This window comes from Myotis daubentonii, chromosome 13 (assembly GCF_963259705.1).
Source record: "Myotis daubentonii chromosome 13, mMyoDau2.1, whole genome shotgun sequence".
Classification (NCBI taxonomy): Eukaryota; Metazoa; Chordata; class Mammalia; order Chiroptera; family Vespertilionidae; genus Myotis; species Myotis daubentonii.
The window spans coordinates 63,299,451-63,367,679 of record NC_081852.1 but is presented as its reverse complement, the minus strand read 5'-3'; the positions used below and the strand labels follow the sequence as shown (position 1 = coordinate 63,367,679).

The 68,229-nt window shown below is 58.6% G+C and overlaps 3 protein-coding genes across 4 annotated transcripts; all 3 read left to right on the top strand.

Annotated features, from left to right (window-relative positions):
- Positions 1-2,347: 2,347 nt before the first annotated feature.
- HMX3 (H6 family homeobox 3) lies at positions 2,348-6,650 on the top strand. The gene is made up of 3 exons (XM_059661788.1): positions 2,348-2,465; positions 2,942-3,666; positions 4,270-6,650. Exons 2-3 carry the CDS (start codon positions 3,264-3,266, stop codon positions 4,953-4,955), a joined length of 1,089 nt encoding a protein of 362 aa, XP_059517771.1. The 5' UTR covers positions 2,348-2,465; positions 2,942-3,263; the 3' UTR covers positions 4,956-6,650.
- A 2,308-nt stretch (positions 6,651-8,958) lies between these two features.
- Positions 8,959-16,853, top strand: HMX2 (H6 family homeobox 2). 2 transcript variants are annotated; one of them, XM_059661786.1, is made up of 3 exons: positions 8,959-9,085; positions 14,849-15,117; positions 15,923-16,853. In XM_059661786.1, the coding sequence occupies exons 2-3, from the start codon at positions 14,850-14,852 to the stop codon at positions 16,474-16,476; spliced, it is 822 nt and encodes a 273-aa protein (XP_059517769.1). In that variant the 5' UTR covers positions 8,959-9,085; position 14,849; the 3' UTR covers positions 16,477-16,853. The 2 variants fall into 2 exon arrangements, with proteins under 2 accessions (XP_059517769.1, XP_059517768.1); XM_059661785.1 differs by lacking the exon at positions 8,959-9,085 and having other exon boundaries at positions 14,292-15,117.
- Positions 16,854-20,843: 3,990 nt separating this feature from the next.
- Positions 20,844-31,088, top strand: BUB3 (BUB3 mitotic checkpoint protein). The gene is made up of 8 exons (XM_059661784.1): positions 20,844-20,979; positions 21,404-21,598; positions 21,950-22,019; positions 23,872-24,023; positions 26,401-26,559; positions 27,768-27,945; positions 28,196-28,412; positions 30,811-31,088. Exons 2-8 carry the CDS (start codon positions 21,404-21,406, stop codon positions 30,818-30,820), a joined length of 981 nt encoding a protein of 326 aa, XP_059517767.1. The 5' UTR covers positions 20,844-20,979; the 3' UTR covers positions 30,821-31,088.
- The last annotated feature ends 37,141 nt before the right edge of the window (positions 31,089-68,229 follow it).

The following is a 68,229-nucleotide window of genomic DNA, read 5'->3' as shown; positions in this document are numbered from 1 at the left end:
CCAGGGCCCTGGAACAGGGGCGGGAGGAGAGGGGGGCGGGGGAGGCCGGCCAGGCCCCTTGCGCTGGCGGCCGGGGACAGCTCGGCGCGGCTGCAGGCGGTCGGCTCCCCGCTGCTCCCGGGACCCACGGAAAGAGCCGCCTGGCCGCCCGCCCAGGGCCCAGGCCCGGACGGTGAGCTGGGCGGCTGCTACCTGCTCCTGGCCGGCCGAGCCCGCAGGTGCGGTTCCGAGGACGCCCCTTAGAGGGCGCTGTCTGCCTGGCTTTGGGTGGAGTGGGCGCCAGGAGGCCGAGGCTACACCCCTCGCCAGAGGGCGGGTGAAGGGCGGCGACGGCGCGGGACCCACCCCGCAAACTTTCTCCCTGCGGAAGAGCAAGGAGGGTGTATCCCCTGCACCTGGCTGTCGGAGCCCAGCACCCCTGCGACTCGGGGGGTACGCTGTGGGCACCGACCGCTCCCCCCGCAACTCCTCTCCGGGTCCTCGGTGCGCGCCGCCGCCGCCAGCGCCCCCCCCCAACACACACACACACACACACACACACACACACACACACACACCAGGCCCGGGAACGCTGGGGGAGACTGAGGCCCCGGCTGTCCCGCACCCTCTCCCGCCCGCCTGCGCCCGGCCAGCCCCCGGGTTTGTTTCCAACAGCCAAGCGCCCACCTCTCCCGTGAGGAGCTTCTCCGCTGGTCTCTCTCTAAAGGCCGCGTCCATGCGTCAGAACTTTGGGGAGATTTTGCACGTACCCCCCTCGGACCCAGAGCTCACGCAACACGCGCGCGCACTCTTGCGGGAGGGGGTGGTCTCCGCTCCATCCCCGGCCGGCAGCGTGGCTGGGGGGTGCGGCCCGCACGGAGCTGGGGAGAACGTTGCTTCTGGGGGCCAGCGGCCTCCGGCCGGTGGCCTTGGCCTGGTCTCCCCCACCCAGGAGCCCGTTGCCATCTGTAAACCCGCGTGGGAGACCCGCCCTGCTGGGCCCCCCGGACTGTGATTGACTCCACCCCGGGTCACCCGGCAGCGCTTTGCTCCCAGCAAAGCCCCGCGAAACTGGAGAGTAACAGTAATGAGAGCAATTGTTCACGGAAGCTCCGTCTGCAGGCTCCGAGGCCCCCAGAGCGAACGCGGGGTTCACTCCTGACCGTGTCTGCTGAGAGAAGCATTAAAGGCGCCCATCGGGATTTGAGGGGGGCGGGGTCCGAAGCCCCGATGGGAAAATAAAACACCCATTTCCCAGCTGGGAAGCCGGAGCGGTGGCCTCTGCCCACGCAGGGCGCAGGGCGGCCGGAGGAGGCGAGAGGCTCCAGCTCAAGAACAGAAGGCCATGGCCCGGCCGCGTGATCCAGCGAGGACCTATGAACCAGGACCACATGGCTCCATTCCCTTCGGGGCTCAGGCCTGGGTTGTGGGCTCCATCCCCAGTGGGGGGTGCACAGGGGGCAGCCGATCCATGATCCCCATCATTGATGTTTCTCTCTCTCTCTCCCTTCCTCTCTGAAATCAATAAAAAAAATATATATATATTTTAAAAGGCCATGGGTAAGTGAAGGGCCCACAAAAGACCTGGGATGTATGGGAGCTCACAGTGGGGGTGTGGAGTGGCCGCCAGAGCGCCCCCTTTCTCTGACTAGGGAGCTGTTTCTGAGGGGACCCCGCAAGCAAATCTGATGATTAAACCTAGAGCCTTAGCCACCTGCCTGACAAAGCTACTGTGCGGCCTGGGGAGTTGCTTTGCAAGCAGACAGAGTAGAGCCCGTGTCTGCTCGGCTGTCCCTCAGGTCCAGCGGGGTTCCCCGGGCACCCGGAGACCGCGGGGACATTCTGCAGGTGCCCCCGAGGCGCCACAGCCCCAGACGGTGAGCGCTGTGCCTGGTTCGCGTGGCCCCTATTAGAGTCAGGCACCTCCAAACGTCAGCGGGAGAGACTTCCGGGAGGAAGTGCTGTTTTCGGGGTCGCGGGGCCTCCGCTGACCGCCAGGCTGTGGGCCCTCGTGTCCAGAGGAGAGGAGCGCCCTTCCTCGCGCAGCCGTCGGTGCCCCCCCACCCCACCCCCCCAGTGGCGCCCGGGCGTCCGCGGTTCTCGCGCACAGTCGGAGAGACGCACACCCGCTCTCGCTGCCAGAAAAAGGCGCCCTCTTCGGTTTCCGGGGCCAGAGGCCAAGGCCAGAGGACTGCTGGGCCCGCTGACACGGTGCTGGGACCTACACCCCGATTCCCTTCCCGTGGACTAGACGGTGGGCTGGGAACCCAAGTCTTCTCCGTGGCCGCGCCCCTGGCAGGCGTTGGGTAAAATGCCGAGGCCACCAGACCGCCAAGGGTGGGAAAGCGCTGAGTTCGATGGGGCCTGAGGTCGCGTCCTGCCCGCTGGGCCGGTGCTGAATTGCTCTCCAGCTGCGTGGGGGCGGCGGCCCGTGCCAGGCCCCTGGAGGCGGGGGAGCGGCAGCTGCGACGGAGGATAACCCCGAGGTGACCCGGGCGGGCCGGGCCCGCCCCCTTCCCCCTCCCGCAAGCGGGGCGGCTGGGAGCTGGTCCCCGAGCCGCGGGGGGTGGGGGGAGGATCGGGGAGACAGGCTCCGGCTCGGGCGCCGCGGCTGTCAGTGCGCTCCGGCCCCGGGCGCCGCGGGCTCCGAGTCCCTCGCTCGCCCCCTGCGCACGCCGGAGCGCTCCGAGGGCCTCTTTAGCGGGAGCCAATATCCTTTTGTGCTAATAGGCTTGTCCTCATTTGCTGCCTAATTGGACTATATAAAGCCAATAACAGGCGGGCTCTTACTGCCCGAAGCCAAAGCGCCCAAATCCTGGGGAAGGCGAGGAGGGGGCGGCGGAGGCGGCTGCGGGCCGGCTCGGCTGTGCCTTCGCCGCCTAATCCCATTTGCCATTGTGCGCACCCAATCGCCGTATACTCCCCGCATTTAACTTGGATGACATTTTGATTTCATCATTAGCATCCGGCGCCGGATTGACGCAGCCCCAAACCGGGAACTGCTCTCGCCGCCTCCTCCCCGGGAGCCGGAGCTGCCGCCGAGCCGCCTCGCTCCCTCGGTGCCGCGGCAGGGCCGCTCCCCGCCCCTCGGCACCCCTCCCCATGTGAGCCCGCCCCGGCCGGGTCCTCACCCCGCCCTCCCGCCGCTGGCTTTGCGCCCCGGGCGGCCCTCGACTTTGCGCCCCGTAGTTGAGTTCCGTTTATGGTCTGATTTCCGGCCACCCGCCAGCCTGCCCGGCCACCCGCCCGTCCCTCCCTCGCGGGGACCCGGAGGAGAGGGGACCATGCCGGAGCCCGGGCCGGACGCCCCCGGCACCGCGAGCGCGCAGCCGCCGCCGCCGCCCCCGCCTCCCGCGGCCAAGGAGTCCCCATTCTCCATCAAGAACCTGCTCAACGGAGACCACCACCGGGCGCCCCCTAAGCCTCAGCCGCCCCCACGGACGCTCTTCGCCCCGGCCTCGGCCGCCGCTGCTGCTGCCGCCGCTGCCGCCGCCGCCGCCGCGGCCAAGGGGGCCCTGGAGGGCGCCGCGGGCTTCGCGCTCTCGCAGGTGGGCGACCTGGCTTTTCCCCGCTTTGAGATCCCGGCGCAGCGGTTTGCCCTGCCCGCGCACTACCTGGAGCGCTCCCCGGCCTGGTGGTACCCCTACACCCTGACCCCCGCCGGTGGCCACCTCCCGCGACCTGAAGGTACCGACCGCTCTTTGAACTTTCCTTGTCCTCCCCGCGCGCCCGTCCCACCCTGCCCCGCGCTGCGTCCCGCTGCAGCCCCGGGGCATCCCGCACCTGCCACCCCGGTGTTTGCCAACTTCTTCCGGCCCCAGGTCCCCTCCGGGCCGGGCCGCCCCCGCGGCTTCACTGTCCGGGAATCCAATCCCACTTGGCGAGAGGAGTGGACCTGGAGCCGGGGCGCAGCGCTTCGCGGAGACAGTGGCCTCCGGCAGGAATGGGGAGGCCTCGGAGGCTGGGACTGGGGACTTGGCCTGGATGGAGGGGGCGACTCGGGCGGTCCCAGGACAGAGGCGAATCTGTGGGCCCCCGGGTGGGGGCGGTGCAGGGGTAAGAGGACGCCGTCGCCCTGCCACCGTCAGGGGCCCTGCCGCCTGGGGGGGGGGGGCGGGGGAAGAGGGCCCCAGGGCGCCGAGCCCCTATTCTGGCTCAGCCAGGCCGCAGGCGGCCGGCGAGAAGGAGGAGGCCTTGGGGCCCGCGATCCGGAGGTGGCGCCGGTCCACCCGGACCTCGATGGCCGCTGAGTGCGCGCGTGCATCCACCTGTCTGTCTGTCTCTCCGCAGCGTCGGAGAAAGCCCTCCTGCGAGACTCCTCCCCCGCCTCGGGCACCGACCGCGACTCTCCGGAGCCGCTGCTCAAGGCCGACCCCGACCCCAAGGAGCTGGACTCCCGGAGCCCGGACGAGATCGTCCTGGAGGAGAGCGACTCGGAGGAAGGCAAGAAGGAGGGCGAGGCGGCGGCCGGGGCGGCCGGGGCGAGCGCGGGCGCGGGCGCGGGCGTGGCGGCGGCGCCCCCGGGCCCCGAGGACTGGAAGAAGGGCGCCGAGAGCCCCGAGAAGAAGCCCGCGTGCCGCAAGAAGAAGACGCGCACGGTCTTCTCGCGCAGCCAGGTCTTCCAGCTCGAGTCCACCTTCGACATGAAGCGCTACCTGAGCAGCTCTGAGCGCGCCGGCCTGGCCGCCTCGCTGCACCTCACCGAGACGCAGGTCAAGATCTGGTTCCAGAACCGGCGCAACAAGTGGAAGCGACAGCTGGCGGCCGAGCTGGAGGCGGCCAACCTGAGCCACGCGGCGGCACAGCGCATCGTGCGCGTGCCCATCCTCTACCACGAGAACTCGGCGGCCGAGGGCGCGGCGGCGGCGGCGGCGGGGGCGCCGGTGCCGGTCAGCCAGCCGCTGCTCACCTTCCCGCACCCGGTCTACTACTCGCACCCGGTGGTCTCGTCGGTGCCGCTGCTCCGGCCCGTCTGAGGCCCGAGAGGGGAGGCGGAGGGAGCGCCCGGCCCCCTCCCCAGACCCCGGAGGAGACTGGGCCGGGCCCAGGGCGCCGAGACGTCCAGCGGCCTTCGGGAGCCGGCGCCGGCGCGGCTCGGCCTCCCCTCCCCCGATCGGTAGCGTTTTGTAAGTATTTGCAATGCATTTTCGTGCAATTCACCCCACGTGGATTTGAGGCGCTTCCCCTCTTCCTTTTGGTTTTTGGCTTCTATTCAGAGAACAGGAAACAGGCCCCATGCCTGGGTCAACATATTTCGGCTGGAAGCTTCGGGAATAGGGACAACCCACCCACCGAATTTGCATCGCGCGCTGTGGCTTTTTTGGTTTTATTTTTATCGAAGGAAAAATAAACGCCAAAAGCGGGCCCCCTCTAATTTATTCGTTTCTATAGAACGATGTTCAGGAGGAGAGAGAGAGGAGGCAGAAAGAGAGAGAGAGAATTCGCATTGTAGTATTTTTATTTCTAGATTTCTGGGTGTGGTTCTGCCTCTCCACCGCTCCCCCCCCCCCAACCGGTATCCTCTGGTTTTCAAAACCTGAGCAGCCTCTTATAAGAACCCCGACTGAGGCCGCCCCTCTCTCACGGGCGAGGTCTGTCTCGGTTCTTCCTGGGTTCCCCTTTGTGACCGAAGGATTATCTAAGTGTCTAAAGGGAAAAGACAGCCCCCAAATCAGTCTCCTGGTGACGGAACGGCTCCGCATCTGGCCCCCCCCCCCGTCTTATTTATTAGTGGCATTTATTTTTGGAATTTCACTTGTTGGTAAATTATTCTTAATGTTGCTCTTCTTATTTTATCCCCTCCTAGAGAGTGATTTCAATATGAAAAGCAACAGCCTGTGGCCTGTACCCTCTCCCCTGCCCTTTCTGTTCCACAGTGACTGCTGTACTTCTGACCTGTGCAATATTGTGCAAAATTTCCCGAGCGCCTGGCTCTTCCTCGGGCGAGCAAGGCAGGCATTTCCACTGTATAATCCTGGTCGTGGCTTCAGGAAGAGAAAATTAAGGAGAAAGGGGGGGGGGAAGGAAAGAAGGGCAGACAGGTAGCGATGCTCAGAGGAGTCAGGTAGGAGACTGGAGCGCTTTAAGTGAAGGACAATCAATTTAGGAGAATTTTAACTTATTTGATAAATGTACAGATTTCTTGTAAAGTTCACCCTCGACTCCGGAGGGCTTCTTGCTCTGCCGCCCCATCTGTTCTTCCCCTGGCTACACCTGTTGTTCTGCGGTCCTTTGCCCCCACGCCTCCCCCACCGTCTTCCCACCTCTGTCTGGGTTCAGTCCCTTTTTAAGAAAAAGAGAAAAAGACACAAAACATTGTTAAACTTCATGTTGTGGTGAAACGGAATTCATTAAAAAGCAAAGCGAAGCGTCTCGTGTTGCCCGCGTGTGACTGACTGTGCCGGCTGCCCCGGAGCAGGAGTCTCCCACCGGCTCTGCTGCCCGGCGGGGCCGCCGCCTCTGAGTCCCGGCGGCGGGGACAAAGGCGGCTGTGTCCGCTCCCTCCGCGGCACCTCTGCGGCTCTGACCGCCGGTGAGCAGGAGGAGAATGAGGGGCGGAGGGCGAGGACCCGGCTTCCCGAGGCTGCGGGATGGGGCGAGGCGGCGGCCGCGAGCTTGGAGGCGGCGGGTCTCTCCGAACGCAGGACGGCGGCCTCGCACCCGCTCAGGGAAGTGGCTCCTCCGGGAGCCGCGAGGTTCTGGGCGGGACACCCCTGCGCCCGGGGCGGCGGGCCTGGGGCGGGCGGGCTCCGGGTGTGGGGAGAGGAGGACGGAAGTGAATTTCGAGTGTAGCTGTGGCCGCAGGCGGGTCGCGAAGTCCGGCTGGGAGAGGCCGGTCGGCGAGAGGGCAGCCGGGGAGGCCCAGGGACAGGGCGGCCTCCGCAGGCCTTGAGGGATGTGGCTCCTGGGCGGCTCCGGGTGGGCGCAGTCCAGGTGCGGCAGGTGCCAGGGGACAGAGACCCTTTCCTCCCAGCCCGGCTTCTGCCCACGGAGCCCCACACCCCAACGGCGTCCTCTCCACGCCCCTGGCCCCCGTCCCCGCCGCCGCCCTGAAGCGCTCCGCTGCTGTCCCCGCGCGCCGGCCGCTGGGAAGCGCGGGTCTGCGGCAGAGGCAGGCTCTCGGGCGCCCCTCGCCCCCCGCGGCTCCCCGCCTTAGAGCCAGGGCGGGCCAGCCCAGCTCCCCGCAGGGTGTCCTTGAAGCCAGGAAACCAGCCGGGGGATGAGGGGCCCGGAGAGACCGAGATTGCGGAGAGCTCGCGCGGGGCGCAGCCGCTGGGGAGCGCGCGGGTCCTCGCTCGCAACCCGCACAACGATCCGACCGCGGCGGAGGCTCCGGCCTCGTTTCCCACTGATGGGAAACTGCCCCCAGTACAGGGGCGTATTTATGGCCAAATTTTAGCCTGGACCTCGGCGAAGGTAGCTCTCCCTTTATTTCCCTCTGGTTTGGAATAAAAACGAGGTCATGTGTCGTAAATGAAAAACAAACAGACATTCGGGGTCAAAATATGTTGCTCCTGGTGTTCCCTGCAAACACAGCGATGCCGTTGACTGTTGGCAATACTAACTGCGGCCAGGCCACTTGCAGCTCATTAAAAACAATGTTGCAACAGCAAACACGCCTTCGGTTTTACAGCCCGGACACGATGCTATCAAGCGCCAAGAAAGGACTTTATTTGTGTTTGGATTCTAGAAAACGGTTCTTGACTGACCCAGTCTTTACAAAGTCGAGAAATAACTGGTTCTCCACACGCTCTGTTTATCCTCTGCCCCGCTCCCCGGGGCCTCCCCTTCCCTCCTGAACAGGAGGCCAGCGCCCAGGCCTGGTGGGCGTCCCTCCCAGGAGCCCTGCGCGCCCTCGGGGAGGGGGGTGGCGCCCCGCCTCCTGGGCTGATGGCTGCCTGAGCCTAGAAACCTGCCCTGGCTGCGAAAACCTCCCCTCCCCTCTAGTCAGGTGGGGTCCTGGCATTTCTCACGGAGCAAGAGAAGGGGCTGAGCCAGGGTGGGGTCTCAGAGCAGCCCAGCCACCCCACGCTCCAACCATCCTGGGCTCGGCTGCTGGTCTTTCCGAGGTGTTGGTATCAGGAGAGGCGCAGAAAGCCTGGTGGGGCTGTCATATCTGGGCAGCTGGCCGGGGTCCCCTCCTGCCCCCTCCCAGCTGCCTCTGCCCGGGATTGTGGGGATGCAGGAGCCGCTCACTGGAGGGGGCTCTGTCGGAGTGAGGTGCCCCACCCAACTGCTCCAAGCGATCCGTGGAGGGAAGCCAGGGGGTCAGTGCCCCCGCCCCGACAATGAACTACATTCCCCATTTATCCTTTTGTCTCCCCTCCCCTCGGAGGTGGGACCCAGCCTGCTCTCCCCCAGCCCCAGCTCCAAGTCCTACCCTCTCGGCACCCACTTAATTTTCAAGTCAGTGCAAGTGACACGGCTTCCCAGCCAAATGGGTCCTGCGCCGCACAGACGTATACAGACAACATGCAGGCACACTCACCGCCACACACATCTAGACCTCCTGACAGACCTGCTGAGGCTCCCAGCCCGCCCCCCACGTGCGCTTAGCATCCGCCAGGCCAACCCCGTCACGCGCACCTTTCCTAGTTACTCGGGCGGCTGGGAAAATCCTACCGGGAGGACGGGGCAAGGAGCAAGGCGCTGCTCTGAGCCTGAACTCCTTCCGCAGGCCGCCTCTGCTCCCTCGCCCAAGCCACCTGGGACACACCAGCGGAGCTGCTCACAGCCCAGAGGGATCCCCGTTCTCCTACGGGCCAGGGCCTCGCTCGGAGCCGGGTCCCCACCGCGGCTCTGCGCGCCCGCGAGCGCCTCTGGGCCCTGGGAGACCGCGGAGCCAGCGCTGGAGTGTTTCTGTTGGCAACACAGATGTATTTCTTTTATTTGGTAGTAAATAGAGCACGTGTGTGCACAGCAAACAGCAGCGAGACAGATATACACGTGCCCCGCCACGGGCGCTCACTCTGAGCCAGGACGTGCCCTCGGCCCGCTCCCGGCACGGCTGCCAGAGCCGGTGGCCACTTGCGAGCCCGCAGCGCCCTCCTCTCCTCGCTCCCAGCGCGCGCTGGAGGGCACAGCTGGGGACCGAGGAGGCAGGAAGGTCGGTGGGGTTTGCTCTCTCTTCTGCGGGCGCGTGCTGGCCGCCGAGGGCCTGGGCGAGGGGCGGGAGTCGGAACAATGGGGCCCTGAGCGCTGCGGGGCCCTGGAGAGGCCTCCCGCAGCGGCTGCCTGGGCACGGGCACGCGCTCCTCTGCCGCCCCTTGGTGCGCCCTGGGCGCCCGAGCTTCCCCGAGAGGCCCAGGAGGGCCGCCGCCCGCTGCCCGCCCCGTCCGCCTGGAAGGCTCCCTGTTGCTGCGCCTCTCGCGGTGGTCACGCCCCGCGGCCCGGCGACCTGTCCTGGGGTCCGGTTCTCCTTAGCGCCCCAAACACGGACTCCGCAGCGCCGCTAGAAAAGACCTCTGTCTGCCCTAACCGGCTTGGCTCAGTGGATAGAAAAGACCTCTGTCCCTGGGTCACCCCGACGGGGTCAGAGTGCGAGACCCGTGAGCCACACAGAAATCCCCGTTTGGGTCCAAATCGCAGCCGGGCAGCCCTGGGGGCCCCGCGGGGCCGGGCTCTGCTACAAGGCCCGACCGAGGCGACCCGCACGCCCCTCCTCACCGCTCCGCGCCCGCCGCCCTGCGCCGCCCGCAGACCCTCCCGGCGCGGGGGGTGGGGGTCTGTGCACACGCCTCTGGGGGTGCGCGCGCCTGTGTGTGCGCGCCCGTGTGAGCGCGCGTCCGTCTGGGTGAGCGGGTGGATGCGACTCTTTCCCCGCCAGCAGTGAGGCGCGGGAGGCGGAAGGAAGGAAGGAACGGGCTGCACTGGCCCCGGGCGCGCCTCTCCCGCGGAAGCAGCCGAGGCTTATGCGCTGGGAAGCCACAGACTGGGGCTCCGGTCTCCGCCTCGGTTCCTCCCGCCCTCTGCCTCCAGGAGCCGGATGAGCTCATGAGGCGTCGGGGCGGTTTTCCCCGACGTGAGACGAGGATAGGCAGGCCACGCGCCTCCTCTGAGGTCCCCAGCGGTGCACAGGGCTGCACTGCCCTCCTTCGGCTGCTGCTATAGGCGATGCATCTCGGGGGTGAAACTGCCCCAAATCTGCGTGGCCCGGGTTCCCAAAGGATCCCTTCCGGTTGTGGTGGACGGACGGAAAGGAGAAAGGGGGGGTGTGTGTGGGGGGGGTGTCCAGCCGGCGAGTGGGAGCGCGCCCAGAGCGCCTGTGCCCATCACCTCGCCAGAAGCCGGAGTGTACTCACCTGGCGTGCCTCTCCCCAGCGCCAACGTCTTAAAGAAACAGAAAGAATCCCCTTTCCTCCTGCGCGCCCCCCCCCGCCCCCCGGGTGACGGAGTGCACGCATCAGATTTTCATCAAAGTTCTATTAAGTGAAACATAGGTTGTAGGGCACCCTTTGATTGAAACAGTTTAAATTTTAATTGTGTTTTTAATTTGACATATAGTTGCAGAAAGGAATGACACTGCGTCGCCAAGGGGCGGTCGATTTTCTTAATTTCTCCCAGAGGAATTGATGAGTCTATCAGGGCCACTAGATTGGAAACCCATTAAAGCTCTCTGGTTAGCCTGTTAATTGGAACTTGATGGATGGGGGGTGGGGGTGGGGTGTCGGGACTCAGCTCTCCTGATCCAATCTTCAGGACTTTCTGTTTTCCAATAAATTACAGAATTCATTTTCCAGCCGCAGATTACATAAATTGTCCACCTCTGGGCTCTCTTTTTCAAAGGGGGAGCCCCCCCCCCACAAAACCCATTGCGAGATGTCATTTGCACCAAAGAACGAACAGCAGAGGCCCTTGAATGAAAATCGAAACATAATCAACGTTTATACTTAGAAAATTTATTGAGATCATTTTCTCTGGTATTTCCTTATTTTAAAGTTTGGACGCGCCATATATCATAATCCACTGGCGTGGGGGGGGGGGTCAGACTGTGTTTAATATTTATCGAAGCTTGATTCCAAGATCAAACTTGTTTATGACTTCATCTGTCATTTCCCGGGAGCCTTCTTCCACTATTACCGGCTCAGCCAGCCCGTGGCCCCTCTGCCCGAGCGCAGAGGATCAATTTTTATTAGCCTCCTCCGCGAGGTTGCCCTGGGCCGCTGTAACACTGCGCAGCGGCATAATCTCCAGACCTAAACTTTAAGCGTCCTTTCACTCTGGGAAAGTTCGTCATTCCTCGGAACCCGTTATGCCTCATTCCTCAGGGGAGGGGGTCCACCCGGCCCCCTTCATGAAGGGGGGGGGCATGCTCCAAGGTAGCGGCTGTGAACCCCAGTGGAGCTGGGAGGGGCTCGCTCCCCAGAGACCAAGAGGGTGGGGCGCAGGGGGCGCTGAGGTGAAGGATTGCGCACGCTGGGTAGAGACCGGGTACCTGTGGGCGGTGGTTGATACTTAGGAAATTTGTTGAGATCATTACTAGATGATCCTGGAGCGGCGGGAGGGCTCCTGGGGGTGTGTTTTGCAGCTGCGCTGGGCCCCTGAGAGCGCGCCTGGGCCTCTGCGCTCTCGGCGGAGCCTGGGGGACCCGTGGATGCCCCAAGGGAGGCGGGAACAGCGTGTCTTGGCCCTCAGCGCCTGCGTGTGACTGCGGGCGGTGCACAGGGTGGGAGGCCCCCAGGGGACCAGTTGAAGGGAGCAGAGCAGAGGCCAAGGGGGTGGAGCCAGAGGTCTCTCCAGCCTCCGCCGGCCTCCCCGGCTCCACCCTGCACCCCTGTCACTTCCCTGTTTAGTGTGGAGGCGTGTGCACCTGTGTGCGTGTGCGTGTGTAAGCGGTTCTGCAAGTGTGTGCCTGCTGCTCAAAGCGGAAGCCTCTGACGCGGTGTGGGGTGTGGGTGGAGGATGTGGGGTGTGGGTGGAGGAGGCTGTGCTGGGCGGCGGGAGCGCACCTCAGGGTAGACCAGACGGTCCGCGAGTGGGCGTGGCCGCGGGGGGAGTAGGAGGCCAGAGGGCTCCTTTCGCCTTTGAAACCTGTGGGCGGCCCCTGTGTGGGGTGAGAGGTCGGGTCGCGAGGCTGGTTGTTTCCCAGGTAGAGTCCTCTGTGGCCTAGTGCCTCCCGTGCCCAGCCTTGGGGCCTGCTTCTCCCAGGCCCACCCCAAAGGCCTGGCTACCCCCCCATCCCTTGACCCCACACACAGATCCACCCCCACGTCCTGAGAGGGGAGGCTCTTCAGTTTTCTTTGCAGCCATTCCCTAAGCCCAGTGCCCAGGGCCTGGTATTCACAGCGGAACCACCTTGAACTTCAGTCCTGCTCCCTCTGCTTGGCCTGGGCACTGTTTTGAGCCTCAGTTTCCCGCCTTTACATTGGGGGCAAGGACCCGCAGCACAGGTGCGCTGTGAGGGTTAAAGTGCCAAAGGAGAGGATGCCCCGCCCCCCCTGCTCCTGGTGGCCGGGACCAGTTTCCACCTGCGCAGAGGGTTCAGCCAGCCTCTCCCCTCTCCACCTCGCTCTTCCCCAGTGCGGGGCGGCGCCCAGTGAGGGTGCCTGTGGCAGGCGGAGAGGCCGCAGGCCGGTGAGAAAGTCGGGTGCTCCTTTCCAGGACCCTCCCCTCTGCCCCCCGAGCGGGTGGGAGCGGGTGAGGTCCTGCACCGTGGCCCCGGAGCCTGCGCACTGTGGCCGAGCCGAGGAGGCCGCGCAAATTGTATTCCAGCGCCGGGTGCTTCCGGGTTAATGAGCTGACAGCGTGGTGAAAGCCGACCATTTGTAATGTGTCTCGACCCGCCGCCGAGCCCCGAAGAGGTTAATGCGGTGACGGAGGCCGGCACCTGCCCCTCGCCGGCCTCCTGGGCTGTGGCGCACAGCCCTGGCCTCCCCGCCCCCTCGCCGGCCCGCGCCCCGGCTGCGAAGCCGGCTCCTAATCAATTAGCCCATTAACGAGCCCTCCGAGGAGTGGAGGAGCGAGAGGGCCTGCCACCGGCCGGCTGCAGCCGCTACCGCCCCGCTGCTAATGATACCATGAGCACTCGACTCCCAGACGCGGGCGCGGCGGGAACTGCACCGTCATGGCGCAGTTCTGGACACGGACACGGGTGGGCACTGATCCAGAGCCTCCTGTCACCCTGGGCTGCATTTGGAGACCTCGGTGCAGAGCTTCCGGGGTCGGTCTTTTGCTGGATCGGTCAGAGGCGAGGCCGCAGACCCGGGAGGTGGGGTTGCCTGAGCATCTGGGGGCCTCGCCTCACCTTCGAAGCTTCTGCAGACAACTGCGCTCCCAGGCCGCCTCTGCCTCAGCCCGGCTCGGCCTAGATCTGGGAGCAGCTGACCTGGGGATTAAAGAGGCGAGAGCCAGGGCTCAGGGGCTGTGAGGAGCCAGGTGATGGAGTGCCTACCGTGTGCCCGGGGAGGAGTGGGGCGCTTTGGCCTCCCAGGGCTTCCTCGAGGGAGGCATGGCTTCCCCCAGTTAAGAAGAGGAGACAGAGGCTCAGGAAGTTTAAGAGTCCTGTTCAAAATCGCCCAGGCCAGATGTGAAGCGACTTTGCCCAATTCTAACACCACGTCCCTGCCCGCCCCTCTCCTTCCCTGGAGCCAAGCGCTTGTTTCTGCAGCAGTTCCGCCTTCTCCTATATTTGCCAAAGAGGGGGAGGAAACAACCATAGCAAAATGGACCAGGATGGGTGTGGCCCAGTCAGCAAAGGTCTGCAGAGCTCCTACTGTGCACTCCCGGTGTTTCTAGCAGAGCTCCTACTGTGCACTCCCGGTGTTTCTAGCAGAGCTACTACTGTGCACTCCAGGTGCTTCTAGGACAGCTCCTACTGTGCGCTCCAGGCGCTTCCGAGGGCATTTCCATTCCTACTTGAGGTGATTCCCGAAAGAAGAGGGCAAGGGCGCTAAAGAGAAGTTCATTTAACGTCTGAGGCAAGGAATCTCTGGTTGGGACTGGATTGTCCGAGTTCTCGCAGCGCCAACTGCCGACAGCGGTGGGGGGACTGGATCCAGGAACCCTTGAAACTAGACCTAGGGCTCCGCCCCTGCCAGGCCCCACCGACCTTGAGGATCCTGCAGTGCCCGGGGGGCCTGGGACAGGGGTGGGGTCTCCTCCTGGCTTCCCAGCTGAGCTCCGGGGAGCAGCCTCAGCTCCAAGGCGCATGCTCCGCCCCCTCCCCCCTCTCGCCCGAGGGGCTCGCGGGTCTGGGGGCTCCCAGCCCTGCTCGCTCGCGGACGAGGAGAGGTGGGAGGCTGGGGGAGGGTCGTGGAACAGCCCGTGCTGGCTCTTCAGGGAGTGCGGACCGGTCGCCTGCGAGAGGAGTCGGGCCACGCCCGCCCGGACTTCTGCGCAGTCCCTGCCCCTCGAGGAAGCGCGGCCCGCGCGGTTCCAGCCGGGCGGAGGCCGGGAACCTGGGCTGGAAGCGATGCTGCGCTGGGGCCCCGCTGCCCCGGGTTGGACACCGCCGATGCCCGCCCGCCTGTCGGCGCGCTACAGGGAGCACGGGCGCCGCTGGCCCGGCCTCGGCTTTTTGAAAATTTCCGGGGCCGCTCCGCGGCGCTGCGATTGGCCGCGTCCCGGTAACCTCTATGCAAATGAGGCCGCGCCGCCGCCGCGCCGCCGGGGACCGGGGAGCCGGCGGGCAGAGCAGGGGCGTCCGCGCTGGGGCCGGGCGGGCGCACCCAGAGCCCGGCGGGCAGGGACCCCGGCGCAGCCGTCCGGAGCCCGCGCGTCCCCCGCGCGGCGGGGTCGTCTCGCCAGCCTCGCCGCCCCCTCCCCCTGCCTCCCTCCCCGCCCCTCCCCCCGCCTGCCTTCCCGCACCACCTTCCCCTCCGACCGTCTCTAAAGGGAGTTGTTGGTTTCCTCCGATTTCTTATGAACCCAGGATGGGCAGCAAGGAAGATGCGGGCAAGAGGTGTCCGGCGGCCGGCGGCGTCTCCAGCTTCACCATTCAGTCCATCCTGGGCGGGGGCCCCTCCGAGGCACCGCGGGAGCCCGCCGGCTGGCCCGCCAGGAAGCGCAGCCTGTCCGTGTCCTCGGAGGAGGAGGAGCCGGACGACGGCTGGAAGGCGCCCGCCTGCTGCTGCCCCGACCCGCACGGCCCCCAGGAGCCCGGCCCCCAGCACCACCCCCCCATCCCCTTCCCTTGCCTGGGTAAGGACCGCGGCCGCCCCGCCGGCCGCCAGCGAGCTCTCGGGGAGGGAAACGGTGCTCTCGCGTCGGGCCCCGCTGGCCAGAGCCGTGGCCGCCGGGGTCCCGGGTCCGAGGGCAGGAGGCGCGCGCGGGGTACTGCCCCGGGGCCCCGGGGTCTGAGGAGGAGACCGGGGCACAGACCGTGCGCGGTGTGGTCGCGGGAGGGCTGGGTTGCGGGAGAGGGAGCCGCAGCGGGCAGGGCGCCGAGCCGCGCGCACTGCTCTGCCCTCAATAGCCCCAAGCGCGTCGGACACTTTGCCAGCACGAGGTCTGAGCGCGCGTCCGCGGCCCGCTCCTCTCCCGCGGTCTCTGTCCCTCCCTCTCCGCCCTGCCGAGACCAGGAGCCCCGCGAGATGATTGACAAGGGCGCCTTTCAGGGACGCTTCCTTCTCCCGGCAGCTGACGGGGGAGCCCCGCTAGTCCTCGGCGTGATTTCCGAACAAATGGCCTGTGAAATGGTGCCGCCCCATAAAGCTCGGGGAGCCCTTCGGGCCGCGTTCTTCCCAGGCAAACCTGCCTTTAAGAACGGCGCTCACGCTCCCGCCCGCCCGCCTCCCCGCGTCGCAGCTCCTCTCTCGGAGCGGGGCGCGCAGGGACCCCGGGCTGGCCGCAGCTGGGTCTCTCCCGGCGCTTTTCAAGGGCCGGGGCGCCCGGCTGTGGGCGCCAGCGAGAGGGAGGGGCTGGGACGAGGCTGCGTCCGGGCCAGCGCCGGGGGGTGTCTGACTTTCCCATCCCCAAGGTCTCCTTGTCTGTTCTCCCTCCCCAGGTGCCCCCAAGGGCAGCGGCGGCGCGGGGCCGGCGAGCTCGCCACACCTGCCTTTCCTTTCTCCTTCGCACCCGGACTTTAAGGAAGAGAAGGAGAGGCTCCTGCCCGCGGGCTCGCCTTCGCCGGGCCCTGAGCGGCCGCGGGACAGCGGCGCCGAGCGGCCGGCGGGCGCCGCCAAGAAGAAGACGCGCACGGTCTTCTCGCGCAGCCAGGTGTACCAGCTCGAGTCCACCTTCGACATGAAGCGCTACCTGAGCAGCTCGGAGCGTGCCTGCCTGGCCTCCAGCCTGCAGCTCACCGAGACGCAGGTCAAGACTTGGTTCCAGAACCGGCGCAACAAGTGGAAGCGGCAGCTCTCGGCCGAGCTGGAGGCGGCCAACATGGCCCACGCGTCGGCGCAGACTCTGGTGGGGCTGCCGCTGGTGTTCCGGGACAGCTCGCTGCTGCGCGTGCCCGTGCCGCGCTCGCTCGCCTTCCCCGCGCCGCTCTACTACCCCGGCGGCAACCTCTCGGCCTTGCCGCTCTACAACCTCTACAACAAGCTCGACTACTGACCGCGCGCCCCGCGCCCCCGCCGCCCCCGGCCCCCGGCCCCCAGCCGCGCGCGAGCCTGGCGCGCGCCGCCCGCTCCCAGGGCTGCTCCCCGGCTCCGGAGCAGGCGGCGTGTTGCCAGAAATATTAAGAAATACACCGTGTGTATTCATTCTCTCGTATTTATGGCCTCGCCCTCCTCTTTCGTGGTGACTGTTTTGGGGTCTTATCGGCACGCCTCAGGCCAGACCTGCCTTCTGCCCCAAACCAACCAGGATGCTCCGGACACCCAGGTGGCAGGGGTGTCTGGACTCCTGGGGTGGCGGGCAAGGGAGTTCCGGCCAAACCGGCGTTGATCGGTAGGAAAAGCCAACCAAACAAACAGGAAAACACCACCAACACCGGCACCCTGCTCCCCTCCACACGTCTGCATACATGTTCCTGCACACGCAGCCCGCACGCCAGCCCCTGGGGCTTCGGACAATGATCTCAACGCCTCTTTTTCGTTTCCCTCGTCCCGAGGATGGGTGGGGCGAAAGGGTGAGGTTTCAGATCTGTAAATATTTTTAAAGAAAAAGAATAAACCATTTTAAGCATCCTTGCTAGCTGTAGTGCGTGCCTGGCGCGCTATCACGTGGAAGGGTTTCTCGCTTTGTGGTGGCGGGGCTTGGGGGGGAGGGTATTAGAAGGCGGACTCGCCCCGCGTGGAGGGAGGGGTTGGGATTAGCGGTTAAAGGTCGAGACACTGGCGGCACGTGAGCTGGATGGCACCCCGTTCCACTCCCGAATCCAATTCGGAACCCGCGCGGAGAGGGACACAGGCCGGGAGGCGGGCGGGTACCGGAGAGAGCGCCTTCCCAGCCCCCGGCCGCCCGGTGAGCCATCGGCCTGAGCTCCTCTCCAGGGCGCAGGCAGTGGGGGCGGCGCTGCTGGGACCTGGTAAGGAGCCCCTTGGCCCGCTCCCAGCTGGCGACAGGCCTGCAGCCGAGCCCAGTTCCCGGGCGGGTGGCGCAGCTGTGCGTTCGGTGGGGCGCTGGGCGCGGGCGCGGGGGAGTGGCGCTTCGGCGGAGGAGGGCTCTGTGGCTGGACTCCCGGGGAGAAGCCGCGGGGGACCGGCGGGGGTGGGGGGGGCGAAGGCTCCTCTCCCGCGCAGTTTGTTGGTGGTGGTGTTTGCATTTATGCGACTGAATAACGGGTGGCGGGCCAGTGCATGGCTGCCCGCGTGGAATGAAAGCCGGGCGAGGCCTGGGCGCCCGCGGACGTCCGGTCCCAGCACCTGCAGTTCGCGCCAGCGGGGAGGGCGCGGCGCGGGGGGTACAGCGCGGGGCGGCATGCAAATCCCAAGTCTCCCAGGACAGATCCAGCACCTGTTCCTCGTAAACGTCGGAAGAGGAAGCCTGAGTTTAGGGGTGGCCGGTGGTTCGGTGTCACGTGAGAGGAGCGCCAGCTCCAGAGACTCCTGCCTCCGACGGGGTGGGGGTGGGAGGGTTGGGGGGACCCCTTAGCGGGTGCAAAGGCGCCGGGAGTTGGGTCTCTTCTCAAGAAGGGCAGCATGCGCGTGTGCGCTGTGCAAGTCCACGGAACACCTGCACCCCGCCCCCCGTGACCCGCCACAGTCTGACTCTTGTCCAGGCTGAGGCCCTATTTTTTCTTCTCACGTGAGATTTCATAAAAACCACGATTTATTTCGAGGTGACACCGGAAGGATGGTACCACGATCACTTCTGCCACCCCAAGTCCGTTCAGTTCATGTATTTCATTTCAATTGAGTCCAATTCAACATATAGTTACTGGGCCCTACTACTTGCTGAGAACTGTGCTAAGTATGGGATATTTGGAGAGAGAAGGTGGCACTGGATCCATTTCCTTCTGATTTATTTGGTACATGTTTTTATTTACTGATTGATTTGAGAGAGGGAGGGAGAAGGAGGGAGAGGGAGGGAGGAGAGAGAGAGAAGGAGAGAGGGAGGGAGAGAGAGGGAGGGAGAGAGGGGGAGAAAGGGAAGGAGAGAGACAGAGGGAGGAAGGGAGAGAGGGAGGGAGGGAGAGACATGGATTTGTTGTTCCACTTCCTGATGCGTTCATTGGTTGATGCTTGAGTGTGCCCTGACCAGAGATTGAACCGGGGTCTCTGGTGCGTGAGGAGGATGCTCTCACAGCGGAGCTGCCGGCCAGGCTGGCACACCGATTTTATTCCAAGGACCTTCTCTCTTCCCCGATGGCCCTTTCAATTCTTCCTTTCCTCTGAAGTTGCTATTTGAATATTTGATGCAGAAACACCCAAATGGCTTTCAAGGCGCTACTTGCATAGGAATATCCCATCCATACCACTGTCTGCACGCCAACACCTTGTTTTTCTCGAGATGATGGTTTTAAAAGTGTTGGGTCGCTGTATCCTCCTTGGGTTTCTCTTACAGGAAGTGGTTTCCTCTGGCCCCGGTACTCACTGAATGGCAAAACCTCGCCCTTGGGATTTTAGGGCTGAGACCCCTTTACAGTTTGTCATGTAGTGGGCATCCACTCTTTTACCAGTCGGGAAGTCAGCAGACAACGGGGCCCAACAGTGCCATCAGCTTCTAGGAATTCCTCTCTCTTACAGGCATTACCACACACACACACACACACACACACACACACACACACCCCTTTGCATTTGGATTTAAAATGTTCAAGACTCCATCTTGGCCAGGTTTCCTATCTCATGACCATCAATTCATTTGAATAATCAGCCAAATCATCCGCCTCCTTTCAGGGTCTAAACTGGATTTAAAAGATTGACGTTTCTTAAAACTCAAATGGAGTCTGGTTGCAACTGCATGCCCAGAGGGACCTGAATCATACACCAGTGGATAATGAAATACACTTAGATTTTATTAGTGGATAATTCATGCTCAGAATCTCGAAGCACTAATATAATTAAATAAGCAATGGGGAGAAGGAACTAAATAAAATTATTTGGGCATAAAATTATTTAGCTAAAGTTAGAGTGGAGGCGAGGCACTGTATTTTAAAACTCTTAACCTAGCCATTAACTTGTTGAAAGAGGAAAGAGAGAGAGAGCCCAGTGTGAGGCCTGGTGAGGAGGGAGGGCAAGAATCTGACCTTTTAGCAGAGGCATTACCACACAGTGGGGAGAAGAGTGGTGGTGTGTGCATTTATTGTGTCAAGAATCCGAAAAAGATGTGCACCCGCGTTAGCGTGAATGCATAAAGACCAATCTTCTCCCCTCTATTCAATGCACCTTAGAAGTAATGCACTTTAACCTCAACAATTTCCTCTCACTTTATACTAAGTTACATAATAACACAAGGTTTTTTTTTTTTTTTCACAAAAGGCAGTGAAAAAGAGGTTCTAGCATGGATTACCTTGAAAAATTTCAGTGTTTTTGATGTTTAAGAGTAACGGAGTCACAGCATTCTAGTTACAAATTAGGCATTGCTTTTCTTTCATGGAGACCAAATTATTTCTTATTACAGAGGCAACCTTCTTGGTTATTCTATTTGTGGAGGATTCTAGAAACTGAAAATGGAGCAAACTGAGCTCAAAATTCTGGGGAGCTGGGGAGTTGTTGGGGTGGGGAGGTGGATAGGGAGGAGCTTGTAGCTGGCATTTTAAGACCCTATTTTAACATATGTCTAAAAGAAGCTTTTGAACTTTAACACATTGCAAATTATTTGATCGCCAGTCTGTCCACCCGGCTGGACCGGGAGTTCCTCCAGTGCAAGGACTGGTCTGATTAATGCATCTTCCCAGCCGCTCACCAGGCCTGGCACACAGTAGGCACTCAAATGTTTGTGGAAAGATGCAATAGAGAGATAAAGCATAATATAAATATGTATGAGTTTCTATTAGGTCAATTGGAAATGAGAGACCCTGGTTCATAGGTGGAAACTCCAGGACAATGAGAAAAAAACTCAGGGCAAAATAATGCAATTCATTAAATATTTCCTTCTCTATTCCAATTTTTGGTTACCTTCATGAGTATATGTATGTCCAGTGAAAGGGAGAATAACTTAGTTTTATAGAAATATTGACCAAAATGGGGTTCTTGTGTCTTCAAAAATTAACTCAGATGGGGAGGGAGCTACGCTTTGAACCCCAAAGAGCATCTTTCCCTCCTACTCAGTATTTAAGGACTGGAAGGACGTCGGTCCTAGGGAGACTACATCTCCCAGCGTGCCGCACACGGGTCCGAGAAGGCGTAAACCCAGTCTTGGCGCGATGCTCTTTGGGAGTTGTAGTTTTCACTCGGTCAGCACTAGCCGGGGGTGCCTCAGCTCAGTGGCACTGCGAGACCACGTGATCGGAAAAGCCAGTTTGCCTTTGAGCCGGAAGAGGATGACTGTGTTGACCGACGCCCGAGCGGACCAATCGTCTGCCTAGACTGAGACGTTGGCGTTTGAAATCAGCCAATGGCAGGCGAACACTGGAGCTTCCTCCCCGCCCACCTAGCCCAGCCCGCGAGAGCTCGGAGCGCGGCGAGGCGGCGGGAGTGGCGGCCCAGTTGATTCTGCGGGGAAGTCAAGGTAGCGGGCCGGGCGGCGGGGCGCACCAGCGGGCTCCCCGGGCGCGGGGCTGGCGGGGCCGTCCGCAGGGAGCCCGCTTCGCTTCCACCCCTTTCCTTTCATTTTAGGAGCTTTTAGCCCCAGGGGGAGGGGCCGAGGTGCGGAGCCCGCGGCGGGGGAGGGCGCGGGGGCCCCGCGGGGCTGGAGTCGGGGTGCGGAGGAGCGGGCCGGGGACGGGCGGCGGGGGTCGGGGAGTCCGACCGTGGGCGGGGTGGGTGGGGGAGGGGGAGTCCGTGCGCGGTGGGCGCGCGCTCTGCGCAGGCGCGGGGGGGACCCCCGTCCCCGAGGTTCTCCGGGTCCTTTTCCTGCGCGGTCCCCCGAGCCCGGCCCGCCCCGCCCCCGTGCGCGTCCCCGGCCCGGGCCTCTGACCGCCGCCTGTTCCTAGATGACCGGCTCTAACGAGTTCAAGCTGAACCAGCCGCCCGAGGACGGCATCTCGTCGGTGAAGTTCAGCCCCAACACGTCGCAGTTCCTGCTGGTGTCGTCCTGGGACACGTCGGTGCGGCTCTACGACGTGCCGGCCAACTCGCTGCGGCTCAAGTACCAGCACTCGGGCGCCGTCCTGGACTGCGCCTTCTACGTACGTGTCCGCCCCCGCCGCCGGGGGTCCCTGGGCTGTTCCCCGACGCCTGCCTCGGCGGGGGGACGTGCAGACGTTGGGAACCCCCCCCCCCCACAAAGGTGGAGTGAGCAGCCCCGGCCCGGGACCGTCGTGTTGGACCCGTGCCACCCGACGTGCAGGAGGGGCGGTTGCTGCTGACCCGACCGCAATGTCCGGGCGCTTCGGGGCTTGCTTTTGTGAGCTCTGCGTTTTGCTGAGAGTTAAGGCCCCCGGACGTCACCCTGAGCACAAACTGAGCAGCTGGCTGGGATTTGCAAACCGTCTCTAAAGCTCTGTTCGTTTTAAATGACCCGAAACTTTATTTTCTAGGACCCAACACATGCCTGGAGCGGGGGATTAGATAATCAGTTGAAAATGCATGACCTGAACACTGATCAAGGTAAGCCGGCCTCCCTCAGGTCAGTGTGTGTGCTGCTGGTGTGCTGGGGCGCAGGTGCTTCCGGGGAGAGGGGTGTGGGACTGCCTGATGCTCCGTGGGTTAGGTACCGGCACAGGTGCTTACCGTTAGGACTTTCTGTTCAAATGATTGGACCAGTAAGTTACTGATCACGACACTGTGTGTGTGTGTTTCCTCAGTGAGGCCCACCCCCATCCCCACCCCCATCCCCACCTCCACCTCCACCCCCACCTCCATCCCCATCCCCCATCCCCACCTCCATCCCCTTCCCCCTCCCCCTCCCCCTCCCCGTCCCTGATCCCAGCCCCACCCCTACTCCCACTGCTTACAGGAGGGCACCTAGGTCTTTGCCTTCGACCTGGTCCTCAGAGGTGGGCTGGCAGCTTCCAGGATGGACTGATGTTTCAGTTCTCCTTTCAGAGGCCAGTTTAATGTAGATGGAGGGAGGGTAGGTTTTAAAAAGTCTAATGTTCTGAAATAAAACAGCCACCTTGTCCAGGGACTGTTAATCCTACTCGCCTCGTTACTTAGCAGAGAACGGGCTTCAGTTGCATTTATTGACTGACAACAGGCTGGCACGTTATCTCTTAGTTAATTGTCGCGTAGGGGCCAGGTCGCAAGTGACTTACCCACATGTTTAGGGTGAGTTTGGTGCGGAGCAGAGAGTGGTGGAGCCAAGTGCAGGGAGCTCTCAGGCAGAGCTGATTATCTTTGCTTTTTGGGGTTTGGTGTGTACGCATGCGTTAGACAAAGATGTATTGGAAGGAGACGCACGCCACAGATGTGACTAGAGGAGTGGTTGGGCAGTGGAAGGATGGGTAGAGGAGGGGCACAATATTTTGTCAAAAAAAGTAACCCAGTTAGAAGAGGCCTTTGCAGGAAAGCCCCTTGGCATGGTCTCTGGCAGACGCATGCGTGGTTTTGCTTGCCAGCAGCTTATTCCACAGAGGAAGTTAGTTTGCAGGCTTAGGTCCTGTTTGTTCAAAAGCAGGAAAGAACACTGAAAAGCAAACTTAAAAACATTTTCGATGCTGGAGACCATCATTAAGGGAATTAGCTGTTTATTTTCCAAAGTTCATTGCCCGACTTGAGCTGTTTTCTTTTTTAAATGATATATATTTTTAAACAAGCAGCTTTCCTGTTTGAGGATCAAGACCACTTACTGTTCTTTATTGTATCCTGAGCATTTGGCATAGATGCCGGCACCTAGTAGACTTTCAGTAGATGCTAATTGGATGAATGAATGAGATAGTGAAGAGTTGAAATTGAAAGGAAAGAAATTATATTGGAAATTTGACCCATCGTGCAAACCAAGTGAATTAATCATAAGATTCCATGCTTTCTTCATCTCCAGGTCTCAGATCATCTGTTGCCACTTTAGTAAGTTTTTTATAAGCATTGGCTTAATTTGATGAGTTTTATTCAGGTCCAGAAGACAAGTTACCTGCTCATGTCTTTATTCAGCATGCATTTCTTGAGCACCTACCATATATCAGAATTAGATGCAGTCATAACTACAGAGTTAAACAAGGTCCCCTACTTAAAGAAATCCAGAATCAAGTGAGGACAATGAGATGTGCTGTCATTTTAACGCAATCTGAAGTTCCAGTGAGCTTCTGAGACGCACCATGCCAGGGGGTCAAACTGCTGTAAGGCGAGCAGGGGCGTGGCGTGGCGGCTCTTCCTGGCCCCGGGGAGCCCTCCTTTCTGTGTGCAGTTACTCCCTTAGCGTGGGTGGAAGTGGGTTCCTTACAGCAGACGAGTGCTTCCCTCTGCTCACTTGAATCGGTGTAGCAGGCGTCGTTAACTAGGTGTGTGTTGTGTTTTCCTGTAGAAAACCTCGTCGGGACTCATGATGCCCCTATCAGATGTGTTGAATACTGCCCAGAAGTCAATGTGATGGTTACTGGGAGCTGGGATCAGACCGTGAAGTTGTGGGACCCCAGGACTCCTTGCAATGCTGGCACCTTCTCTCAGCCTGAAAAGGTAGGCTCTTCATGCTCATGGCAGCAGTTATGGCCCTGGCGACTTGGTACAGGAGAGATGAATATTGACACAGAGGTTGAGGCTGCACGGTTTATTTTATAAACCCAAATACATAGAAGTGTTTTCATGCAAAGGAAAATTTATTTTGTTTATCTTTTTTCTGTCTGCTGTCCTGTTTGTCTTGGAGAACAGTAGCCTGAGTGACAAATGTCGGGTGTGCTAGTGCCTCCTACCCCAGGCCTGAGGTTTCAGAGGAGGCGGGCACAAAGCCGGCTCAGGCCACAGCGGGGCGGGTGGGAGCATCACTCATTCGCTCAGGACTGAGGCTGCATTGGCGTTTACTGTTAGCATTTCAAATGTGGTGAGAGCCGGGGCTTCTGTCCCTGGCTTTTACCAGTTATTTATTTTTAATACTGACAGGCGTGGTTGGAAGGCTCTACTGAACCAAGCTGCTTAAAACTGAGTCTCTGTGTCTTATTCTAACCTTTGATCTGGACAATCTGTACAGTGCGCGTGGAATCGCGCATTCTCGCTGCATTCTCATCAGACGTGACCAGGCGGTAGTTAATTTTAGAGATGGATTGTTTGAGCAGTTCAGAGGTATCCTTCACGGGGTCTATTTCCTCCGTGTAAACAGCCTCGGCTCCCGGTAGCCGTGGTTATATACTGGAGTGCATCCAAAGAGCCATTAGTTTTGTCACTTCAGAGTCGAATCTACAACCTGGCAAGACCTTTGTTCAGAATGAAATAATTGCATTGTTTCTAGTTTTGATATATGGTTGCATGTAACATGTTAAGAGCTGTGATAAATTGCTGACAGAATATCATGTAATGGACAGCCACACTGAATCAAGCTGCTTATTGGTTCAGCGAGGTTCATTATGTCAGTTTTTTTTAATACTTCCTTTGATAGATGTGTAGACCTCGTCAGTAGCCTGACAGTGGCTTCACGTGATTGATGATCGGTGGGGATAGAAAGCACTGAGACTCCCGTGTCACCTGTATAAAGATTGTCCCATTAGAAATTGATTTCTTTCTGGGTTCTGTGTTTTTTAAGTTTGGTGTTTTATGTGACTTAGGTTAATTTCTATTTTCTACAAACATCTTGTTTTCTGAATAAACTATGGTTTATTTAAGTATGTCTATATTTAAGTATGTCTATATTAAATCTGTTTTGAATCTTTTTAATTCCTTATTTTTTCCCTTGGTCAAAATAGTTGTTGAATTTTAAGGCCAGATTGTGGTGATATTGGGTTGTTGCATTGTTAATCCTAACTTGTTTTTTTTTTTTGACTGTTGGTATGTAGTTAACCTATTAATGATGATTAACCATGTGGCTTAATGTGTTAAAGGGATGTCTTACCATGATACAGGCCTTACCATTTTTTATAATGATTCTTCAGGTGTTAAAATATTACATCAGGTTAGAGTTGCTAAAAAATAAATTTAGAGCTGCTCATTAACAGGGAGAAATAATCAGAGGAACAATTTGTATTTGAAGTCTAGATTAGAAAAAGATTTAGATCAGAAAAATACATTTTGCCACCATTTTCAAGAATTTGCTGTCTTGATTTCCGAATACATATTTGAAAGTAACACTTTTAAATGCTCGCGTATATTTATTATTTATTACAAAGGAATTTTTGTGGAAGTTTTTTTAATATTGAAAAGTGGCATTATGAGGGAAGAATACTTTGATGGGAGAAAATGCTTTTTAAATTTTTCCTAAAGATGAACTCTGTCTTGCGTGTTCGTTCTGATGTCCGGGCACAAGGATTTGCTTTGTCATGTGCCCGACCCCTGTTCTTCCCTTTCAGTTTTAGTTCATGTGCCACCAAAGCAGCCAATGAAGGCGCTCCGCCCTCTCCCTGGACAGGCCTGTTCTGTAGTTGGACAGCTGGGAAGTCGAGGTCCGAAGTCTTGTTCCAGAGGTGGTCACAGAAAAGCAACTTGAAAATGATGGTCTGAAAGGCCAGAGCCCCTGGAAAGGCGTCTTGAGTTGTTTTTTGCTTTATTGTCTCCTTCCTGAGTATTTTTATACTTTGATCTTGTCACTAAATGAAACAGGTTGGAAAGGTTGTTTAAAAATTTAATTTGTTTTAGGAATGAGAATTCCTCAAAAGTGTTTTTGGAACTAGAGTGTACATCATACAATACTTGGTTAAGTATTAAGAATATCTTGGGGTTATTATTTTGTATGGATTAGTTGGTTTGTGTATCTACAGTATTTAAAATGGTATTTAAAATTTGGTACCTGTGTGTGGGAACCTGATGAGCTAACTTTTTTATGGTTTTAGGATTGGTGGGTTTTATTTTGGGGCAAAGTGTCATTTTTAGGCAAGTAGATGAGCTTTACAAGTTTTGGTCTTCCCTGAAGGTGTACACCCTCTCGGTCTCTGGAGACAGGCTGATCGTGGGCACGGCGGGCCGCAGGGTGCTGGTGTGGGACCTGCGCAACATGGGCTACGTGCAGCAGCGCCGCGAGTCCAGCCTCAAGTACCAGACGCGCTGTATCCGGGCCTTTCCCAACAAGCAGGTGCTGGCCTCGCCCCTCGCCCCTCGCCCCTCGCCCCTCGCCCAGGTGTTGGGATTTGTAAATAATAGGTTCTTCTCTAATGATTTGCTCGCTGGCTTTTAAAAACTTTGTCCTTTCTTTGGAGTAGAGATTTAGAAATTGTTAGGTATGTTTTTGCCATCCTTTGTTAAAAGGGAGTGTGTTGACCCAGTTTTAGAGATGACCTTGATGTTCAGGGAGGCCGAGTAATTCGCCAGCAGTCTGATAGAATCTTCTGATTTCTTGCTGATCCTGGTTCAGGAGGCTGGACAGACACAGTAATCAAGGAGAGCCTTATTTCAGTTTACACGCCAGTGAATTCAAACTTGAATCTGGAAATTAAGGGCTATGGGATTTGCTGTTCTCTCTCTCTTTTGTAATGGAGTTCTTCAGCGAGTGTAGCAGCGGAACTGGGAGTTTTAGACGCACGCCCCTTCTAACCCTGACTCCATGTACGGGGTCAGCCTTTCCTCACCTGCTAATGAGCTTGCCCTGTGCAGTGTGAGCCCCTCTCCCTGCAGGCCCTCGGGAGTGGAGGCGTGGTCAGTGGCCGGGCGTCTGCAGGAGGAAGTGTCACTACAAACAGCCCGTCCGGGAGTCCTCGTGTCCTTAGCGGCTGTGGGGCTGAGGCAGTGATGTCAGCGAGTCTCTGCTCCTCTAGCTGGAAGGCGAGGGCCTCAAACGGGGGCCACATTTTTTCCTCCAAAATACTGTCAATTTCCATTGAAAACAAGGAATTGCAGTTACTTCAAACTTAGAGATTTAACTACATGAGTAAAATATGCTTGCATTTTAAATATTTTTACGTCATATCTAAAGTTTTGTCAGCGCATTTCTCCAGTTTATACTGGAAGTTTAACTGAAAGTAAGATTTGACTGATTTTGTCTCCATAAGTAGTTTTTCAATAGGAAATCTTTTTTATACCTTGAAGAATCAAATAGCTTTTATATTTTTTTGTCTTTTACTTTGACATAAAAAACAAGTGATGGTAGTCTTATTTTTTTTAATAAAACCAAGTCTTAGTGTTGTGAAATTTTGGAGTAGTTGTAACTCTTAGTCCAGCTCCAGCACTTGGTTACCACCTGGCCATCGTTTCTGAAGTCACCTGTCTCGGTGGGGGGATGTGGGTGTGGGGGCCGGGGCCTGCGCGTGGACTCACCATCTCGGCTTCTCTGGCTCCCTTGGGCAGGGCTATGTGTTGAGCTCTATCGAAGGCCGCGTGGCGGTGGAGTACTTGGACCCAAGCCCTGAGGTGCAGAAGAAGAAGTATGCCTTCAAGTGCCACCGGCTGAAAGAGAACAACATTGAGCACATCTACCCGGTCAATGCCATTTCCTTCCACAACATCCACAACACATTTGCCACAGGTGAAGTCCGCCTGCTGACCTGTCGGCAGCCCAGGGAGCGGGCGCTCGCGGGGACCACTAGAGGTTGATGCGCAGCAGAGCTTTTAAAGGGTCGTGCTTGCCTTTGACATTGAGAGGGAGCCAATCCGGCACCGTGCTTCTTGGGGAAAGCGTTCTCTGTGTGATCTTAAAAAGAACCATTTGTGACCATAATGGTTATTTCTGTACCTGCTTTTAAGGATCATTTTGACTTTTCCAAAATTATTTGCAGGTGGTTCTGATGGATTTGTAAATATTTGGGATCCGTTTAACAAAAAGCGACTGTGCCAGTTCCATCGGTACCCCACCAGCATCGCGTCCCTGGCCTTCAGCAACGATGGCACGACGCTGGCAATAGCATCATCGTATATGTATGAAATGGACGACACGGAGCATCCCGAAGACGGTATCTTCATTCGCCAAGTGACAGATGCAGAAACAAAACCCAAGTGAGTACGCTTCACCTGTGTTTGAGCCTTTGCTTGCATTCAGCCCAGGGCTTATTAATTTTTCTAAATTCATGAATAGCGTTGTTGATGCCTGCTTGATAGTGCAGCGACTGTGGGGTGGGAGTTGATTTTATCTTGTTCTCCCAAGCTTTCAATATCCGTGGGTTGATAGACGTCTGATGGATAAAATTGTGCCTGGTTGTTCTGTAGGGAAGAATGTCAAACCCTCGTTCTTCTTGAATAGGCCCTGTTATTGGAGTCTCGGGGGTTATTACTAGCTCATTGCTTGAAAATTAAGTTGAGGAATTCAAGAATAATTTATTGAAGCAAATTCTATGTAAGATATTTAAACGTGAACTGTCCAGAGCTTTCCCCTCCACAGAGGTTGTCTCTGTGATGTTTACACAGAGTGAATGGCCTCAGGTGATTGGAGACAGAGTGAGGTGGCCCTGCCTGGGACAGCACAGTCCCTTCGTGCTGACATGTCGTCCATCTCCTTGGCCCTTGGTTGACAGAGGAGCCATTCACCGTGGGGTGCCAACAGGGCAGCGCTTTCCTTAATGACCTGCACAGGCTCAGGGCAGCTGATGCCGAGGCCTTTGTAACCCGTGAACCACCTCCCGGGTCCCGTCCTGTTCCGTGTCCCTTGGCACCAGGCCCTGCAGGAAGTCCTTGGGCATGTGCTCAGGCTCCCTCTCTTCCCGAATGGAGATGGTCTAGCACAGGGGTGGGCAAACTTTTTGACTCGAGGGCCACAATGGGCTCTTAAACTGGACCGGAGGGCCGGAACAAAAGCAGGGATGGAGTGTTTGTGTGAACTAATATAAATTCAAAGTAAACATCATTACATAAAAGGGTACGGTCTTTTTTTTCAATAGTTTTATTCATTTCAAACGGGCCGGACCCGGCCCGCGGGCCGTAGTTTGCCCACGGCTGGTCTAGCACCTCGCTCCCTTGCTGTCAGGTTGAGTCTCTGCGAGGGGCAGAGTATGAATACTGACCATCATTGTACTTGTACGGACTTGACTGGAGAGAGGCTTGCAGGTGACGTCTGTGGTAAAGGCTGTGCTTGCATTTGCGCGCTCTCTGCCCCCCCTCACCCCCACCCCCACCCCCCATCTCTCATCTCGTCTCTCGTCCTGGTCGGCCATTCTGATCTCATGCTGTTCTTTTTTGAACTTGTAGGCCACCATGTACTTGACAAGATTTCATTTACTTAAGTGCCATGTTGATGATGATAAAACAGTTCCTACTCTCTAATGGTGGATTTATTACTATTAACAAAGAAACCGGAGAAAACATTAATTTTAATATTATAGGAACCTACAAATAAGGGATAAGAGGTTTTTATTGATTTTGTTTGTAAACAAACACTTTTCTTAAGTGCATGAGATGGCTTGGTGGTTTGCTGTGTTAAAGGTATTCGGGCAAACGAAATTGGAGGCAGTGACTGCGCTTTTGAGAGTCAGTCTGACCTTGCTGGTTTTGTTTCCGTGTGGCAGTAAATGTGTGTAAAGAAATATAGGTAATAAAATCCCTTTGCATTTTCTTCTGGGCCTTAAATGCTAGAGGAAAGGCGGCTCTTCGGCCATTTTTTTCTGCTGCTGGTTACAGTTGCTCATTCTCAAGCTGCTCAGACTGCCTCATGAGGAGGTTAATCTACAATTAAACAGTATTTCCTCCTGGCCGTCCATTATCTTCTGAAGCAGATGGTTCATCATTTCCTGGGCTGTTAAACAAAGCGAGGTTAAGGTTAGACTCTGGGGAATCAGCTAGTTTTCAATCTTATTAGGGTGCAGGAGGAAAACTAATAAGAAAACCTCCTAACATCATTTTGTGACTGTAAACAATTATTTATTAGCAAACAATTGATCCCAGAAGGGCGAATTGTTTGAGTCAGTAATGAGCTGAGAAAAGACAGAGCATATCTGTGTATTTGGAAAAATAATTGTAACGTAATTGCAGTACATTTAGACAGGCATCTATTTGGACCTGTTTCTATCTCTAAATGAGTTTTGGGAAACATTAATGAGGTTTACATATTTTTCTGACATTTATATAGTTCTCATGTCCATTTCAGTTGCCCAGCCGCTGGTGATTACGGTTAAAAAGAAAAAATGATAGTGAGAACGCGATTCATTTCAGTGCGATGCCTGCAGCAGGGCACGCACGCGGCGGCCTGTTCTCGGGGCTTCCAGGGCCTGTGGGGCGGATGCTGGTTTGCTCATACGCAGAGGGAGGTTCTGAAAGGGCCTGGGCCTTCACTGAATGTGTTTGGTCCGTGATGTGTGTAAGGCATGGTTCTGATGCAGAGAAGGTCTCATTTTGTCTTTAGTGTTTCAGTGAGAACTCAGTGTGCGTCTGAACCTGCCTTTTGAACCGTATTTTCTCATTGCAGGTCCACCTAACCGTCTGCGCAAGTGGCTTCCCTGCGGAAAGCTTGGCTTTCCTCCCCGGGGCGCACTGCAGTGTGGGCCCCCTCTCCCCCACCCAGGGGTGTGCTCTGTCCGACGCTGCTCGCCTGCCCTCGGGCCTGGGCGGGGAGTCTCGTCCCGGGCAGTGGTCGGTCGGAAGGACCGTCTCTCCACAGGCCCCGGCGCGTCTCCTGAGCAGCGTGAGCTCTTTTTATCAGATCACCCGCCCCTGTCCCGCTGTCTAATAAAGCCGAGACGCAGACCCCGTGCTGGATGGTGGTAAATGTGGGTGGGTGATGTGAGTGACTGGTAACGGCAGAGCTCCTGCATCGGGCCTGGTGGGCAGACATGGTGCCTCGGCCACGCTCCTCCCTCCGTGCTGCTGGAGGCGGGCCTGGGAAGGCGCTGTCCTGGGGTCCTGGCTCCCTCGCGCCCTCTCGCTGGATCAGCGGGCCCCTGAGCCAGTGGCAGCCCTGCAGGGTGGCACAGCCGCTGCGGGACCACGGGCGCCCTTCACAGGCCTCTCTGGGAGGTGCTGGTGCGCGGAGCTCACGCTGCTCGGATCCCACCCCGTGACAGGCCGTCTGGGATCCGTCACCGCTGCGTCACCGCAAAGCCCCGGGATGTAAGCGATGTCACGGCCGTGGGTCTGCAGTGTGACGACGAGCCTCTCAGATCATGGCCACTGGCCGAGGACCAAGCACGAATGAAATGGCCGAGAATGCCTGCAGGTGGAGGCGGTGGCCGAAGGAGAGCAGTGGGGCCTGCTTTCCGGGGGTGGGGCCCCTGTCCTCCTGTCTCGAAGCCAGTGTGTCTCCTGAGTTGTCCCTGCCTCCCTGCCGGCCTCGTCACAGCTCCTCCCAGGTGGTCCCCAGATGGCCCACATGTCACATTGGCTTCCTCTTCCCGATTTTCCTTCTCTATTTTTAAGTGTCACTTGGGTTTATCTGTTTTACTGCAATCCCACCCCCGAGTGCGGCCGCCTCCAGTCTCCACCCTAGACCCTCCATCTTCCCGGCAGTGACCGAGGGTGAGATGTGAAATACACCTGAACTCTGGTCCGGAGCAGAGGCCCACAGACACCCAGTGGAGGAGCCCGACAGCGTCGCTGCCTCTGGCCGGGGGTCGTGTCTCTGCGTTTCCTCCCTTTTTAAAGGACTGTTGGTTACGGCCTCCTGCACTGACTATACCAAACGCCTTGCCGCCTCTGGTTTGAACAGACTGTTCCCCACCACACAGGACTGCAGGCACCTGCTCTTTCTGTCGCTGAGCCTGGGACCCCGGTGTCCCCACTGCCCGCAGCAGCCCTTCCATCACTGCTAGGAAGGGGCGCTGCTCCGTGGCCCCTGCTGCCTGTCGGGTGCTCCCCGGGGGCGGCACTGGCCTTCCCCGGGAGTTCTGGCAGGAGGGGGTTCGACCTGGGCAGCAGCTGGTTCTGCGCTCTCTGTAGACACGGAGGATGTCAGCAGGTCCTGTGCTGGGGATCCAGGCCTGTTAGGACCGGAGCCCCCCTGCCGGGGCCCTGCCTGCAGCCCTGCCTCCGCCATCGGCTTGGTGCTTGGTGTTTGCTGAGTGTTTGCTCTGCACCTGTGTTCAGGGGAAGAGTGTCCTGGTCAGATGAGGACAGGCTCCTCCCTCGTGGGGGACCCCGTGCAGTAGCCTGCTGGGAGCTTGGGGACTCCAGCACGGAAGTGCTTGTGGCTGCTTAACCCCGCGTCCTGTGACCCTGAACCTCCACTCAGTCCCATTGCCAACCCCCCCCCCCCCACTTCATTTTCCTTTTTACCAACCACTGGGCGGCCCTCTGAGGGTCCGCTGTTGGCGTCACTGTTGCTCAGACGCAGGTGAGCCCTGCCAGGAGCGGTAAGACCCCTCCCCGCCCTCCCCATCCTGGCTGCAGCTGCAGGGACGGTGCCTCCTCCAGGCGCTGGAGCTCTGCTGTTGCCTATGGCCGCCACGCACAGTCAGAGCGCCACCTTACACACAGGCATCCTGCTCCCACGTCACGTGGAAACGCTGGGCGAAGATGTGGAGATGCGTATTTCTGATGGTGGTGTAGGGTGCAGCCCTGAGGCTTTATGACGTTTACCCTGCGGGGTGGAGGGGGTCGCCCTAGGTGCACTTAGAGGTAGTGGTGACTGGTCACCCCCTAGAGCACCTGAAGCCTGGATGCCAGCGATCCTGTGACGGTTACGGGGAGCCACTGACGTGGACTTCAAGGGTCACGTGGGCAGGTCCCTCAGACCGGTTTGTAAGCTGCCGCTCACAGGCGGGCTGCTCGGAGAGGCAGCAGGTGCCCGCTTGCCTGTGGTTACTGCGCTCCTGAGAGCAGGGGCCTGGCTAGTGGATGGGGTTTATTTTTATTTTTTTAATCCTCACCTGAGGGTATTTTTCCATTGATTTTTAGAGAGAGTGGAAGAGAGAGAGAGACATTGATGTGAGAGAAACACGTTGCTTGGTTGCCTCCTGCACGAGCCCTGACCAGGACCCTGACTAGGGAGGAGCCTGCAACCAACTACATGCCCTTGACCGGGGTCGAACCTGGAACTTGTCTGCAGGCTGTTGCTCTATCCACTGAGCCAGTCCGCCAGGGCAGTGTATAGGCTTTTAGGAAGCTTGGGCGATACAGAAGGATCCTGCTTTATGCACTTAAGGCGTGGGAAAATTCTCCCACAATTTATTTTTTGCCTTTATTTATTTTAGAGAGAGAGAGAGAGAGACATGGTATGTTGTCCCACCTATTTACGTGTTCATTGGATGAAGTACTTCCTCCCACTGGGCCTCCATCTGGGTCAGGGCGTGTGTCTGGCGCTGGGACCCCGTCGTGTGACCAGATCTGGTGCTCTGGCACTTGGCTGACCTGGGTCCTCACGTTCACAGCCCTGTTGGAGGGAGGGACGGTTAAGGTTGGCGACTGCTCTTCATCCTGAGCCCACATGAGCGGTTAATGCAGGTGCCGTGCCGGCCTGGGCTCCCAGAAACGCCACGTGGGCGGGAGTCCCTCTATGAGAACCTGCTGGTAGTGCCTTAAAGGGGAATGGATCTGACGAGATGGCCTGTGTCCCCTCGCCCGGGTGGCCCGTCCCTGCCCTGGAGCTGCCTGTGCGAGTGTGTCAGGTCAGGCAGGACGGTGGTGCCTCTGGACCTGGCCTTGAACCCCGATGTGGCTGCTTCGTCACCGGCAGCGAATCAGACCTTCCTGAGCCTCAGTCTCCTCACCTGTGAAACGGAGCTACGCTAGCTCCTGGCGTTGGAGATGAGCGTGTGGATGTCTAGTCGGGCGTGCCTGGCAGTCGGTGAATGGCAGCTCCTATTCTCTGGGTGAAGTAAACTGTCCTCAGTTATTAGCTGACTCGGGCTGGTGGTTGAAGATACCTGTGGGACCCTCGTTCTTGCGTTTGGCAGTCTGTTTATCTTAGGAAAACCCAGAATCACACCCACACCCACCATTTTGATTTTAAATGTTACTACGTTGCTGTATTTCCTCTCTTCGTTTTACAAGAAAACTTTGCACACACATGAAGCCTCGGGTACCCATCCCTCACCCCATTTCCATTTGCTGCTTTTCAGTGTTGTACCCCCTATGCCCCTGTGGTTCCCATAGTGCTTAGGGAATTTGTGTAAATGGGTCACTGCTTCTCTCCTGGAGGCACCCCCTGTTCAGCATCACGTGTGGTTAATAAGATGGGGAAGGAGAGAGACGCTGCACAGGACCGGCCGCGGGGAACAGCCAGCAGCCCGAGGCCGCACGGGGAGTCTTGAGGCCCTGAGATCAGCTGTCACTGCCAAGTCCAGGCGGCTGCGCTCCGACGAGCTGTCTTTGACGGTGCACACTGTGTGCACCACACAAGCTGTTCTTTCAAACCAGGTGGCCTGGACGTGGGAATGTGCGCGTGGCTTAGGTGTGTTACAAATGAAAGGTCCACTGCGGCTGGTGTAACAAGAATAAGCTGTGCTCTGGGCCCCTGCTTCTGCCCACCCCTGTGTTCTGTCCACCCCTGTGTTCTGTCCACCCCTGTGTTCTGTCCACCCCTGTGTTCTGTCCACCCCTGTGTTCTGTCCACCCCTGTGTTCTGTCCACCCCTGTGCTCTGCCCACCCCTGTGCTCTGTCCACCCCTGTGCTCTGTCCACCCCTGTGCTCTGTCCACCCTGTGTTCTGTCCACCCCTGTGTTCTGCCCACCCCTGTGTTCTGCCCACCCCTGTGTTCTGTCCACCCTGTGTTCTGTCCACCCGTGTTCTGTCCACCCCTGTGTTCTGTCCACCCTGTGTTCTGTCCACCCGTGTTCTGTCCACCCGTGTTCTGTCCACCCTTGTGTTCTGCCCATCCCTGTGTTCTGCCCACCCCTGTGTTCTGTCCACCCGTGTTCTGCCCACCCTGTGTTCTGTCCTGATGGGAAGCAGCCCGAAGGTAAAAACTAGTGGGTCCCGCCCGGCTGGGAGGCTCAGTGCTGAGCATTGACCTAGGAACCAGGAGGTCACAGTTCAATTCCTGGTCAGGGCACAGGCTGGGGTTGCAGGCTCCATCTCCAGTTGGGGGAGTGCAGGAGGCGGCTGGTCAGTGATTCTCTCTCATCGTTGATGTTCTATCTCTCCCTCTCTCTTCTTTGGAGTCAATAAAAATATATTTTTTAAAAAACTAGCGTGTCCTGAGGTTGTAGAGACCTGTGATTGGGGGCACGACATGACTCCCCGTTTAATGGAACTCATTGGGCCACCAGCTCCCAATGTATTTTAAATGAAAAACTTTCACTTTGCTCTTTTGCTTCCCTTGAATGCAGCCGGTCACTAGTGGCGGGGCTGTCCACGTCCCCTGTCTTGTCCCCTGTCCACGTCCTCTGTCCACGTCACCTGTCCAGAACAGACATGAAGAAGGAAACACTCGCTCTATTGAGCCACGCCTGTCGGCTTCAGCCCCGCGCCTGCCTTCTCGACGCAATCACTGAGTCCCTTGCACCCGTTAGAGGACTCCGTCAGAGGCGATGGTGGTAACTCAGAACCCACGCACCGGGATCTACGATTCTCCACGTGCTTGGCTCCGGAGCATTTCCACGGCTCCAGCGCAGAGTCCAGGCAGTCCGTCTTGGCTGCTCTGTTACCCACATCTCGGCGTAAGACCTGCGTTCCTGTCCAGGTGCCGGACGAAGATCAGTCACCTTTCTCGCTGTTTCACAGGGTGGCGGTCAGCTGCTGGCCTCTCCATGAAGAAACCCCTGCTTGGAACGGCGGCCATTACGCCCCTGTCAGGCGCTGGGAATGGAAGTAGTCCCGGCGGGTTCACCGTTCATCGGGTGCTGGCGATACGACGGGGAAGCCCAGCTTCCCCCGGGGGTGGCCATGAGGCGGCCCTGGGCATGGAGGACACGCATGTTAGCTAGGCCCCGAGCACGCTGCCTGAGGCTGCTGGGCAGGGCACTGTCAGCGTCAGTCACCACGAGTCTAGGATGGGCGCTGCCCAGCGGAGCACGTGGCCTGGCTTTCTGTTTACTTACGTTCACAGACGCATCCTGCGAAGGGCTGGACTTGACCCTTGCTTTACACTAAGATCTATCGTTTCAGCCCCGCCCGCGTGGCTCAGTGGTTGAGCATCAACTTATGAACCAGGAGGTCAGGGTTTGATTCCAGGTCAGGGCACAGGCCCGGGTTGTGGGCTCCATCTCCAGTGTGGGGTGTGCAGGAGGCAGCCGATCCATGATTCTCTCTCATCACTGATATTTCTCTCTCCCTTCCTCTCTGAAATTAATAAAAAAAAATATTTTTTAAAAAGGACCTATCATTTCAAAACATCATGTGCTCGTGCTGCCAGTCATAACCCAGGGGGTTGTTTTTACTCCAATGGAAAGCGATGGAACAGGAGAAATCTCACTCGTGTGGACGCCCCTAACAACGCCTGCTAATTGACTTAGGAGAGAGCCGCGAGGTTAGAGGGGAGGCATCAACATGTTAGTAATAGTATTTGCTCTGTACATTGAACAAGGCTTCCGCCCGGAACCACTTGAATAGTCACCTGCATCGTTTTTTAAAAAAATATTTTTACTGATTTCAGAGAGGAAGGGAGAGGGAGAGGGAGAGAGAGAAAAACATCAATGATGAGAGAGAATCATGGATCTGCTGCCTCCTGCCGATCCGGGGATTGAGCCCATAACCTGGGCCTGTACCCTGACTGGGAATCAAACCCTGACCTCCTGGTTCATAGGTTGATGCTCAACCACTGAGCCACACTGGCCAGGCTAAAAGGCTTCTTAAAGCCCGGCTTGGTGTTGAGTGTTAGGTTTCTAATGGGACCATCCATCACTACTGACTGCTTGCCCGGAGAAACGTGGCCTCGACCCCAGGGACAAAGCCTGTGCCTGGCCGAAGGTCATGTGGCACCCGGCTCCTCCCGGCCACTGTTGGTCACCGATCACACCCACCTGTGACTCAGGTCGCCCTTCATTCTTTTCCTTTGTCCTCTGCTCCCCTCTCATCTTCCTCTCCCCTCCCTTCCTTGCTTCATCAATGGGCAGATAATAGAGGCCTTTGCACAGACGCTGACTTAGGAAAACAGGGCCATCGGTGGATTTTCGAAAAGGGTGCTCAGAACCCCGGTGTGCCAGTTGGTCCAGGCAGCGGCCGGCGGCAGTGGGCACAGGAGCACGGCGTGCCCCTCTCCCTCTGTGTCTCCACCCCCGGCCCCTGCGCGCCCCTTGGAAAGTCTTCAGAGCCTGCACCCCCTGAAGAAGCCTTCCCAGAGGCCCAAAGCACATTTTCTTGTGTTTTTTTTAAAAAATAATATGTTTTATTGATTTCAGAGAGGAAAGTAGAGAGAGAAACATCCATGATGAGAATCACGGATCATCTGCCTCCTGCACGCCCCCTACTGGGGATGGAGCCTACAACCCGGGCCTGTGCCTTGACCAGGAATCGAACCAGTGACCTGGTTCATAGCTGAGCCACGTGGGCCGGGCCAAAGCCTGTTTTCTTACACTCCAGTCCGGCACGTATCAGAGTCCACTTTGTGTCTGTTTCGGGGTAAACTGTGTGCAGTGGTCAGTCTCACGCTGCTCTCCGAGCCACCGGAGGCCAGGAGCCCCGTGCTCCGTGTGGAGCAGGACCCAGGGAATTCGGTGAGAATGTGTCAAGAGACACTTCCCAGGCACCCACGGTCCTGTCCCAAGTGCTTTTCTGGCCGTTAGGAGTAACAGCACAGTCCCAGCCTCAAGGGGTTTGAGAAGAAGGAGGCGGCATTTCAGATGAGCCAGCGACCCCAGGCGCTGCCTCAGCGCTGGCCAGAGGGGAGCGGCCGCCGCTTCCATCACGGGCGGACGCGTTTCTCGCCAGGTTGTAGCTGACACACTCTGGGGTCTCACCCCACATTGAAAGCCATACGATTCTTTTTCCTCTTCCGGACCCTCTTCTTTTCAGTGCCCTTTGAAACACACCCGGTTGCGACACTTCTTGGGGGATCATGTTGGGAGACCTTGAGTTACCTTCCGACCCGTCTCGGCCGTGGCTTTCAGCACATCCTCAGCCTGAGTTATTGAGCATCTTTCTGAGACTACATTTTTTATCCTTAATTACATGACAGATGCATACCATGAAATACTGACCATGTAATGACGGTTACAATGTGCAGTCTCCCCAGAGATGTGAACCGTAACGTTAAGGATTCTGTCTTTAATGAAAGGAGTCTGGTGGGCCACGCGGGGCTGCCTGGGTTAAGCTGCGAACTACATTACCCAGTATCCCCTTGCCTGTGTGGTTCCGGGTTGGAGTCCAGGCCTCTCTGAGGTCTGTGGGCCATCAGGGGAGGGGTGGATGGCAGAAGAGGTGCTCGGAGGTCCCTGCCTGTCCCTGCCCCCTGCTGATGTGCACCCAGCAGTTCTTCCGGACTCTGGGCCCTGATGCCCAGCCGAGTGCAAGGCCCACCCGCAGGTGCCAGGTGCGAGGCTGCAGACCCCTGGGCAGCAGCTGCTCCCCCTGGCCGGCCTCTCTGATTGACTGCGGACCCGCCAGCCCCCCTCCTGGCCCTCCGTGCCCCTCCCCCCAGCTCCTTACGTGACTGTAGGCAGTTGGATTCCTATAAAAAAGCCCTATTCCATGGCCTTGCGGTGTCTCTTTTCCCTGCCTGGACCCTGCCTGGCACCAGCAGAGAATTAGAAGCAAGTGTGAAGTCTCTTTTCAAAGGAGCTTTTATTCTCCTAAAGCCTTTTGCTCTTCAGGTTTTTGTTAAGGGCAAGTGCTTAGAGGTGGACGGAGGTGCTAAAACCCTTGGGACTTGTTGCTGTGCTCTCTGGAGCATAATGAGCCGCCCTTCTCAGAGGAAGACGGCCCTCCAACCACCCTCGGGTCCAGTGCTGTGGGTGGAGGTGGGAGGTGCTTACCCAGACAGGTCCAGGTTGTGAAAGCTCCTGAAAGAACTGACACTCACTGCATGTTTATTTTTGTCCTTCCTCTCTCCCTCCTTCCATTCCCCCATTCAGTCATCCACCCATTTACCCATCCATCCAACCTTCCCTCCCTCCCATCCATCATCCATCCATCCATCACTCCCTTTATCCCTCTCTCCCTCCCTCCCTTTGTCCCTCCTTCCCTTCATCCATCCATCCATCCCTCCCTCCCTCCCTTCATCCATCAATCCATCCCTCTCTTCCTCCCTCCCTCCCTTCATCCATCCATCCAACCATCCCTCCTTCCCTTCATCCATCCATCATCCATCCATCCATCCATCCATCCATCCATCCCTCTCTTCCTCCCTCTTTTCCTGCCCCTTTCCCTCCCTCCCTCCCTCCTTCCCTCATCCATCTATCCAACCAACCACCCACCCATCCATCCATCCATCCATCCTCCCACCTCCCCACCCATCCATCCTCCACCTTCTTATCCTAACACTCCTGCGTGACCTGCCTTGGACACAGCGTGGAGTCCTGGAAGGTGGGCTCTGGTGGAGCTGCCAGCTTTAAATGCAGGTGTGAAGACTCACTAACTCTGGAACTTGGGGTTGTCATTTAACTTCTGAGCCTATGTCCTTGGTCTCTCTGGGGGGATAATGCCTGTTTCGCAGGGTAGCTGTAGGGTTCGATGAGACAGCAGGGCTAATGTGGCCAGCACCAGCCTGTGCTGTAGTATTACCCCTCCACCATGTTCATTGCCGAGGTTATTTTTCCCAACCATCTCTATATATAAAAGGCTAATATGCTAAGTGTCCAACTGTCCGACCGGTCGCTATGATGCACACTGACCACCAGGGGCAGACACTCAATGCAGTAGCTGCTGTGATGTGCACAGAGAAACCATATCGCAGACCTGGTGCTCACAAAGCAACACTCAGCTTCCCCCAAGTGGAACACAGGCCCGGCCACCACCCCACCAAATCGCAGCCAATGCAGCCCACAGCCCAGCCCAGCCTGGAAACAGTCACTGTGGGCACCAGGTAATGACGTTAAGTAGCAACGCCCGGCTTCCTCTCCCTAGCGACGACCAGCCTCCTTGGAGTCTCTTCTGCCCAGGAACCCGACTTGCTTTATAGCCAGGTGCAGACATTTCACAGTTTAACCAAATGCCTGTGAAGCGTTTTCCCTGCCTCATCTCATTTGATCCTCACAGAAGTCCTGGAGTAGGTAGATAGGAGACTCGGTGGAATCCTAATTTATTTTCATTAGCCGGAAAACAGAGATTTAAAAAGCTTAGAAACTTGACCCGACTGGAAAGGAGTAAGAAATGGTGGACCTTGAAAGTGACTTCAGGTTTTCTCACTGCGCAGAATATAGTCAAACACTGCTATTGTTAAATATTTTACCCTTTGTTCTCCCTGCGTGATCTACAATAATAATCTGCTTCGTGTTGATTTTACTGCTGTGTTGCTGACAATTACCTGAAAGAGAAGTTGGGGTGCTTCACTGGGCTGGAAAAGTTTAGCTACATCGGAAAGCAGGTCTAATTGAGCAAGTTTATTCTATGTCTATAAAAGGCTAAGCTGACCCGCGCATGCGTGATACATATAAAGCTCTCGCTGGTGCCAGTCGCACATGTGTGTTTCCATCTGTCATTGTCTATGTGAATTTGGTTGACACTCCTATTATAGAGAAAGGGCGGAGAGCGACATTAAAGTACAGTGGGGCCTTGACTTTTGAGTGTCCCAACTAACGAGTTTTTTGAGATACGAGCCGTCTCTTGGCCGATTTTCTGCTTTGAGTTGCGAGCTAAAATTCAGATTACGAGCCAGCTTCAGATACCCCACCGCTAGTTGGCGCAGCGAACGTCACAGTGAACGCCACAACATCAGCCCAGCATCACGTGTCTCACTCGTTCACTTTAAGGTTTGACATACGAGTAATTTGAGTTACGAGCTCCGTCACGGAATGACTTGAACTTGTAAGTCAAGGCCCCACTGTATTTCTTCTAATCAATTCCCTTTCAATGTGCACGAATCTGTGCACTGGGCCACCAGTTGAGCAGTAATTGATGTACAACTTGTCCTTAACCAAAGATGACTCACGCGTGAATCTTTGTCTTTCAGAAGCTTACAGTTCACTGGGTGGGGCAGGCACAGAAGCCAGCAAAGCACCCTCGGCTGAGTGGAAGGACCCAAGAACTGGGGAGTTTCCGCCCTGGCCAGGTGACTGTGTGGTTAGAGCAGGAAGGGGGGCAGGTGATCTGACCCTGACTCTTGACAAAGATGAAAAGTGAAGGGGCCGGGGAGGGGTCCCCCTCCAAGCCCGGTGGCTCATGAGTAGCTAGACAGTCCCTGCCCGAGGCCTGCGCAGCAAGAACTGCAGGCGTGTCCGCTCTGATTTCTGTACGAGAACATGGTGGCCGTCCTGCTTGTGTGTGGGAGCAGGGAGCGGCCCGGACCCCACAATCTTCCATCCGTCTCCCTTGTCCAGGCCCGTGGGCGCCCCGAGCCTTGGGGAAGCACAATTAAAAAGGGGGTGATCCTCTGTTCAAGTCCCCCGGCTTCATTTTCGTGATTACAGCAGATTAGGGGCCATTTGGAGGCCCCGCTCGCAGGGACTGCGCCTTCTCTCAGCCCTTTCAACAGTTGTTTACGGCGGTTCCACTCCTTTATGCCGCTCCGAGCCTCTTTATTTTGAAAGCCAGGCAGACAAGGCCTGAAATTATTCCATTAAAGAGGGGCAATTTTTGTAATGGGACTTAGAGTGCTTCGCAGAAGTGCAGGCAAGTTTCTTCAATATCCTGAGCATTATTCGCTCATTTAGTTAAATGATGTTTCTAATTCCCTGGTAATTACGCGTAATGAGGCACTTTTTCTCTTCTGGATGAGACTTTAGCCTAATATGAGATGGCGTATTTTTTCTTTCTTTTTTTTTTGCCTCCATGGGGATAATTACCCCTTCCCAGGAAAAGCAGGTTTGTTGTGCAGAATATAGCAAATTACTTTACTTCCTGCCGCCCCGGCTGCCGGCAAATTATGAAATTAAGTTTCAGCAGCGCATTAGCACCGTTTTGGAAAAAGCCCGAGACTGTTTTTCCTTGTTCTTTTTCTTTGCTTTCTTTCTTTTTCTTTTCTATTTTTTTTAAATTCATGTACTGCCGGCTGTCCTCGGGGCTGTAGAGGCCATTATTCGTAGACTAGATGTTTTTCTGCCAATTCCGCGTATTCAGGGGGACTGGAGCAGCGACATGGCTTTAATTTCTCTGGCGGATAGCCAGCGTCGAATGTTCTTGCGAGCGTCTTTGTGCCGGTAATTATCGTCGCGAAGTTAAGTAAGACGCCCCCTCTTCCCTCTGCCCCCCCCCCCCCACGCCTCTGGATGTCCAATTACCTCCTCTTTGTTCGAGCCTTCAATTAGATGCAAAGCAACTACATGCGAATCACGCGAAGGTGGTGACACCCACCATTAAAGGCAGGAAATGCGGGCGTACTGCCGTCGCTCTGCTTAACTCTCCTGGTTGTTCAACAGCAAACGTGGAGAGAGAGGCAGGGGCGTTGCTAACGAGGGCGGCGTCGTGCTGAACGGGGTGTCCTGGAGTCAGTGATCCTCACCGATTTGAAGACAAGTCCATGTGTGTGCATGTGCGAATGCATGTGTGTGCATGTGCATGTGTGTCGGTACACACATACACATGTCTGCGAGTGTGTGCACACATGCCTGTGCATGCATGTGTGTGCCCATGTGCATGTGTTTGTACACACGTGTGTGTGTGTGTGTGTGTGTGCACGGCTCTGCTTACCTGGGTTTTGTTTCTGAAGAAGAAACATTTCTTGGGAATGGAAGGAGAAAGAGCAAGCCTTGGCTGGGGGGCCTGGGGCTTGAGTTTCAGGGGGGACCCTCTCGCCCCGTCCCTCCTCTGGAAAGTGCGTGGCTCCCAGCAGCCGGCCTCCAAGCTGTTTCCAACTGGGCAGGTCTCAGGCCAGTGAGTAGAGGGTCCGGTGCTGGCCCCCGAGCGGCCTGGCGGGGTGGGTGGCTGTCCGTGTGCCTGGGGCTCTCCTCTGGCCCCCCCCCCCTCAGGAGCGATGCTGGGCCTGTGGTGCCTGGTCTGCTGCCTGCTCACCTGTCCTGGGAAGCAGAGGGCCCTGCCCAGTGTGCGGCTCTTGGGACACGTGGTTTTCGGCCCAGTGACCCCAGGACCTTGGCTGGCACTGCTTCCGAGTGGGCGTGCCCTGTGCTCCTGATGGATGTCCTGGCTTCTCCTTTCCTTGAGGGCGCGAAGGGCTGGTTTGTGCGCCGGAAGCAGTAGCGCTTCTGGAGACAACCCTCCCCATCGGCACCGAGCCCGGCGGTGGGCCGTTCCTCCAGGCCTCAGGGCCCGGCCGCTCCCCGAAACGACAAGTCTTCCTCCGTGTCAGTAGCCCGCACGAAACACGCCCCATCGGCAGTTTTCATGTTAAGAAGCTGCTGTTTTGGTTGCTTCGGTGAAAAAGGGAACTGTTGTCCGGCCCGCGTGGCTCAGGGGTTGAGTGTGGACCGAGGCACCAGGAGGTCAGGGTTCGATGCCCAGTCAGCGCACAGGCCGGGTTGCGGGCTCATCCCCAGTGCTGGGCGTGCAGGAGGCGGCCGGTCCATGATTCCCTCTCATCATTGATGTGTGTGTCTCTCTCTCTTCCTGTCCCTTCCTCTCTGAGATCAATAAAAACATATTAAACCAGCGGTTCTCAATCTGTGGGTCGCGACCCCTTTGGGGGTCGAATGACCCTTTCACAGGGGTCACCTACGACCATCGGAAAACACATATATAATTACATATTGTTTTTGTGATTCATCACTATGCTTTCATTATTCAGTTTGTAACAATGAAATTGGGGGTCACCACAACATGAGCTGTATTAAAGGGTTGTGGCGTTAGGAAGGTTGAGAACCACTGTATTAAACAAAAGGGGGAACTACTTAGGCACTGGATGTGAGCGAGCATCAGATGGAGTCCAGAACGAGCCGTCTGGCCCGCAGTGGGCCCGGCCGTCTTGTTGTTGGGTTTGGGTTTCACTTTGGAGACCACGACCCCGGGCTCTGAAAGGGACCTGGACGGAGTCAGCGCCATCCTCTCAGAACAGCCCGGCGCCTTTACGGGCGGAGAAGGGGTTTATTGGTGAGAACAGAAGCTGGCAGAGGGCCTGAGTGGTACTGAGTGTGAGACACGGAGTAACTGGCCGCCGGCGGCGGGGATGCTGCCAGCACATTCTGTAGACTTGGCTTGAGTTCTGGTCACCGCGGCAACCACTGAGCCACCTGCTGAGACGGGTCATCCAGGCAGGAGCGCCCCCCCCCCCACCTGGTTGAGGGGGGGGCCAGGGGCAGGGGGACGGGGAGAGGCTGGGACCTTCCTCTGAGCGTAGGAATCAGCACAGATTTGAATATTTAGTCCACAGGGTTATAAATAATGTGAGTTTTCATTGACGGGTAAGCGGTGCTACATTTAGTACAATAATTAGTTATTTGATTACTTTTGTTTTAGCCTCGAGTAGAGGACAATTGACAAATGTGAATACCTCGGAGACGGATGGGGCGCCGTAAACTAACTTTATTTATTACAAAACGCAGTTTTATTAATATGAATCGACAGTAATTAATTTGCTAGTGTTGATGTTAATAATTGCGTGTAATTTATGAAATATTCATGCTGGAGCAGAAGAAAGTCAGGCTCAGGCTCCCGGCTTACTTGTTAAAAACGCTGGATATTTCAGCAAAGCCTTTCCCGTTCAGTGCATCCGTGTGTCAGTGGTTTGAAATCCCAGAAAAGAACAAGTATATTTTTATTGATGTCAGAGAGGCAGGGAGAGGGAGAGAGAAAGAGAAACATCAATGATGAGAGAGAATCATGGACCGGCTGCCTCCTGCACGCCCCCTACTGGGGATCGAGCCCGCAACCCAGGCCTGTGCCCTGACCAGGAATCGAACCCTGACCTCCTGGTTCATAGATTGACGCTCAGCCCCTGAGCCACGCCGGCCGTAAGAAGTCCTTTCCTGGCACTGAGCCTCTGCGTGCAGTTCTCAGCTTGGCCTCCGAGCCGTTCTAGGGGCGCCGTGCCTGCCGGTGGGGCCCACGAGGCCCCGTGGAGCAGAGCAGAGCGCGGTTCTACCCGCTCCTCCCGGGCGATCAGGCGCCATGCGCTGTCCGGCCGAGTCTGTGCCAGTTCCCCACGCCGCCCCTTCCTTCCCCTCGCACAGGCGGAGCTGCGGCTGGGCGCGGGCTGGGCTCTGAGCTGAAGGGTCAGCAGCAGGACTCTGCCCCATCCTCGGCTCCCAAACCCGGGACAGCGTGAAATCTAATTTTGCTTTTATTCCAATTTTTCCCCTGAAAGAAAGTATGGACTGTTTCCCCCTCCTAATTCAGTTTGGTCCCCTTCTTCCTAGAAAAGGATTGCAATTACAGAGACTCACAATTGAATTGAGCTAATGCGATCAGCCGGGGGGCTGCGTCCGCGAGCGGCTCTGCGGGCCCGTCCGGTCTCACGGCGGAGGCTGGGCCGAGGGCAGCTGTGCTCAGGGTCAGGAGAGGCAGCGGCTCGGTCCCCGGCTCCCCGGGCTGGCTGTGCGGGCACGAGGCCCGTCCCTCACGGAGAAAGGCCCGAGTTCGCTTTCACGCTCCTGTTGTCTTCATCTTGAAACTCTTATGCCTTCTGAACGAGGGACCCGTGTTTTCCTTCTCGCTCCCCCGAGGAGGGCGGCGCTGGCTCCGGCTCCTGGGGCCTCGGGCTGAGCTGTGTCTCGGCTCAGTCTGCCCCTGTGACCTGGCCGCTGTTTCCTCCACAGGTGTTCTCAGGGCTTCCCCGACAGCTGCCCCCGAGCACCTTGTCAATCCCGGAGCCCACGGCCACGGCCAAGGCGGGGACTAGCACTCGGATGGCCTTCGTCCCCCACCACACCTTCCTGCCCTCCCTGGGGTGACCGAGAGTGGGGCTCCTTCCAGGGGTGGCAGAGGTGTCTCCCTGACCCCCACAGAGCCCGGTCCCAGGTCAGAGCTCTTGGTCAGTTAGAAACCCACAAAAACCCAAGCCCATGGGCAGCTCAGGGTGAAAGCTCCCCCCACATTCTCACCCAGGGCCTCAGAGGCTGGCTCTGGAGCCGGCCGACGTGGGAAGGTTCAGGGTTCCAGACACCCCTCCGTGCGTCCCCGCTTTCAGTTCTCCTGGGCGTACACCTAGGAATGGAATTGCCGGGTCACGTGACAATTGTGTTCAAGTTTTGAGGAACCAACAAACTGCTTTCCCAGTGGCTGCCCCGTTTTCAATCCCTCTACATCCTCGCCAGCACTTGTTATTAGCGACAGCACTTTAGCCACCGGACAGGTCATCGCCTCCTTCACAGACACACACAGGCGCCTTTGCTCGAAGCGATGCATCTGAGCAGGGAAGGGAGGAGGGGGAGGAGGGGGGCAAGAGGATCAGGAGGAGGAAGAGGATGGGGAGGAGGAGGGGGAGGAGGAGGGGGAAGGAGGGGGGAGGAGGAGGGGGGAGGAGGAGGAGGGTGGAGGCAGTAGAGAGGAGAAGAGATGGAGGGGGGTGGAGGAAGAGGAGGGGAAGCAGGATGGGGAGGAAAGAAGGAGGGGGGGGGAGGAGGAGGAGGAGGAGGAGGAAGCCATCAATACCCCGCCCTTCAAATTGGGCCCCAGAGATGGCTGCAGTGGCGGGGGTGGGGTGGGGGTGGTCCTGGATTTCAGAAGACACAGAGCCCTGGCCTGCCAGGCCCCTCTGCAGCAGGGACCCCACTAGAAGGCAGGCGGCCTGGAGGGAGGATGAGAGCCCCAGGCTGAGAGCCCTCGGGGTCTGCTGGAGAGCTTGGCCGTCCCTGCAGTGAACCAGGCAAGGAGGGGCTTGTCTTCCCCGGGGGAGGCTGCAGCCTGAGGAACTTGAGCAAAGGCCCTGGGGCAGGGACAAGGGGGTGGTGGTGGAGTGGAGACTGGCGGTGAGGCTGGTACCCGGATGGTGGGGTAGGAGGTGGGGCTGCGTTCTGCGGTTTTGTCTTCATCCGGAGCAGCAGGGAGCCTTCTGAGCTCCTTCCCCGGGGAAGGCACTGACCAAATCTAGGCTCCGACGTCAGCTGGAGAATAGACCCAGAGCAAAACCAGCGAGAAATGGCAAAAACCAAAGTCCCAGCTGAGCACAGTCTGCAGGAAAGAGCCAACTCAGTAACTGGGTAGCGAATTCGGGGGACGCCCTCCTCGCTCCCTGCCTGCAGGCCAGGAGCGCACCCTGGCCAGGGCACCTGGGCGGATGGACAGGGAGGCCGCACAGGAGCTGCTCCCCGGCCCCCACCGCCGGCCAGTGCTGCACTGCCTCCTGGGCCCAGGAAATGCTCGCTGGCCACACGGACCTGTTAGTGACGGCGTCCTTCCAGCCTGGCTGTGACACGGGTCAGGGTGCCTGTCTTCGGGGCACCATCTCCCACCACCCTGCTAATCTTGGGGGCACACAGGTTGGCCTCAGGCTGGCAGTGGACGTGGGGGTGCTGGGAGTACGAGGATAAGAGAGGACCTACCCAGTTCCGAGAAATCTGAGGGGAGGCCGCTGCGGACCACCCCACACCCCTGGCCCATCCTTCGGGGCAGGACTCCTGGAGGGGCTGTTGGGTGGGGCTGGCTCAGGGTCTCAGGAGGCTGCTGGGGCTGCAGCACGCACCCCAAGGTTAGTGTTGGCTGTTGGCAGGAGGCCTCAGTTCTCACCAGGTGGGGCTCTCCACAGGGCGGCTTGAGCATCCTCACAGCATGGCTGCCAGCAGCCCTGGGAGAGAGCGCGAGGTGAGAAGCGTGCCCTCCAGGGCCTGCCCGAGGTCACTGCTGTCTGTGTCGTGCACGGTGGTTTCACAGGGCAGCCTCCTCACTGTGGAGGGACCACACAGGGTGCACACCCAGGGGCAAGGGTCGCTGGGACCCTCTGGAGGCTGGCACCCCCTCCCCCGGCCTCCGTGTCCTCAGCTGTGGCTGGCAATGCCTCCCTGTGAGGAGGAAGGGGGATCCCCTGTGGGAAGGGGCTGGTGGGAATGCGGGTGTGGTTAGGGGCTCAGGCCCCCCACGGCAGGAGGAGGCGGCTGACCTGAGATTTCTCCAGATTTCCAAGACTTCGTCCAAAACGAGAACGTACAGGAGCTCATCAAGTGTGGAAATAGTATTTCGAATCACGTGCTAAAGACATTTTTGTTAGAATTAATTTCCCTCTCCCCTTCGTTGTGGCCACTAGAAAACGTAAAGCTGTGTGTGTGGCTGCCTCAGCCAGGCGCCTGGGACTGGTGTCCTCATCTTCTCAGAACTCCTGATGTCTGACTGCGCGCCTCGCACACAGTAGGCATCCAGGGAGTGTGTAGAGCAGCTTGGGGAATAGGGACTCCAGGGTCTCTGGAGTCAGACAGCCTGGATTTAAGTCCCGGCTCAGTTCTAGGCTCTGGGAGCAGATTCCACATCTGGGGGGGGGGGGGCAGGGGAGGGGGGGCAATCTGCTCCTCTCTCTCTGCTCAGTTCAGGTGAGATGCAGGTGCAGCCAGGCCCTGCGCTGATGGGCGGACCCTGCGCTGATGGGCGGGAACCTGCACTAATGGGAGGGAACCTGCGTTGATGGGTGGACCCAGGGCTGATGGGCGGGCTGGTTATGCGGGTTCCTAGTATCAAGGAGTGTCCACCGCAGGCCCAAGGCACCTGGGGGGCTGGTGGGGAGGCTGAGGGGCAGCCGCGCATGTGCCGTGTGGGCAGGCAGAGGGCTTTGACCTTCTGACGCTCCCGTCCGGGTCGGGCCCGCCGCGGCCTTGGCTGGACCCTGATGGAAGCGGAGGCTGCCTCAGGGCTGGGAGCAGACCAGCCGGCCCAGCACGGCCCCATCTGCTTCGCGCACCCTGGGTGACAGCGTGGAGGAGGCGCCTCCTCGGGAGACTGGTCCCGGCAGCCCCCCGGGGCCCCTCCCAGGCGCCTGCCTCCCCTCCCCAGAACCAGCTCTGCGCCCCGCACCCGCCTCTGTCCTCAGGGGCTGCGACGAACAAAAGGAGCCGCCGCTGTTATCAAGACGCAGGCTCCGTGCCCTTAATTAAAACGCGCCATGGCAACCGGCCGCCGAGCTGGCCGAGCGGCCCACGCTGCGCGATGCCCACGCGCCAGCCTTTGTCCAGCTCCTGGGAGGCCCGGTACCTTTGTGGGGGCCTTTGTCTGCGGCTCTGGGGTGGAACGTGGGGGGGGGGGTGCGCTGCCGCCTTCGCCTTTTCAGGGCCGTTGTCCTCTCCAGGCTGGAAGGCGGCCGGTCTCAGAGCTGGAAGGCCTGGCCGCTCTGTGGCCGAGGGCCACTGTGGGGACACAGGTCTGAGCAGACGCAGCCCGCCCCTGGGCCACGCTGGGCGGACACACCAGCCGGGTCAGGGGAGGAGGGCCCCGTGGGGTGGGAAGCAGTGGCTGAGGAGGGTCCCCGAGGACTGCCAGGGGGGAGAGTGAGTGGGGGGGGGGAGGAGGAAGGGTGGCATCAGGCCCTGGCCGTGCAGGAGGGAGGGGCCGTGCAGGAGGGAGGGGCGTGGAGGTATGTGGCGCGGGGGCCGGGGGGGGGGGCCCGGAGGTGGCTGAGCAGATGTCAGCCCACAGCTGCGGAGCCCAGTTGGACTGGAGACACCCCAGGCCTTGCAGCTGCTGCCTGGAGAGTGGAGGGTGGACCCGGCAGGGAAGGCACAGCTGTGGGTGCCAGCGTCACCAGCCTCCTGGGGGGCGGGCTGCTCAGCCAGGGCACACGTGGCAGCCCTGGTCCCGGAGAGTGAAATAGTCCAATTCAGGGCCCCTTAGAGACCGGCTGGCCACCAGCCATCAGGGAGCTGCACTCGCCGCGGAAAGGGGGCTTTCTGCAGGTGCGAAGGGGAGCCTTTCTGAACCGGCCTCTCCGGCCGCGGGTGCACCTCACTCTCCACCTGAGACGCAGTGTCCAGAGGAGGGAGAGGTGTGTTTGTGGGGGGGTGGGGGGGTTGGGGGGCAGGCTGCCCCCCCCATGTCCCCCTTGTTCCCGGCGGCGATCAATGTGGAAACACCACGCACAGGATCCAGCGCGCTCAGTAACGGCTCGTTTCCAACCAGCATCTGGCCGACCAGGCCCACACGCAGCGGCTCTCTCAGTGCCTCGCGGAGCCCCGGCCGCGCTTCTCGCCTTGGCCGCAGGCTGATGGGTGAAGCCTTAGAGACGATGCCCCCCTGACGCTTGTCCCTGGCCTCGGGGCGCCCAGGAGGCGTGGTCGTCCCCCAGGGTCAGGTCTGACGCAGGCGCCTAAGGAGACTTGCCGGTTCCTGCAGACTCGCTCTTGCTGCTCATCGCTCTGCTCCCCGGACTCCAGGCGGCTTTGTCTTGCACCTCCTCCTTTCCAAACACCGAGAGCGCCTGCATCCCACCGCGCTCGCTCTCCCGGGGGTGGCCTGGTGGTCTCAGGCGTGGGGGGTCCCCCTTGTCACTCAGACGCCGTGTGTGATACTCCAGGGCGCCCTGGGCTGGGCTGGGCGCGCGCCAGGCTTTTTGCCTTTCCCCCTTCACGCCACACAGTCGCTGTTGATTCTCAGAGACTTGGTGGCTTTTATGGTCTCATCGGAAGTGTTTTCAGAGTCTATCCCCGAGCACAGTGGGTCCTGGGCTCTGTCTCTGGGATGGACCCAGCTCTGAGTCCCACTCCTTGCAGAGCGCTGCATTATTATTACTTTTCTCCGGTTCCTCTCCGCTGCCTGTTGGTGGGGTCCTCGCCTCTCCACCTCTCCTGGAGCCCCAGACCTCTTTGCAGTTTGTCTCCATGAAGAATCGGGGATAAGCGCGCCCCCTAGGCACAGGGAGGTGTCACTGCTCCACTGTCTCATTGATTTTTATTGAAAACTAGAGGCCCGGTGCACGAATTTGTGCATGGGTGAGGTCCGGCCACCTGCCCCGATGGGGGTTAATCGGGGCCAGGCTGGTGGTGGTGGGGAGGGGACGTGGGAGGTTGGCTGCCGGCCCCGCCCCTGATCAGGGTGGGGGGGCCGATCGGGGGCATGGCCAGCTGGGGGGAGGGGCTGCAGGTGGTTGCAGGGGGGCCGATCGGGCCCCGATAAGCCAGTTGGCCACCGCAGTACGCATTGTACTGACCGGTTGTTTTGGTCGTTCTGGTCACTTGGCTTTTATATATACAGATTTTTTTCTTAGCGGGAGTGGAAGGGAGTGGGAAAGCCAGAGTGAGAGAAACATCGATGTGAGAGACAGTGCTTGGTTGCTGCCCGTGCCTGCAACCGAGGTACGTGCCCTTGACCGGAACCGAACCTGGGACCCTTCGGGCCCTGGGCCAGCGCTCTAACCATGGAGCAACCAGCAGGGCCTCCGCTGTTTTAATTATTCAGTGATGACAGTTGCCTCATCCTTAATGCTCAGGGGACCCCAAGGTACGCCCTGTTCTAGAGAAATAAACGCCCGTGTATCTCAAGGTTCAGGTTTCTGTTTGTTGGTGTCGATGGAAGTCATCTTACCACAAAGCGAACCAGCTCCCTGGCCGTGTGTGTGGAGCCTAAGTCTTCTGCCTGTTGAAGTGTGTGGGTCTCTGCTGCTGTCCCTGGGTTGAAGCCAGCGCAGTGCTCGCCTGCGCGGGGCCTGCGCTATGTGATTATGGAGTGACCGCCGCCTTTGAAACGCTTTTGTTTTTCTTTACAAGGGTAACATCTTTGCAGAAAGTGTGAGTAATGCACGTGTCCGGGCGAGGTATGCGTGTCTCCCTCGGCTCTAGCCCCGCGGGTCACTATTGCCGACAGTTTGGTGCACACTATTCCACACATTGAAGATGTGAATATAAGTGTCATGCACACCTACACTCTCACACACACTAGCATGCACACCTACACTCTCACACACACACACACACTAGCATGCATACCTACACTCTCACACACACTAGCATGCACACCTACACTCTCACACACACACACTAGCATGCATACCTACACTCTCACACACACTAGCATGCACACCTACACTCTCACACACACTAGCATGCACACCTACACTCTCACACACACACACTAGCATGCACACCTACACTCTCACACTAGCATGCACACCTACACTCTCACGCACACACACTAGCATGCACACCTACACTCTCACACACACTAGCATGCACACCTACACTCTCACACACACACACTAGCATGCACACCTACACTCTCACACTAGCATGCACACCTACACTCTCACACACACTAGCATGCACACCTACACTCTCACACACACACACTAGCATGCACACCTACACTCTCACACTAGCATGCACACCTACACTCTCACACACACTAGCATGCACACCTACACTCTCACGCACACACACTAGCATGCACACCTACACTCTCACATACACTAGCATGCACACCTACACTCTCACAGACACCAGCATGCACACCTACACTCACACACTAACATGTACATCTACACTCTCACACACACACACTAGCATGCACACCTACACTCTCACACACACACACTAGCATGCACACCTACACTCTCACATACACTAGCATGCACACCTACACTCTCACAGACACCAGCATGCACACCTACACTCACACACTAACATGCACACCTACACTCTCACACACACACTAGCATGCACACTTACACTCTCACACACACATGCACACACTAGCATGCACACTTACTCTCCCACACACATGCACACACTAGCATGCACACTTACTCTCCCACACACATGCACACACTAGCATGTACACCTACACTCTCACACACATGCACACACTAGCATGCACACCTACATTCTCACACACACATGCACACACTAGCATGTGCGCTGCATATACTGAGAACCGCCCCCGAAAATGAGATCAGTAATTCTCTCAGTAACGTCTTCCAGCTCCCATTTCCCGTCCCTCTAATATGTCACGGGCATCTTCCATCCCGGCTAATGGACATCGATCCGCGGCGCTAATGGCTGTGTAATAATCTGCTTAGTCCAGCCCATTGTGCTGCCCCAACGCAGGATGCACGGCCCCACAGCCGGCGCTCCAGCCCCGGCACGGCTGTGGGAGGGTCCTGCCGCTCAGATCCCTGGGGGAAGACGGGACCTTTTAATTAAGGCCCCGCGCAGACCGGCCTCGGGGCTGCTCCGTAAATCCCGGTGATGACAGTGCGGTCTATTAATTAGAGCAGGAGGGCCCACGAGGCCCGGGGCCGACGGCTCTGAGGGAGGAGGACACAACACTTCACAGGCTCGTCTTCGGAGGGACAAACCGCACACGTGGAGCAGGTAGCAAGTTCGCCCGAGTGCCGTGTATAACAACGCTCCCCAGCGCGATCGGATGCATAAAGATAGCGCATTAAAGATGGAACGGGGCGTTTACCCGCACGGCTACCTGGAAAACATACAATTTGATCTCGATCGAGGCTGTCACTGTATACATTATTGTGGCCTCTCCTTCCATCATAAACAGGCCTCAAGTTGGGCAATTGCCTCCTAAGAAGAGGAGAGAGAACAGTTTCCAATTGTCTGGAATGAGCTTCACACGCAGCATCTCGGCTCTGATAGAGCAATTTAAAGGGCCGTCGCCTTATCTGCTGTGGACATCGCTTCTCGGAGGGGCCACCAGCGGGATCAGCTATTTCCCGCAGACAGTCTGTCTGTCTGCTCTCCCTCCCCCGCCAGGCAGGGTGCTGCAGCCTCCAATTTAGGGAGATGGATCTGGCTCCGCTAAAGTGAGATGAATAGCAACAACTCCAGGACCAGAGGGGCATTGAAAAGCCCGGTCCGAAGGCGGTGGGAGGCGGGCCGGCCGTGGGGGCTGCGTCCCCCGCTGATTGCCCGCCAACCCTCTTGAGACCCCGGCTCTATTTGCAAATGATCTGCACCGCAGACCAGAGAGTTCAACAGGAGAGTAATGAGTAAAAGCCGCGAGTTGGCTCCAACCGAATGGGGCTATTGTGTCCCGGTGAGGAGAGGTGAGCGAGAGCATTTTGATCAAATTGCCGTGGCCCGGCGGGCGGCTGCTTCTCTTATTGTCTCCGGCCTCACAGGCCTCCCTGCTCTCCTGGGCCCCCCAGCATCTTCTCTCCGCGGGAGGCTGGGTGCTACGCAGGCGCTTCCCCGCGGGGAGCGGGGAGCAGGGAGCTGACGGGCGCTGCAGGTGTGGGTGTGGGTGCCTGGGAGCCTGGGGGACATCGAGGGAGGCGGCTTTTTATTTTTTAAACTAAAACCTGTCCAAAAGTTGTCATTCCTCTCAGCCTCAGATGTGCAGTGTGATGCAGCCCTGGCTGGGCTGGCTCAGTGGATAGCGTCCGCCTGCGGACTGAAGGGTCCCGGGTTTGATTCTGATCAAGGGCACGTACCTTGTACCTCGGTTGCAGGCTCCCGGCCCTGACTGGGGGCATGGGGGAGGCGACCAGTGGATGTGTCTCTCTCATGTAGGTGCTTCTCTCTGTCTTTCCCTCTCTCTTCCACTCTCTTTAAAAATCAATGGAAAAATAGCTTCGGGTGAAGATAAAAAAAATTTTAATCCTCACCCAAGGGTATGTTTTTATTGATTTCTAGAGAAGAGGAGAGAGAGAGAGAAAGAGAGAGAGAGAGAGAGAGAGAGAGAGAGAGAGAGAGAAACATCGATGTGAGAGACACATCGAATGGTTGCCCCCCACATGCACCCCAAGGACGATCAAAGGCACAACCCGGCCATGTGTCCTGACCGGGATCGAACTGTGACCTCCTGGTTCATAGGTCAACGCTCATGTACTGAGCCCCAGGGCCGGGCACGCCCAGTCATTTCTTCAGCAGGGAAGGCAGCCTGGAGGTGGAAGCATTCGTCATCCAGATGTCTGAACTGGACCCCTCCCCTGGGCAGGTCTGGCCCACCTCTCCCAGGCCGACCTCACCTCGCGGCGTTGACGCGAGACACGGTGGCAGTTTCACTTGATTACACAGACCCTGTGGCCACGGCTCAGCTGCCTGGAAACCTCAGGAGATGCCACCAGCTGGGCTTGCTGGTGGGGGGGGGGGTGTCAGCCTCCTGCCTTGGGGATGCACCGGCCAGTCCGCTGTGCTCTGGTCACACCCGGGGGAGCTGAGGACGCTGCCCAGCACGAGTCTCCTGCTCCGTGGGCTGCAGGCGGGCGAGGCTCTGAACGCAGGCCCAGCCTCGGCCTCGAGGTGCTGGGAGGCCATGCTGGCTGCCGCTCTGAGGCATTTCCAGACGGACCCTGACGTTTCTGCCAAAGGAACAGCTTGGCTGCTCCCGCGTGAAGTTTATTTAATGTATTTATTTGTTGTTGTTCATCCTCACCCGGGGATATGTTTCCATTGATTTTTAGAGAGAGTGGAAGGGAGGGGGAGAGACAGAGAGAGAGGAACATCGATGTGAGAGAGACACATCGATTGGCTGCCTCTTGCACGTGCCCGACCGGGGCTGGGGATGGAGCCTGCAACCGAGGTATGTGCCCTTGACCAGAATCGAACCCGGGACCCTTCAGTCCGCAGGCGGATGCTCTATCCACTGGGCCACACTGGCCAGGGCTCTGTGTGAAGTGTAGATGCCTTAATAGACCTAGTGCGCGCTGACCTAACAGCAAGGAAAGCCAATGGGGGGAAACCCTCTTTGATGGGGGAGAAGGGAGGCTGGGTCGCTGCCACCTGTAGCTGCTCCCCTTCTCCTCCCTGAGCCCCATGTGCTCCCCCTCCTCCCGGGAAACCTTTGTAACCATGACTCGGGCGGCCTGTCCGGTGTTGGGCGGGCGCAGGCCTGGAGGGGCGGGAGGGGGCGGCCTCGCTCTGCCCACGCCCTCGAGTCATGTCGGCAGCCGGGAACCTGGGCGAGCCCTCGCCACGGACCCCAGGACACACCTTCCGACTCCGTGTCAGCCTCAGGGGCGCCGCTAAGGAGGCTGTAGAGTGAGCACATGTCCTCGGAGGAACCGTCGTCACATGAAACACCGGTGACCGGAGCTCAGGGCTCTGGATCCGCTGCCGTGTTCCTCCGAGGGCCATTGGTCCCCAGGCCCCGAAACACGTCCACGCCGGTTAGGACCGACCGGAGGCTGCGGAAACGGTGGCGGAGTCACCATCGCGCAGTGCCGGGCAGCATGGCGACCCGCTGGCGCTGCCCTCCGGCTCCAGCGGCCCCTGGGCGCCTGGGCTCTGGGTCACTCCCCAGAGATCCGGGCTCTGAAGCCAATGAGTCGCACGGACAGAGCCTTTCCGGGCGGCAGGGGCGCCTGTGCCGGTCGGTGCCGGGGACACGCTCCCAGGCGGCGGGAGCAGGGCCGGCAGCGGGGCCTGGAGGCGGCTCGGTCCCGGGGGCTGGGGCGGCCGGGCAGCAGCGGGGGCCTGACCCCCAGTGACAACGGCCGACATTTATTACCTGCTTCCTTCCTGCCCGGGGTTCCTGGACGGGACCCCAGTTCACCCTCAAGGACCCCAGCAGGGGGGCACCCCGTTAGCCCTCTGCTCCCCGGGGAGCCTGAGGCGCAGAGAGGAAGCCCCGCCTGCCGGCCGGGGTGCTCACTTCCTTCTCAGCGCAGCCTCGCGGCGCCCCGAGGCACGGGGTTCTTACTCTAATCTCCACGCGGACCGAATGGCCCCCCGACTATGGCAGACAGCGGGGCTCCGCGCTCCTCAGCTCCCTGGAAGGTTACCCCGCTCCGAAGGCCCATGTGTCAGCCTCTCACCCATCAATTCGTTCCTCGAACTAGTTAACGGCAGTGCTTCCCCAGGCCTTGGTGAGCCACGTTTAGTGAGAAGGCGCTCTTGTCTCCAACAAGTGTTCGCACGAACAGTCACCGTGTTTCTAGGATGAACGGCGCCGGGTTTGTGACCAGGTCCTGGGAAGCCCAGAGCAGCGAGCCGTGCTGGCTCAGGCCCGCGGCGGGGCTCAGTGGGTGAGCGTGGACCTGGGAACCAGGAGGTCAGGGTTCGATTCCCGGTCAGGGCCCGGGCTGGGGTTGCAGGCTCAATCCCCAGGGTAGGATGTGCAGGAGGCGGCCGATCCATGATTCTTGTCATTGATGTTTCTCTCTCTCCCTCTCTTTCTGAAATCAATTTAAGAAAGTATATATGTAAGAAATGTCCTGATGTCGTGGAGGAATTGCAGCAATTGGGGTAGAGAAAAGGGGGTGAGGGGAGAGAGTGGGAACACGAGATGTGAGAGTAAGAGCATGCGTATTCCCCGCCCCCCACCCCACTCCCAGCTCTCTGTGGCCGCCTCTCTCCTCCCTCCCAACCTCGGGGGGGGGGGGGGTGGGAGCGGCAGATACTGGCCTCATTGTCCTTTGGGGTTTTGTACCGGGTCCCGTGGAGGGGGGCAGGGTGTGGGTGCTCCTTTCTGCCTCCTGACGGTTGGCCGCCCCCGGTCATTTCTGTGTCCTGCCCCCGGGCACGGGGCACAGGCGACTTCCTGCAATTAGTGGTCACGGTCAGCCGAGCAGAACGGGGCCGCGACCCCTCTGTTTGAAGGTCGTGTTACCTGTGTGCACGCTCCCGCGGGAAGGGCTGCTTGGAGGGTGCCCTCCAGGAACTCCATGCTCCCTTTCCGGCGTCTCCGAGCCCGTCTGTGGCGCGCTTCCCCGCGGCTCCCTGCACACCCGGCTGCAGCCACGTCGTTGCGTGTGGGAACCTGCGCTTCCCGGGGCGCACACAGGCCCAGGGCCCGCCTGCTGCGGAGGGTCCCCTCTCTCTCCTCTTACTGGTTCCTTCGGCCCCTGGATGCCATCCCTGCCAATTGCATTGGTGACAACAAACAAGCAAGATGCCCATTCAGCCAGCAGTTACCGGAGGGGTGAGGACGCGGCCTTTGGGCGTTTTGAAACTGTATTCAGTTATTGCAGGTGGTTTCCCAGGTAGCAGACGAAGCGAGAAATATTCTCTAGAAAAGGTTTCTTTATCCTGAATGCATGTTCCTAATTCATACTTTAAGGGACCAGAAATGCCCAGAAGATTCATTCCACAGGCCTGCGAGCAGCCTAACGCCGCCAAAATCCTAGCGGACACCAGCTCACTTAGTGTCGCTTACACGTGGGTGAGCCGAGCCGACACACACTGTCCCCAGCCGGTCAGCCGTTGAGAGGTGCCGACGATACCATTTCCGCCCTATTTTCTTTCTTTTTATCCTCCTTAGAGTTAAACACAGCTTCCGGGGTTCAGCTGATGCTTTTCAGAGCGTTATCCGAAAAGTTCTAGGACAGAAGTAATATATGACTCTTTCTTTTCTTTTTTTTAAGATATATTTTTATTGATTTCAGAGAGGAAGGGAGAGGGAGAGAGAGATAGAAACATCAGTGATGAGAGAGAATCATGGATCAGCTGCCTCCTGCACGCCCCACACTGGGGATCGCGCCCGCAACCCAGGCCGGGCTGCACAGACACAAAGATGGCTCTCTCCTCCCTGTTCCTCTCCCTCCCTCCCTCTTCCCCACCAGTTTCCGGTGGAGGCAGTTCCCCGTCAGAACCCTGAGACCAGGGTGGGTGGGAGGGAATTGCAGTGCCCTCACCCCAGGGAAGAAAGGCAGGTCTCCTCGGGGAAAACACCCATGTTCCCTGGACGATTCCCTTGAAAAACGGTAGAAAACAAAACCACAGCTGCCTCGGGGGGGGGGGGGGGGCGCAGGGGGGACGGGGGGTGTTTCCCTCTTAAAATCTGTTTTGTTAATAAGATTTCTAAACAAACAGCCGAAACCGGTTTGGCTCAGTGGATAGAGCGTCGGCCTGCGGACTGAAGGGTCCCAGGTTCGATTCCGGTCAAGGGCATGTACCTGGGTTGCAGGCACATCCCCAGTGGGGAGTGTGCAGGAGGCAGCTGATCGATGTTTCTCTCTCATCGATGTTTCTAACTCTCTATCTCTCTCCCTTCCTCTCTGTGAAAAATCAATAAAAATATATTTTTAAAAAAAGATTTCTAAACAAACAGACACATAAAACGCAAGACCACTGTTTTTTCTCTTATTAAAGCATAGGCTGGATTCTCTCGCAACACCCCAAGTGCCCAGCTTTCCCCTCTCTGCGGATGCTGCGGCCTCAGATCTCAGCCTTCGACTGTCCATTTTTGGGGAAAAAACCAAATGAGTCGGTGGGCGGATCTTCTCCAAACCTGGGCTGAGGACAGAGCCAGCTCAGGTGACGAGAGCCCGCCGCGCACATCAGTTAACATTGCAATTCTCCTGGTCCGCTCACGCTGCTAGTTATTTCAAGGGTGAAAAAGGATGTTTTACTTAATTTTTTCGAATCTTCCTGGGTTCCCGCAGCTTAACGCAGCGATTTGTCTAAGTGACAGTAATCGCCGGGACCACGGCGGAGCCTTGTTAGCTCCGAAAGGAGCGCGGTTCCATGTCCAGCGGAACCAGCCAGGGACAGACGGCAGTTGTATCCAAGAGAAAATAATTACCGCAATAATCAGTGTAATTCACGATAATGGCCGAGTTGAATTTCACACCATAGCTCCAAGCACTTACATTTAATGAATGTAGTTTGTGCTTGTTTACTAAAAAGGTTTTTAGCAGAAAATCGATAATGTAACTTCAGTGTTTCTAATTGCAAATGCAATTATTTTTTTTTAAAGCAGCGGTTCAATAAGGATTTTGTAGAGAAAATTGAGGTGTGTGAGTGCTCGAACGCGGCGCGCTAATTAGTCTACCTGTGCATTAGCGCCGGCGCCTTCATATCTATTTATCACGGCACATGGATTAAAATGGATTTGTAGTCAATTTTAAGGCTAGCTAATGGCGTGGACATTGAGACTTTTCTGGACACGCAGGCGGGTTACAGCCTGTCAGCGGTAATGAGGCTTTCCCCGGAGAGGGGGTCTCAGAGATCACCCCGCAAACCCCACGACGGCGGGGCCCGGACGGGAGGCCCGGGCCACGCCACCCTTCCCACGGAGCCAGGGGCAGGGGCAACGGGAGGCGCGTGGATCCACGATGTGGCTACAGGTTCTTGCTCACTTGGGGTCGCCTCTGCTTGCCTGCCCCAAGCCCGCGACAGCCACACGGGTGGCGTGGGGGCTGGTGCTCTTCTCCTGGGTAAAAGCTTGGGGCGGGTTCCGGGGTTGGAGGTCGCGGGGAGTCTAGTCTGAACCCCTCGCTGGGGAGAAGCTGAGCGAAGGGGGTTGTCTCGGGTCTCAGGACGCTGAGTAAACCGACCCCCCCTACGCAGGGCCAGCGCCCACGACTCACTGACGGGAATCGGGGTCCCTGCTCTTGGCCCAACGGGTCCCTTGCTTAGAATGCACCTGAGCCTAACCTCATCCATTGCGTGGTTGTCATGGTTACCGTCACATTTCCACCCCATCCTCTTTCTTTCTTTTTTTCTTTTTTTTTTTTGTTGGTTTCAGAGAGGAAGGGAGAGGGAGAGAGAGAAACATCAATGAGGAGAGAGGATCATGGATTGGCTGCCTCCTGCATGCCCTAGAGCCCACAACCCGGGCATGTGCCCTTGACCGGAATCGAACCGTGACCGCCTGGGTCATAGGTCGACACTCAACCGCTGAGCCACACCGGCCGGGCTGACCTTGATGTTTTGAAGGGAGGGAAGAGCAGGGCTGTGTCTTACGGCTTCATAACCAGCCCTGCTGAGCGGCTGAAATCCATAGGCTCAGCCCGACTCACACAGTGTCGCTGAGGGTCTGGGTGAGGAGGGGGTGTGCTGAGGGTCTGGGTGAGGAGGGGGTGTGCTGAGGGTCTGAGTGAGGAGGGGGTGTGCTGAGGGTCTGGGTGAGGAGGGGGTGTGCTGAGGGTCTGAGTGAGGAGGGGGTGTGCTGAGGGTCTGAGTGAGGAGGGGGTGTGCTGGGGTCTAGGTGAGGAGGGGGTGTGCTGAGGGTCTAGGTGAGGAGGGGGTGTGCTGAGGGTCTAGGTGAGGAGGGCGTGTGCTGGGGTCTGGGTGAGGAGGGGGTGTGCTGAGGGTCTGGGTGAGGAGGGGGTGTGCTGGGGTCTAGGTGAGGAGGGGGTGTGCTGAGGGTCTAGGTGAGGAGGGCGTGTGCTGGGGTCTGGGTGAGGAGGGGGTGTGCTGAGGGTCTGAGTGAGGAGGGCGTGTGCTGAGGGTCTGAGTGAGGAGGGGGTGTGCTGAGGGTCTGAGTGAGGAGGGGGTGTGCTGAGGGTCTAGGTGAGGAGGGGGTGTGCTGAGGGTCTGGGTGAGGAGGGGGTGTGCTGAGGGTCTGAGTGAGGAGGGGGTGTGCTGAGGGTCTGAGTGAGGAGGGGGTGTGCTGAGGGTCTGGGTGAGGAGGGGGTGTGCTGAGGGTCTAGGTGAGGAGGGGGTGTGCTGAGGGTCTGGGTGAGGAGGGGGTGTGCTGAGGGTCTGAGTGAGGAGGGGGTGTGCTGAGGGTCTGAGTGAGGAGGGGGTGTGCTGAGGGTCTGGGTGAGGAGGGGGTGTGCTGAGGGTCTGGGTGAGGAGGGGGTGTGCTGAGGGTCTGGGTGAGGAGGGGGTGTGCTGGGGTCTGGGTGAGGAGGGGGTGTGCTGAGGGTCTGGGTGAGGAGGGGGTGTGCTGAGGGTCTGAGTGAGGAGGGGGTGTGCTGAGGGTCTGGGTGAGGAGGGGGTGTGCTGGGGTCTGAGTGAGGAGGGGGTGTGCTGAGGGTCTGAGTGAGGAGGGCGTGTGCTGAGGGTCTGGGTGAGGAGGGGGTGGGGCCCACAAGCCTGAGCCGATGCTGTCCTGTCACAGTTCTGCTGACAATGAGCCTGGGGGAGGCAGCTGAGTGTCTGTACCACGTGTCAAGGCCTTGGTGCCTGCGCTTTGGCGAGTGTCCCCCACCCTCCAGGGCCAGCGGGGCTCCCCCACCTCCAGGGGTCTCTCTAGGAACCCAGGGCCCCTGGGCACTCCCTCCTCTGGCTTCCGCTTGCACCTCATTCGAGGGCCACCTACAGGTGCTTCCTGTGTGCCCTGCACCTGCTGGGCGCACCCACGGGTCATCTCCTACCTTCTGGACACCTCACTCCAGCCCCTTCCGCAGGAGCCCCAGGTGCTCCAGGCCGACTCCACCTGCGGTGATGAGGCCATGTGATCAGAAGGTGCAGGTGTTCTCATCTCGGGGCTAAAAGTCCCCCCCCCGACCACCCCTCCCAGGTTTCTCCACTCGGGCGCCCGGGCTTCCTGCCCCTAAATCCTTAACTGTCAGGTGAGTGAACGGGCCAGGCCCAGGTGGGGCCGATCTGATTGCCTCTTTACGCAGCCAGCATGGCGTCGTCTCCAGCGGAATGGAGGCTGGGCGCTCGGCCCCTCTGTGTGCCCAGAGCTGGCCGGGCACCTGGCTGTCACCCTCACGGTGTTTCCCGAAGAGTAAGTAAGACGGGGCGCCAGTGCCAAGCGAGCACGATCAGGGCAGGCCTGGGTGGGAGGGCCGCCCACCCTGCGGCCTCTGAGGGTTCCTCCCTTCCCGGCCTCCACTTGCCCATCTGCAAAGTGGAGCCGCTGATGCCGCCTGACTCCCTCCTGGGCTTGTTGAAAGGCTCGGAGGGCTCTGTTCTTCCTGCCCCTTGGGAGGCGTTGGAAGTGCTGGGCCAGGAAAGGGGAGCCATGTGACCAGGAAGGAGGAGAAACGGACGCCACCAGACGAAGGGGTTTCAGCGTTCGAGGCGGTGGGACCCACAGGGAGGTGGCCCAACGCTTTGGTGGCCAGAGCCGTTCATCTTGGGTTAGAAAGCCAATGCGTCATGCTGGCCGCGTGGCTCAGCGATTGGGCGTCGTCCCTGAACTGGGGGCTCGAGGTTCGATTCCGGGTTGGGGCACATGCCAGGTTGTGGGCTTGGTGCCCAGTGGGGGGGGGGGGGGCGGTGTGCAGGAGGCAGCTGATGGATGTCTCTCTGGGCGGCCAGGCTTCCTTCATTCCTTGGCACTTGGTGGGTGTGCAGTGTGGCTCCAGGAGCCAGCAGGGGCCCGCTGGCCGGAATCGCCTCCTCGGTGGGCCCGGGGAAGGCAGGCCCCGCGCACCGGTGTGGCCAACAAGCGCATGGAAACCAGTGGCCGGTAAGTAGCGATGACGTCATCCTCTTAGCCAGAGGCAACGCGGCTCGATGAGGACGATTCCCGGGAAAGCATCGCGGTGTAGAGAGCGCCTCATAAATAGAAACAAATAGCGGCGCCGTGGTCGCTTTCCCGGTCATTTTCGCCGTCACCCGCCCTCGGAGGCAGCCGCTGCTCCACAGCGCTGGGCGCGGCTCGTCCTCCACAAAAACAACCAGCTCCCCACGATGATCACCTGTAATTAGGCCTCCGGCTATTATTCTAATAGCCCTGCGGCTGCTGCAGCCTCCGCGGCCGCTTTCATGGTGGAGCTGGGACACTTAGCACGCTCTATTTCTGAATTACCGCGTTCTCTCCTTTTGAAGTCTGGGCGCGCGCTCCTCCGTAGGAGATGTGCTGCGCCGGGGCCTTTCGTGGCCTCGTCCCCGAGATAAATAGCCCAGCTGAAAGGCATCGTGTGTACGAGGCTGCAAATGACCAGCCACACGCCTCATGACGGTTCCTTCAAAAATGCCTTTGTGCTTCTTGTTTGTTCTGCTTTCCATGGCGATGAGGGGCAGTCCTGCAGCCCGGGCGGAGGCCTGGGCCCCGTTGGTCATGGGCATGACCTGGCCCTGAGGGCGTGCGAGCCTGGGCACAGGCCCAGGGGCTCTGGGCCATCGCAGGGCTGTGGCTCGCGTCCCGTGTGTCCTCTGTCAGGAATTGGCTTTTCTCCCAGTTTCTTTCATTGGCTGGAAGGGAAGAGGGTTTATGAACAGGGTGCCTGCTCCGGGGGACTGCTGGGGGCAGAGTGAAGGCTGCAGTTGGATCTTCAGGAAGCAGTGGTGCCTCGAGTGGGCAGGCAGCGTGGGGTCTGAGAAGGAGGGTGTGACCTGATGGGGGAATCGCTCCGACAGGGTCCCACGAAGCTGACTGCCCGGCTGGGTCGACCAGCTGGCTCTTGCGTGGACCTGAAGGTGTGGGCATTTGAGTTCACGGTCACTGGCGCAGGCGGGTGCTTCCTTCGGCTTTGGGTCACAGCTGCCACGTGGAGAGACATCGTGTGGTTGGCACAGGCACAGGGATTTTGGGGAGCAGGGGGGCTCTGCCTCCCGGTATCAGAAATGCAGGCGAGCTGCTCCGAGTTCCTAGCGAGTCTCCCAGATGCAGACAAAGCTCCCTGGGCCCCGACAGCAAGGCCTCAGCGGCGGGCTGGGAGCGGCTTAGGGCCGGGAGGCAGGCACGGCACCGGCTCCCCCCAGACGGCAGCCCCGAGCGCCGCTGCTGCTTCCTCTGGAGCGCCCCCCCCCCCCCTCCGCCTCAGAGCCCGGCTGCACACGCCTGTCCCATCCATCTTCACCCTGCTCACCGCTCGGGAGCCCCCCGTGAGCCTGCCTGCGTGCCAGCCCGTGTGACAGATGACGTGCGCACGGCGCCCATGCCAGGAGCGGTCCGCGCCGGCCTTGCATATTTATCGATCGCCAGATTCCCGATAATCTGATGCCCGTCACAGCTGACAGCCTCGCGCGGGGTCAGCTCGCGGGGCTAACGAACCTGCTTGCGAGATGGATGTTGCTCTCCGCAGCGTCACCTCGCCAGCGGAGCCGGCGGGGCACCTCCCCGTCGGTGCAGACGCTTCGGGACCTTTTTTGTAAAAAATAAGAATAGTTGACGTTAATATGAAACAAAGCCCGGAGCTACTGCGTCTCAGCATTTTCATATGCGATGGACGCACGGCCGCCTGGCGCCTTTGCGGGTGGAAATCTTATTACAGGCGTGGCGCTCGTGGCTACGTCCTGGGCAGCGGGAGCCGCGTCTGACGGTCGGACGGATTAGCCAGGGAGGATGGGAAGGACCGGAGGGAGATGGGCAGTCTGGGGATTAAGTCAGCCAGTAGGAGGGCTCGCTGCCCTCGGAGGCACAGGGTTTCTGGGTTCCGGCACAGGAGGCAGCTCCCAGAGAAGAGAGGGGCAGGGAGCAGAGTTTGCAAAGAGGACCCCGTGCCACGAGGCTGCGGGGGAACGAGCGACACGGGAAATGTCAGGCGGGCTCCCACGCCCGGACCCAGAGCCCTTCGAAAGCCCCGCGCGGGCACGTCCCCCCCCCCACCCCCGCCGTCTGCCCGAGGGTCACCCGGAGGCTCTCCCAGGGGTCCATCCGCTAGAACCACGGGTGTGTATCGGGCACAGACTCACTGCGCAGTCGTGAGCACCTTCGGGCCACGCCCGCGAGGACGGGTGCATGCCGTGAGGGCCGCCCAGGACTTGGGCTCTTGGAGAAAAGCAGGGGAAAAGCCGTATCTTCCAAGCAGTGTCGTCGATGGGCTTCTTCAAGTCCACGCGCCTGTCCCAGCTCCATCCCCGCGCGGACACACACAAGGATACAGGATGGAATTAGTGATACTTGGCTGCTTCTTTCCAGAACTTTCTCAACCGTGAATCCCCGTGGCCAGCACCAGCTTGGAGGAGCGTTAATTCACCACGTTGCTTCTGGGCACAAACACTGAGGATTGCCCGGCCGGCGTGGCTCAGTGGTCGAGCATCGACCGATGATCCAGAAGGTCACGGCTTGGTTCTGGTCAGGGCACAGGCCCCGGTTGTGGGCTCGATCCCCAGTAGGGGGCCTGAAGGAGGCAGCCGATCCATGATTCTCTCTCATCATTGATGTTTCTACCTCTCCTTCCCTCTCCCTTCCTCTCTGAAATCAATTAAAAAGAAAAGAAAAGAATTATGTGTGAGAGACGCAAGTTAAAGCCACCCTGGGCAGCTTTAATTTAGGCAAATTACAGGGATGTGGTTGCTATGGCAACCAGTAGACAATATGGTGTTTATGTTGCTATTGAGATACCTTGTGCTTCACTGAAACCAGAAGGAGAAGACTCCAGGCGCCCAGAGGGAGGGAGCGCCTCATGGCGGCTCACTCTTCAGTCCTGGCCATGACCTTGGGGGAGATTCTGTGGTTCAGCCGCCAATCCGCAAGGCCTGGCCGGGGACGGGGGGGGGGGGGGGGGGAGGCGAGGGGCGCGTCTGCTGAAGTTGGACCTGAAGGCCAAGCACACGTGAGAATTCAGGGGGGACACACGTGAGAGGTTGGGGTGTTCTCATTCAAGGGTGAGCAGGAGCCTGTGGGAGGGGGGAGGGCGGTGAACTGTACAAAGAGCCGTATTTGGTCCCCTGATTTGTAATCCCATCCGCCTCCGAGCCTCAGTGCCTGAGAGGGCTCCGCGCCTCCCGCACCGTTGCCTCCGATCGCAAAGCCCATTAGACGGCGAGTAAGGCGAGTGAGAATCGATTCTGGGTCTGGCCCAGACACCCTTTGGAATAAGTCACATGGCCGAGTGGTTACCGCATCGGCAGCACCTGGGATTTCTCGGATCTTTACGAGATTCCGCGTGCCACCGGCTCCCTGCGTGTGAGTGCGGCCCCGCAACACAGGGCCAGGGGTGGGGAGCCCCGCACTCGTTGTCACCGGGTGTGATTACCCAGGCCGCCTGTCCTTCCAGGAACGCGTCTTGTTTTATGTTCTCAGCGCGAGCTTGTGAAAGATGAAGGCATTTTACCGCGTGACGTAGGGCATCATCGGCCTCCGCGCTGCAACCTGACACTCATCAGCAGTCGAACACGGGAAGGGTCCACGGCCGCTCCCGGCCATGAGCCCGGCTGACCCGTTTCTGAGCGGCTTCACAGAACTCGGACGGCAGCAGCGAGCACATGGCGATCCCGGCCCCCAGCAGGGCGGACGGAGCCCGAGCCGCGGCCTGGGGAGGCTCCGCTCAGCCCAGACCTTCTGCCCCTGGAGAGAGCGCCTCTCACAGGTGCGGGCGCAGGCCCTCGAGGCTGTGGAGCATTCCCCCCACCCCTCCAGGGTGCCACCTGTGCCTCTGCTCCTTTTTGGGGCTACGTTTTACTTTTTTAATTTTAATTTTTTAAAAATTATATTTTTATTGATTTCAGAGAGGAAGAGAGAGGAAGAGAGATAGAAACATCAATGATGAGAGAATCACTCATTGGCTGCCTCCTGCATGCCCCCCCTACTGGGAGTCCAGCCCACAACCCAGGCATGTGCCCTTGATGGGAATCGAACCCGGGACCCTTCCATCTGCAGGCTGACGCTCTATCCACTGAGCCACACCGGCCGGGCTGGGGGCTCATGTTATGTGTACATCTCTCTGTATGAGGAGTGGGAGGGGCTTCTTCAGAATCTCGGTCTCCACGTCCCTGATGACACTCGCTGCGGATTTATGACAGTTGCCCCGGGAAATCGGGGGGACTGATTGTTTGAGGTGCAAATGCACCCGTTGAGGACGGGCCTCTCCTTGTGTGTGAAAACGAACATTTCCCCTCTGACCAGCACTGAGCTTGTGAGTGTTACAGAAAGTGGGGGCACCAGGGTGTGCCGGCGCCCTCTGCCCCGGGTGGAGGGGCCTGGGCCACGGCGGCCGTTTCTGCACGGAGCCCGAGCAGAGAGAGGACAGCCACTCGGTCACCCCTTTGGTCTCATTTCGAAGCTCAAACCTGCTCCACTGACAGGCCTGTGGAGGCGGAGATCCTGGAGGAGGCGCCAGGAGGTTCTGGCGGGGGAGCCAGGAGCGGCCGGTCGGTAGTCAGCATCGCTTCGCTTCCTTCCAGAGGCCTGGCTGCCCTGTGGGCCACGCGCCAGTGCCCTCGGACGGTTCCTAAAGGACCGGGCGCTGACCTTTACCCTATCGGGGGACGGGGGCTGCCACCGTCCAGATGCTTCTGGCTGCGGGGTCTGCGGACTGTGGATCAGTGTCAGGAGTCACGTCACCTGGCGTCGGCCCCGTGGCGAGAACGGAACACACTCCGCTGAGGTTTGCCGTGGTGCAGACCAGCTCGGCTGAGCCCTGCATGCAAAGGAGGTGGCAGTGCACAGATGGCTCACCCTATAAAGGGAGCAGGTTTGGGGCTGCCTGCTGCGGCCCCGCCCCCGCCCCCACCAGTGTGTGCCCGGCGAGGGCACGGCTTCCAAGGCTCTTTGGAAGAGGAGCTTTTAGAAACCGTCACCACCTGGCTAATGCCTGGCTGGCCTTTCCTTTCCCTCCCTCCATGTTCACAGCATGCTAAACGAAGGGGTCAA

What these genes read in the sequence shown, in the direction of transcription:
- HMX3 (XM_059661788.1), top strand. Translation starts at nt 3,264, where the DNA reads ATGCCGGAGCCCGGGCCGGACGCCCCCGGCACCGCGAGCGCGCAGCCG. An exon ending in CCACCTCCCGCGACCTGAAG is followed by an intron (nt 3,667 to 4,269) that starts GTACCGACCGCT and finishes GTCTCTCCGCAG; the next exon opens with CGTCGGAGAAAGCCCTCCTG.
- HMX2 (XM_059661785.1), top strand. Translation starts at nt 14,553, where the DNA reads ATGCAAATGAGGCCGCGCCGCCGCCGCGCCGCCGGGGACCGGGGAGCC. An exon ending in CATCCCCTTCCCTTGCCTGG is followed by an intron (nt 15,118 to 15,922) that starts GTAAGGACCGCG and finishes CTCCCTCCCCAG; the next exon opens with GTGCCCCCAAGGGCAGCGGC.
- BUB3 (XM_059661784.1), top strand. Translation starts at nt 21,404, where the DNA reads ATGACCGGCTCTAACGAGTTCAAGCTGAACCAGCCGCCCGAGGACGGC. An exon ending in TGACCTGAACACTGATCAAG is followed by an intron (nt 22,020 to 23,871) that starts GTAAGCCGGCCT and finishes GTTTTCCTGTAG; the next exon opens with AAAACCTCGTCGGGACTCAT. An exon ending in CCTTCTCTCAGCCTGAAAAG is followed by an intron (nt 24,024 to 26,400) that starts GTAGGCTCTTCA and finishes TCTTCCCTGAAG; the next exon opens with GTGTACACCCTCTCGGTCTC.